This window comes from Triturus cristatus, chromosome 6 (genome assembly GCF_964204655.1).
Source record: "Triturus cristatus chromosome 6, aTriCri1.1, whole genome shotgun sequence".
Lineage (NCBI taxonomy): Eukaryota > Metazoa > Chordata > Amphibia > Caudata > Salamandridae > Triturus > Triturus cristatus.
Window position 1 is genome coordinate 1,079,460,252 of NC_140589.1, and position 72,089 is coordinate 1,079,532,340.

Sequence of the window (72,089 nt, forward strand, 5' to 3'; positions counted from 1 at the left end):
AGGAGGGCGGTGTCTGTCCCCTGACCTGGTCTGAAGCCGGTTTGGGAGTATTTTAAGAGAAGGTTAGCCTCCAGGAAGTGGGACAGTTGTTTATTTACCAGCTTCTCTGCCACCTTCCCTATCCAGGGGAGGAGCGAGATGGGTCGATAGTTGGACAAGTCAATGGGGTCTAGCGACGGCTTCTTTAGTAATCCCTTGACCACGGCCTCCTTCCAGCTTAGAGGGACTTCTCCTTGGGAGATGGAGGTGTTAATGAGGGCCGTGAGTCTAGCTACGATGGTCCGAGCGATGCTTTTTGTGAACCGTACGGGCACTGAGTCGCTGGGGGCGCCGCTTTTCGTGGCTGCTAGGGTGGTTGCCACTTCTTCCTCTGTAAATGGTCCGAATGAGGCTAAACATGGAAGTTTAGAAGAGTCCGTGGGATTTCTTGAGGTGGGGGTACAATCCTTGGCTGATCCGGGGGAGGCCTGATTGGTGGTGGGTAGGGAGGAAAGGATTTTTTTTATTTTGTTATCAAAGAAAGTAGCCAGGTTGGTACATTTTTCCTCGGCTGCTTTGGGGTCCAGGGCTATCTGCGGGGGAGCTGGAACATGGAGGAGCTCTTTAAGGATGGAAAAAGTCTCCTTAGCAGAGCATGCTGAACTCTTTATTCTTTCTTCAAAGAAGGAGCTTTTTGTGCTATGGAGGGCTTGTTTGTATGCCTTCATGGTTGATTGGTAGGCGTTTTTATTCGTTACCGATTTATCTTTTCTCCAAGTCCGCTCCGTCCTTTTGCACTCCTTCCTGAGGATGTTCAGGGCCGGAGTGTACCAGGGGGCGTGGTTAATCCGTTTTACGTGCTTGAGGGCGCTTGTAAGTGGAATGAGGCTGTCTAGGGAGTTGGTGAGCCAGCTGTTAAACTCCCTATCGGCGGAGTTGGGGTCAGTGGAGAGGGGACCGTCGGATTCCCTCAGCTTCCCTTCCCATTCTTCTGGTTTTAGTTTGTTCCAACGTCTAGTTAGAATCTTAGTTTTTTGTTTCGGAACCGTGGCGGGCTGATAGGACCAGTGCATGGGGACCAAAAAGTGGTCGGTCCATGGAAGAGGGGTCGGGTCATGTGTTTGGAGATTATTGATATTAGAGAAAACGGGGTCCAGAAGGTGCCCTTTCTCGTGCGTGGGTTTCGAGTTCAGCAGCAGGAGGTCAGCTGACAAGAGGTCTGCTTGGAGATTGGCGGCTATGTTATCTGCTTTATCTAAAAAGTGTAGGTTCAAGTCCCCTAAAAGAAGAAAATTGGGCGTTTCTAAAGTTTTCAAGAGGATGTGGTCCATCAGCGTGCTTTGAAAGTCACCTATCGCGCCTGGTGGTCGGTATATCAACAGACCCGACAGTGAAGTGGTGGGGGAGATCTGGAGGATAAAATTGCCGTTTTCACAGTCCTTGACCGTGCCCTCGCTGAGCCTGCAGCTAAAATTACTTTTATAGAGAATAGCGAGCCCGCCACCCCTTCCCACTGGTCTGTCAAGGCAGCAGATTTGATAGCCGGGGGGGGTAGCATTGACCAGGTCCGAGCCGTTGCTGGGGGTCAGCCAGGTTTCGGTCAGGAACAAGGCATCTAGTGAGAGGGTTTGAGTGAGAAGGTTGATCTCATGTGAGTGTTTTGCTAGCGACCTGCAGTTCAGAAGGCCTAGTCGAAGCATATGGCAGGGTTCCATAGCTTTGTGGGTGTCGCAACAGGGACATCCTCTGAACGGGGTGTCATCCTGTAGGATGAAGTCGCAATGAGGACTTTTCTTAGAGTTCCAGAGACGGAGGGTGTCCGGGGAGTAGGATAGATGGGACTGAGCTTTGGGCATAGTGTCTGGTCCTAGGGCCGGCTGGGCCCGGACGGGCCCAGACGGGCTTGCCTTTGGCGCGCCTTCGGCGCGCTGACGGCGCGCCCGCTGCGCCCGTCCGCTGCGCGTCCGGTAATTGCACATTTTTTAATAGGGGGGAAGGGGGCGGGTGTGCGTGGCCTCGGGGAAGGCGTGGCCTGTTTACCTCGCCGTCAATGGCGGCACAATAGTTACAATGCCGGTTCCTACGTTGCAGCGAAGGGTCGCTGTTCGGCGCTTCTGTCGCCTGATTCGTGCTGGCAGGGGGTGAGTGAATATTTTAAAAAGCAAATAATGCGCAAAGTGAGAATTCAATAAAACAATTTTTAAAAGTACAAGATGTCTCCCGGCTTCCGCCTCAGGAGAATTACAGGTTCTGCTTTAGGGCGCTGAAGGCAGCGTATTTATACTGTGGAGGGCGGGTGGGCGTGGCCTCGGGGAAGGCGTGGCCTGTTTACCTCGCCGTCAATGGCGGCACAATAGTTACAATGCCGGTTCCTACGTTGCAGCGAAGGGTCGCTGTTCGGCGCTTCTGTCGCCTGATTCGTGCTGGCAGGGGGTGAGTGAATATTTTAAAAAGCAAATAATGCGCAAAGTGAGAATTCAATAAAACAATTTTTAAAAGTACAAGATGTCTCCCGGCTTCCGCCTCAGGAGAATTACAGGTTGACACTATGTGTCTGATATGCACAAAGTGAAACAAGAAAACCTTGGATTTATCCCGGCTTCTCCATTTAACCAAACTCTGTGATCGTAGGCAAATATTGTGTTTTACAAATGTCCCTTTTTCTTCATTATTCCTCAGTATTGTTTAATGGGACCAATTAATGTCAAATCTGCACCATGTTAAAGAAATATGCTTTTTTTCATTTTGAAGATACTTTATCCTTTTTTAAGTGATGTTTGTTGGATGATTTGCATTGGAAACATTTCAGGGCTCAGCTCATTCAAGGTCTCCTAGAACCCAGCCAGACCCTTGGCTCGACTGTCCCTGTACAACTCTTGGCTCCCCCACCACTACATTTGTCTTCTGAATGGTAAACCTGCTGCATCATTTTTTCACATAGCTGGCATTTTCTTAAAGAGATACACAAAATTCCTGAAAATAATCCCTTCACGCTGAAAAAAGTCTAAAAACATTTGCCCACTTTCACACACACTCACCCTCACACACTTAAAAACCTATTTCATGCTCTCTGAATCACATCTAGTTTCTCACAAAAACACAGAACTACTTTTCATTCTCAGAGTCACACCTACGCTTGCAAACTCACACACTTATTGCTTTTAATTCCTGGTACTCACACATTCTCTTTCAAATGCAGTGCCTGACGTTGGAGGCCATCAAAAACTTTAATAGGTGCAGCATAAAGTCGCGGTCGCACTTTTTGTGATTTACGTATTCGGTATTGAAACCTTTTCAGAGACTGTCACAGGTGTGTTTGTCTCATTGGAGCACAGAAACTTAGGAGGTGATTTGGCTGCTGCAAATCACCTAAGTTCATAGTTATATAACAAATGTTTATCAATAAATGGCACACTGACGAATCAGTACTAGTGCTGCAGTTTTTTTAAGAAGCATGAATGCATTAATTTAATCTAGAGGGCCGGGATTTGGTTTCATGCAAATCCATTCCATTCAAATTGTTGATGGCTGAAGATTTGCGCATGTTTAAAACAATGGACATGCTAACAAGCTGTGTGCCCTGAACAATGTGGCCCACAGTCGTGCCCATCAAGTTTTTTAGTCACCTTCTGACCACCCTCTGAAAGGGAGCCTGCAGAGATACTCCACCTTTCACTCCAGAGAGGCACACACAGCTCTGAGTTCTACTGAAGACAAAGCTGCTGTGCTGGCACTTTTGAACCAGCTCAGCCCAGGCTTGAGCTGGGTTTGAAAGGTGCTTTAACCCATTGCAGGCCGTGCAGAAAGAGCTGCGAAGGATGGAGCTCAGGAGCGCAGCACCTACCGCATCAAAACCGGGCCGTTATGAGTACCGGTACTCTCTTTTACCGAGGAAAGGTCTCGGTACTCAAGGGGAGAAAATATAAATGTGCCGGTACTCCGTACCAGTGAGTACCGATCCATTTAAAGCACTGGCTGTTGTTGATATTTGTAGCCCAATTGGGGTCATACTTAATAGAACACTGTGATCCGTTTATCTCAGAGACGTAACTGGTTTAAGATCCAGACGGGGAGGATGAGAATTGACGTTGTTCAATATTTCATTGATTAAATCTGCGCTATAAAGATTGAACAATAATGGTACTAGAACGCAGCCTTGTTTTAAGCAGTCCAAAGTCAAGATTCTTTTTTAAAGGGTGTTACTGTTGCCCAGTTTTGTGCTAACCCAGGTATTACCACTAGAGTAATTGTATTGCATTTAGGAGAGGTTGGGGAAGTCCCCATTGTTTCAGTTTTTGCCATAACGTTTTCTCTTGAGACTTTAGCAAAGGTGAATTTTAAGTCCACAAAACAAGTATAAACATTTTATTTTACCGCATGCGTCCTCAGCTAGTGTTGTCAATGCAAGGAGTTTTGCGGTTGTGGCACTACCAGCATGAAAGCCCATTTGGGTAAAGTTGGCCAGCCCAGGTTTCAAGGTCCTTTAGTAACAGGCTTACAAATAATCTAGCCTCAAAGTTGATTTAGGCTATCTGCCTGCAATTTGCAGGATCTGGCACTTCCTATGGAAATGGGATGTAAAATAGTCTCTCTCCATGGATCGTGCTGGAAACCAGACAGTTATGGAATAGGGTCACAAGGGACTGAGACGAAAAATCAGGGTTGGTTTTGAAGAGGGGCATTGGAAGACCATTTGGACCTGGTGCATCATCACTTTTATATTTACAAATCATATGTATCTGGAACTGTGTGTCACTCAGTGGTGCACTTCTAGCATCTTCATTATTCATCTGATGAGTAGGATCAGAGCTAAAAAGATTAAATGAATGATAGAGCTTTGCAACGTTGGCTTGGTTTTCTGAAGAGGATAAACTGAAACCAGGCAGTGTGAGTCTTCCTACTCGCAAGGTCATAGAATAGTTAGGGCCCGATTCACAGAACTAACTTAAGACAAAATCCTAAACTTACTACCATTTTGGTATTCACAGAAGGCACTTACTCATTTTGGTATTCACAGAAGGCACTTACTCATTTCGGTATTCACAGAAGTTAGGAGTCCTAACTTTAGGACTCCTAAATGCCTTCTGTGAATACCGAAAGTCTTAAAATTAGGATTTTTCTCAGTTTAGTAGTAGTATAGTTAGGACTCCTAACTTTAGGACTCCTAAATGCCTTCTGTGAATACCGAAAGTCTTAAAATTAGGATTTTTCTCAATTTAGTAGTCCTAAATTTAGGACTCCTAACTTTAGGACTCCTAAATGCCTTCTGTGAATACCGAAAGCCTTAAAATTAGGATTTTTCTCAGTTTAGTAGTAGTATAGTTAGGACTCCTAACTTTAGGACTCCTAAATGCCTTCTGTGAATACCGAAAGTCTTAAAATTAGGATTTTTCTCAATTTAGTAGTCCTAAATTTAGACTTAGGACTACTAAATTGAGAAAAATCCTAATTTTAAGACTTTCGGTATTCACAGAAGGCATTTAGGAGTCTTAAAGTTAGGAGTCCTAACTATACTACTACTAAACTGAGAAAAATCCTAATTTTAAGACTTTCGGTATTCACAGAAGGCATTTAGGAGTCCTAAAGTTAGGACTCCTAACTTCTGTGAATACCGAAATGAGTAAGTGCCTTCTGTGAATACCAAAATGAGTAAGTGCCTTCTGTGAATACCAAAATGGTAGTAAGTGTAGGATTTTGTCTTAAGTTAGTTCTGTGAATCGGGCCCTAACAGTCTATGTAAAACTCAGGTAAGGAAGTGGAGCAACACAGGGTCATGGCAGCGAGAAATGCCTCCATCTGGGGGTGAGCAGTGCTGTCAACTACATGAAAGAACACAAGATTAATAGGTTTGAAGTTGAGATAAATAGCAGAAATCCACATTTGTAGTCTGAGCAGCCACTTAGTAAATGGATTTCATTCGCTGGCAAGACAATAAGGTGGAACTCTGCACCACCAGGAGATTAGTCTGTGGATTTAGTTGGTGATCAAGACTCTCTGTTAGCATTTATTGTTGTCAGAATATTGGTTGTTTTTTGACTGACAAACACAAATACAAATACAAATAATACCATTCATTGCTGAGATAGTAGAGCCTTGGGGGATGCAGCAAATCCCGAGTAGTGGGGAGACTCTTTCGGCCTCTGCACATATTGCCTGACTGCAGGAAATGAAATAAAGCAATGTATGGCACTGAGGGAGATGAGCCGACAAAAGTACTCAATGGAAATTGAGGCCTGGCTTTCTTCAATGTTAAGGGGCCGATTCCGACCCTGGAAAAACCGGGTACGAACCATCGGTCGGAGCGTTTTCTCCGTCTCGTACCCGGGAAAAAAACATTACAAACATGCAAGTACGATTCGCACGGAAACACCATTTCCGTACGAATCGTAAAAAACACCGACCGACGAAAATATACATACAAATGTGATCCGGGAAAGCGCCGACGTGACGTCGGGACGCATTCAGGCTGCGTTTCACGAACCAGGAAGTACGATTCGAACCGACAGCAGTCCGGACGGCAATATTTTTACGGCACCCAAAAAGTGCCGGAAAAGCGAAGTACGCCGCGATGCGAGCGGAATTGGGGGCCCGGTATGTGCCATACCCCCCCCAGCCCACCATATGTACGCACCAAACACCCCCCAGCTCCCCGTATTTACGCGCAGAACACCCCCCAGGCCGCGGATGGACGCACCGTCCCCCCAGCCTCCCCCGCGGATGGACGCGCTGTACCCCTAGCCCCCCCGTGTATGTACGGAGCGTACCCCCACCCCCGTATGTACGGTGCGGAACCCCACCCCCGTATGTACGATGCGGACCCCCACCCCCGTATGTACGGAGCGTACCCCCACCCCCGTATGTACGGTGCCGACCCCCACCCCCATATGTAAGGTGCGGACCCCCACCCCGTATGTATGGTGCGGACCCCCACCCCCGTATGTACGGTGTGGACCCCCACCCCCGTATGTACGGTGCGGACCCCCACCCTCGTATGTACGGCACGGACCCCACCCCCGTATGTACGGTGCGGACCCCCACCCCCGCATGTACGGTGCGGAACCCCACCCCACCCCCGTATGTACGGTGTGGACCCCCACCCCACCCCCGTATGTACGGAGCGTACCCCCACCCCCGTATGTACGGTGCGGACCCCCACCCCCGTATGTACGGTGCGGACCCCCACCCCCGTATGTATGGCGCGGACCCCCACCTCCGTATGTACGGCGCGGACCCCCACCCCCGTATGTACGGTGCAGACCCCCACCCCTGTATGTACGGCACGGACCCCCACCCCCGTATGTACGGTGCGGACCCCCACCCCCGTATGTACGGTGCGGACCCCCACCCCCGTATGTACGGCACGGAACCCCACCCCCGTATGTATGGTGCGGACCCCCACCCCCGTATGTACGGCGCGGACCCCCACCCCCGTATGTACGGTGCGGACCCCCACCCCAGTATGTTACGCGCTGGGGGTCCACGCCGTACATAAGGGGGTGGGGGTCCACACCGTACATACGGGGGTGGGGTGGGGGTCCGCACCGTACATACGGGGGTGGGGTGGGGGTCCGCACCGTACATACACGGGGGGCTGGGGGTACGGCGCGTCCATCCGTGGGGGGGACTGGGGGTACGGCGCGTCCATCCGCGGGGGGGCTGGGGGTACGGCGCGTCCATCCGCGGGGGGCGGCGCGTACATACGGGGTGCTGGGGGGGACGGCGCGTATGCGGGCACATGTCTCCATGGTTGCTATTGAAGTTCGCTCCGTGCGGTGTTTTTTCCATACAGTTGTACAATCGGACGGACGGGATGGATCGTATTTGCGCGCTCGGACTTCAGTTTTCCGATTCGTACGTAAAATCGTCCGGGGACGTGTCGGACACTTTTTCCGACCCGAGGACGTGTGGGGGAATTTTCCCAATGCGATTCGTATGTATTTTTTCCCATGCGAATCGTACTTGCCAGTTTGTACGGTACTTGTACGATTCGGACGGAAAAAAATCCGGATAAGATTCGTACGGAGAACATTTTTCCAGGATCAGAATCGGCCCCTATATATTACTAACAGATCAAACACAGCTTATAGACTAGGGGCCTCATTTACAAGGCCCCTACGCCTCCGGAACAGCACTTTCAGTGATGGTCCAGCGGCACACACTGCAGGGCAAGATCCACAGGGCAACATAAAGCCACCATGCACGGCTTATCATGGCCTCGAAAATATGGACTGAGGCAATGCAGCACAAAGCGCTGCTTTGCCTAAGCCTGTGTGGGAAGGTGTGCCATGGGTGTTACGGTGGTTGTTCCCACATAACACCCATGGCATTTGACACATTCCCAGATTTACAACATTTGGTAAACGTGGGAATCTGCTAAAAGCCTTCACCTCCCCAGGGATGGCGTAGGGGAGGCATTCAGCAGCACACATAGAAAGAGGGAATTGCCTCCATTGATTGTATTGTGCATGAAGGGACACCTTCCTGCACAAGACCAATCACCCCTGAAGCAGTGCATTCCTGTCCTTCTCGTTTGCCGTAGGACAGCACAGCAGGAAGGCTTGCAATGCTGCCCTACACCAAATTCTAGTAAATGAGGCCCTTGGTCTCAATTGCCTGTGATTCTAAGGGGACTCTCTGCATCCTGCACTGTTGCTGTTTTAATGCAGGGGTAGGGTTTAAGAATGCAGACAGACGTTTAGTGGTCATTTGTGTGGTCTTTTATATGAATGTCAACAGCTCGTTTTGGATCATTCCCATGATAGTTGTCAAAGTATCATTTCGTTTTCTTTCAGAGAGGGAGAATCTGACTGAGTTATAATGGAAAGGAGTGATTTCATAATGCTCAAAGGCTGTCATATATTAGTTTCTTTTAAAGAGTTCGCAACGTTTGGATGTGGTGTGTTGGAGACAGTGTTGGCGAAGCCTACGCTATGTCTGACGGCACTGCCTGAAATAAAGCCTGGTGCGCACTGGTGGACTTTGTTGAGGTAGATATTTGATTTGGCTATGTTGTCCTGGCATGTTGTGTGAGCTGCTTTGAGCACACGGGGTCTTCAGAGGGAGGAGGATGTATTTTATTTATTATATGGTTTTCTAGTCGGCACATGTCTTTTGTTGGTGTTGAGCTTGCGTGTATTATTTGACCTCATTTTGATTTAATAAAATGTGTGTTTGATATTTTGAACATTGTGAACATTTCTGCACTGAAACAATACTACATTTGATGATAAACAGACATAATATCGAATTCAAAATATCGACAGGACAGAATATCAAGTTTTTAATATAGAATGGACAGAATATCGAATTGCCAAAATATAGTGGTGAAGAATATCGAAAATCAGGTAAGAAATAAAATATCGATTTAAATAATATAGAAGTAAGTAATATCGACAGTCATAATATAATTGTTAAAAATATCGATTCTTTTTATAGTGTTTTAAGTGTTAGTATATGGGTTAAAAGTATGTATAAATTTTGGAATGTATGTTTGAACATTTTTAAAGTAATGAATTTTATGTTATTTAATTTTTGTGTAATTTAATTCCGTAGCGGGTTGTGGGTTTATAGGGGATTAGGGTGGGAAATAATTTAATTATAGTACATTAAATAATAATTTTTAGGAATTATTAATTATTTTTAATTTCATTTTGCGTTTTACTTCTGTAGCGGGTTGTGGGTTTATGGGGGAATAGGGTGGGAAGTAATTTAATTGTTATTAGGTAATTATTAATTGGTATTGAAAATTAATTGGTTGTTGATTAATTATTAATTGGTAAATAATTTGTATTAATTGGTAATTAATTAGTATTAATTGTTTAATTGATCATTATGTTAATTGTATTAATTTATTATTTGTAGCGGGTTAATAAAATATTAAATTATTATTTTCCCTACTATTGCACTCACTGGAGTGGGAATAGTAATTTTTACCCCTACGCTATCCAACGCTTTCCCTACTATTGCACTCTTTGGAGTGGGAATAGTTATTTTTACCCCTACGCTATCCAACGCTTTCCCTACTGTTGCACTCTTTGGAGTGGGAGTAGTAATTTTTACACCTACGTTATCCAACGCTTTCCCTACTGTTGCACTCTCTGGAGTGGGAATAGTAATTTTTACCCCTACGCTATCCAACGCTTTCTCTACTGTTGCACTCTTTGGAGTGGGAATAGTAATTTTTACCCCTACGCCATCTGACGTTTTCCCTACTGTTGCACTCACTGGAGTGGGAATAGTAATTTTTACCCCTACGCTATCCAACGCTTACCCTAGAGTTGCACTCACTGGAGTGGGAATAGTAATTTTTACCCCTACGCTATCCAACGCTTTCCCTACTGTTGCACTCTCTGAAGTGGGAATAGTAATTTTTACCCCTACGCTATCCAACGCTTTCTCTACTGTTGCACGCTTTGGAGTGGGCATAGTAATTTTTACCCCTACGCCATCTGACGTTTTCTCTACTGTTGCACTCACTGGAGTGGGAATAGTAAATTTTGCCCTCCCGCTATCCAACGTTTTCCCTACTGTTGCACTCTCTGAAGTGGGAATAGTAATTTTTACCCCTATGCTATCCAACTCTTTCCCTACTGTTGCACTCTCTGGAGTGGGAATAGTAATTTTTAGCCCTACTCTATCCAACGCTTTCCCTACTGTTGAACTCTTTGGAGTGGGAATAGTAAATTTTACCCCTACGCTATCCAATGCTTCACTACTGTTGAACTCACTGGAGTGGGAATAGTAAATTTTACCCTCCCGCTATCCAACGCTTTCCCTACTGTTGCACTCTCTGGAGTGTGAATATTAATTTTTACCCCTACGCTATCCAATGCTTTCCCTATTATTACACTGTCTGGAGTGGGAATACTAATTTTTACCCTCCCGCTATCCAACGCTTTCCCTACTGTTGCACTCTCTGGAGTGGGAACAGTAATTTTTACCCTACCGCTATCCAACGCTTTCTCTACTGTTGCACTCTTTGGAGTGGGAATAGTAAGTTTTTACCCCTACGCCATCTGACGTTTTCCCTACTGTTGCACTCACTGGAGTGGGAATAGTACATTTTGCCCTCCCCCTATCCAACGCTTTCCCTACTGTTGCACTCTCTGAAGTGGGAATAGTAATTTTTACACCTATGCTATCCAACGCTTTCCCTACTGTTGCACTCTCTGGAGTGGGAATAGTAATTTTTAGCCCTACTCTATCCAATGCTTTCCCTACTGTTGCACTCTTTGGAGTGGGAATAGTAATTTTTACCCCTACGCTATCCAATGCTTTCCCTACTGTTGAACTCACTGGAGTGGAAATAGTAAATGTTACCCTCCCGCTATCCAACACTTTCCCTACTGTTGCACTCTCTGGAGTGTGAATATTAATTTTTACCCCTACGCTATCCAATGCTTTCCCTATTATTACACTGTCTGGAGTGGGAATACTAATTTTTACCCTCCCGCTATCCAAAGCTTTCCCTACTGTTGCACTCTCTGGAGTGGGAATAGTAATTTTTTCCCTACCGCTATCCAACGTTTTCCGTACTATTGTACTTACTGGAGTGGTAATAGTAAATGTTACCCGCCCGCTATCCTACGCAAAAAATATTGCATTTTTGTAATAAATATTACGTTAATATATATGTATTGTTATTTATTTTTTACTTACATTAATTATTTATTAATTTTAAACTAATTTAAGTATTTTAAGTATGTTTCAATTAAACATATGTTTATTTAATTAATTTTACATTAATTTTAAGACATTTAAAAAAATTCGATATTGTGACTAACTATATTTTTTACAACGATATTTAGGATTCTATATTTTTGTACTTACCTGTTTGGGGATAGGGCTTCGATATTTTGGCATTCTATATTTTTCCTTCGATATTTTGGCAATTCGATATTCTTCTTCTCGATATTTCGTCAGTGATCCCATTTGATAGAACAGTGTTTTCCTATGCTTGACAGACCTACACCCAAACTAGGCCTCCACTCCATTGTCTTTTCCATTGCAGTCATGATAATGTGTGTGTTTTTCCTTCTTTTCTTCCCAGCACGAAACCAAAATGTGTATTTGTAATGCTTTGTATGGACATGTGGTTCTCGAAGAAATACGGTGCAAACCTTTGCAACATTCAAGGCTTTTCCTGTCAGTAGCCATTCACTTTTATGACCAATGATGCGCTGGAGCTAGTTTGTACTGTCCCAGTTGAAGACACTAGTTAGAACAGGGCACATTATTGTGCCGTTAGGAGTAAATGTTAAAATGGCGGCATTAGATGACGTTGTATAATACTATATTATGATTTGTAATTGTATTGCTACATTTGATCACCCTATGCTAACTATGCGATTTCCATTGACTTCTATGGTACATTTTCTTATACAAGCTGTGAAATCTGGAGTTTAGTCAGTCTACGGACTACCTGACTTTTCTGGTAGATCCCTTGTCAGTTTGTCGTACGCTTTTGATTTAGAATATTTTTGCCTTGACTTTATGAAATTTACCACTGCATTTGATTTAGTTGTATGCGAATTCCCAATATTGGTTTCTTATTAACCTCTTCTATGCCCATGACGAGATAGTCTCGTCATGGAGCACGGTTGCGCTGTGCCCATGACGAGACTATCTCGTCAAGGACCCCGCCCGCTAATGTAACGCCCGGCACAGGAGGGGGAAAGGGCGGGGCACTGAAGGGGTTAATCTACTTTTGACTTCTGTATAACATCCTGAATTATTTTAATAAACCTTCATAGTTTTCATTTTTATTTCTGACGCCAGAGGATGTATTTCCTTGATATTACTTTAATTTATCTTGCATTTGGATGCTGCATAGGGACACATTCCCTCATACAAGCTTGAGGTTTAACATCGCACCTGATCCAGTGTAGGCTGTTTATCTGGCAGGATAGAGTAAACAGTTTTAGTGGAGAATGTGGGCAACCCAAAAATAGACTGCACCCCACAATGGAGCACCCCAAAGATTTGGTAGCCTGAAATTCCAAAATCGTGACTTTTAGCTGCTCCAGTTAAGCTGGATTAATTGAAGTGTTCCGGTGTTCCTGAACTGTTCTTCAGCAAAGGAGAGTTAGTATCAATAGGGCTAGATGTATTGTGGTGGATTTTGGCTTTGACTGAGTGCATTGTAAGATTTGTAGTTTGAGAGTGTTCAACATGAACGACACTGTATGAGAGCTAATTGGTTTTTGCAATTTTGATTTGCAGATCGATAGGTGGTTTGATTACTGTGATTTGATGATTTTGTCATAATTTTGATTTAGATTGTTGTATTTTCTTGTAGTGTTATTGTCAAATCTATTGGAAATATTGGATTTTGTGTGTTTTTTTCAATGTTAGAGGTTATGTTGGTTTAGTAAAAAGATTCGTCAAAATTCAAGATCTCGAAACATTCATTTTGTGAAACTTGTCTGTGAAAACAGTTTTATGCGTTGTGGGGTGCTGCATACACAACAAAATAGGGTGCTTTTCGGATTTTTGATTGTTCAGTTGGATGCGCTTTAATTCAGATTAGGGATTGTTTATTACTTTGGGCACAGAAATAAAAGCACTGGTCATGGTAGGTGTTTGCTGGTCGAAAATGTGCCTTTGTTGTGAGCAGAAGTGCAAAAAGTATTATTCTCATTATTCTCTCTCTGAGTGAAATTAATTTACTTCTTTTTCCCTTTTTAGGTCTCGCCTGGCGTAAGACTGCGCAGACATGCGCAGTCTCGCTGGCGAGATTTAATGATTTAGAGGAGATATCTGTAGTGGGCTTTAAGCCCCGCCCCTCTTTTCCATTAGCTGGCGTCACCGTTTATGCTAAACGGTGGCCAGCCATTGGAAAAGAGCGTCTAGTGACGTACAGTTTTCTTTTTTAGAGCCGTCCCAGTTGGACTGGCTCGGTTCCTTTACGTCTGTGGTAAAAGGTTTTCTTATCTTTATGGGGCCATGTGTTTCAAACACATGGCCCCATAAAGACAAGAAAACCTTTCATGTGTGGCCTGCCGCTGTCAACAACCCTCCCCCTGCGAGGCCTGCTTCCCCGCCTTACCCCGTAACCCGACCTTTTGCTTCCCATCCTTACGCCTCTGCCCAGCGCACCTCGGCGCACCTTTGCCTCAGGCCTTGTTTAAACGGCCACTACATCAGTAAGCGGATAATTTGTCCCACAATATTCACCGTTTACCTCAAGTTGTGGCTGCAGTCCTGTGAGCGCCCCCTACAGTCACGCTACAGGGTGTCGCTTGCGCGTGCACGGTTTCTGCAGACTGGAAGTTGGTAGCGGCGCGTGGCATCCTCTTCCTGGACGGCTTGAGTAGAGAGAAAATGGCGGCCCCGCTGAGCGCCCCTATGTCCTCGGCGCTGCGGAGAGCAGAGTGAAGGAGCCGCAGCTGGGCCCAGAGGAGCCGCCCATGCAGGGCCGCCGCTCGCCGCCGCACATTAATGAGGTGAGGGTGGGTCACAGGCGGTGGATTTGCAGAGAGGGGATGCACAGCCGAGACCCCAAGACTGGGTGGTTGGAGGGCAGGTAGGCTGCACGGCCGGGGCACGATTTACGCTGTAGAGAGGGCTGAGAGCAAGGACAGGGATACCATGTCGGGTTCTCTGCTGCAGGACGAGGTTCGGTGTGTGACATGCTGCCCAGTCCAGTGTTTGCGCTGCGGAGGCGCAGGTCTCTGCATTATGCCACTTCTATTTGGCATGTCGTTTTCAGTATGGATTCCCCATTGTGTCAAATATTTATCACCCCAGTTACAGCAATGCATTTCGCCCTCTTCGCATGTACAGCCCCATTAATATGCACCGCCCGTTCTCACAAATCTGCAGTATTGCCTCACCCATACAGTAGTGCGTGCACTGCACCCCAAACATGGTTGCAGTACTTCTTGAATGTACAGGGCCCTCAACCGCGGCATCCCTTTTTCCCCTTAATAATCAATCCCTCGAAGACGTGCATGATTGGAGTTGTAGCTACCAAAGACGTTGAAGGAAAACATAGCAGGTAAGAAACGGTCAGTACTTAAATAGACTTTGCGGTGGAGAAGATTGTGGGTCACTCATTGGTCCTGACATATATAGTCTATTCATTGGTTATTGTATCCTGTGGGCAAGGGGCATGTGTCTGTTCTATGATGTTTATTGTTGGGTGAAGTGTTGTGGTCTGTGTGATCGGTGAGCTCGTTCTGCTAACTCGCAGGGATGTCTTTTGCATTGTTTACTCGACTTGATTTTGGGACAATAAGTTTGCACAGCGGTCCTGCTTCCGCACTAACGTATTTTGCCTTTATACCGGTGAATGGCTATACGGTGACGTCTCTTCAGTGGCTTTGGGTATGCGCCTTGTAACATTCATGTGAGCGGGCTGCTTTCTGTGTTTATTTTCATAAGTTACAAACATTTGCATTCTGTAGTTTTGGATAAATCTCTGGCGCTTCTAATTTCTGCTCCTCTTGGTGTGTGGGGAACGAAAGGCTGCTTATGGGGAAGATCAGCTGCTTGCTGTTTGTGCCTTTGTAAAGTGGAATATGAGCTAATAAGGGACAGGCGTTTCATGTTCTTAACCCCTCCAGTGCCCATGACGAGCTGGACTCGTCATGGACCACAGTCGCGCTGTGCCCATGACGAGTCCAGCTCGTCATGAGGCATTCCCTGGGAAATCCCTCTGGCGCGGGCACCAGAGGGATTCCCTTTAATTAAAAATAGCCTCGGGAGCTCCCGAGGCCCCCCCTCCCTTTCACTGTAATGACAATCGGCGCGCACGTCGCACTGACGTCATTACAGTGAAAGTGAAACTGAAATGAGCCAAGAGGCTCATTTCAGTTTCACTTTCTACGTGCTCAGAGGGCTATCTCAGCCCCCTGAGCACGTAGAAAGACGGGAGAGGTATCATTGGAAAGGGGAGAATCCCCAGTGGATCCCTGCTTGGGGATTGCCACAGGAGGGCGATCCCCAAGCAGGGATCCACCCACTAGACACCAGGGAGGGGGGAGCGGCCCCTTGGGCAAGGGCCTTTGCTCCCCCCTGGTTATTTTGCTGCAATTTAGTCTTTTTGCCCCCCCTGGGGGGCAGATGGGGGCATCAGCCCCCAATCTGCCCCCCCGGGGGGGCAAAAAGCCCACTAGACACCAGGGAATTTAAAAAAAACAAAAAAATAGGGGTGGGGGCTGCCCAAAACGGGCAGGCCCATGCCCCCACCCCACCCCCATTTACTACAGTCTTTCTGCCCCCCGGGGGGCAGATGGGGCATTGACCCCTAATCTGCCCCTTCGGGGGGCAGAAAGCCCACTAAATACCAGGGATTAGTTGTTAGTTTTTTTTTAGGGTGGAGACTGCCCGCAACGGGCACGCCAATGCCCCCACCCACCCACCACCATTACAGCCTTTCTGCCCCTCCTGGGGGACAGATGGGGCATCGGCCCCCAATCTGCCCCCCGGGGGGACAAAAAGCACACTAAACACCAGGGAATAAAAATTTAAAAAAATAGAGGTGGGGGCTGCCCAAAACGGGCAGGCCCATGCCCCCACCCCACCCCACCCCCCAATTACTACAGTCTTTCTGCCCCCCGGGGGGAAGATGGGGCATTGGCCCCTAATCTGCCCCTTCGGGGGGGCAGAAAGCCCACTAAATACCAGGGATTAGTTTTTAGTTTTTTTTTAGGGTGGGGGCTGCCCGAAATGGGCACGCCAATGCCCCCACCCACCCGCCACCATTACAGCCTTTCTGCCCCCCCTTGGGGGCCGATGGGACATCGGCCCCCAATCTGCCCCCCCCCCCCCAGGGGGGCAAAAAGCCCACTAGACACCAGGGAATTAAAAAAAACAAAATAGAGGTGGGGGCTGCCCAAAACGGGCAGGCCCATGCCCCCCCAATTATTACAGTCTTTCTGCCCCCCCGTGGGGCAGATGGGGCATTGGCCCCTAATCTGCCCCTTCGGTGGGGCAGAAAGCCCACTAAACACCAGGGATTGATTTTTAGATTTGTTTTGGGTGGGGGTTGCCCAAAACGGGCATGCCAATGCCCCCACCCACCCACCACCATTACAGCCTTTCTGCCCCCCCTTGGGGGCAGATGGGGCATTGGCCCCTAATCTGCCCCTTCGGGGGGGGGGGGCGGAAAGCCCACTTGACGCCAGGGATTTTTTTCGCGTAATTTTCTTTAGGGTGATGGATTTTATTTAGGGTGGAGGCTGCCCGAAATGGGCACGCCAATGCCCCCACCCCCCGCCACCATTACAGCCTTTCTGCCACCCCTTGGGGGCAGATGGGACATCGGCCCCCAATCTGCCCCCAGTGGGGGGGGGGCAAAAAGCCCACTAGACGCCAGGGAATAAAAAAAAAAAAAATAGAGGTGGGGCTGCCCAAAACGGGCAGGCCCATGCCCCCCCCCCAATTATTACAGTCTTTCTGCCCCCCCGTGGGGCAGATGGGGCATTGGCCCCTAATCTGCCCCTTCGGGGGGGGGGGGGGTGGAAAGCCCACTTGACGCCAGGGATTTTTTTCGCGCAATTTTCTTTAGGGTGATGGATTTTATTTAGGGTGGAGGCTGCCCGAAATGGGCACGCCAATGCCCCCACCCCCCGCCACCATTACAGCCTTTCTGCCCCGGGCAGTAGCCCCCAATCTGCCCCCCCAGAGGGGCAGAAAGCCCACTATCCACCAGGGATTTTTTTGCGCAATCGTTTTTAGGGTGGGGGCTGCCCGAAATGGGCACGCCAATGCCCCCACCCACCCGCCACCATTACAGCCTTTCTGCCACCCCTTGGGGGCGGATGGGACATCGGCCCCCAATCTGCCCCCAGTGGGGGGGGGGCAAAAAGCCCACTAGACGCCAGGGAATAAAAAAAAAAAAAAAATAGAGGTGGGGCTGCCCAAAACGGGCAGGCCCATGCCCCCCCCCCCAATTATTACAGTCTTTCTGCCCCCCCGTGGGGCAGATGGGGCATTGGCCCCTAATCTGCCCCTTCAGTGGGGCCCTTGCCTGTCACGGGTACTTGGGCCTCCCACACGAGTGAGGCACCGTTGTTATCGGGAGACCCGGGGGAACGCTGGGTGGTGGGGAATTTGTGTCAGCCCGGTGATGCCACAACTTTCCCACACAAAAATGTGTGAAAAAAGTGATTTTTTCAGCTAAATTTGAGGTTTGCAGGGCATTCTGGGTAAGGAAACGTTGGGGGATCCATGCAAGCCATACCTCCCTGGAATCCCCCGGGTGTCTAGTTTACAGAAATGTGTGGGTTTGGTAGGTTTCCCTAGGTGGCCGCCGAGCACCGGGCCAAAAACCCAAGTGACCCCCCTTGCAAAACCAGGTCGTTTTGAGATAGGCAATTTTCATGTCGCCTCACTACGTTTTGGGCCCTTGCCTGTCGCGGGTACTTGGGCCTCCCACACGAGTGAGGCACCGTTTTTATAGGGAGACCCGGGGGAAGGCTGGGTGGTAGGAAATTTGTGTCAGCCCGGTGATGCCACAACTTTCCCACACAAAAATGTGTGAAAAAGGTGGTTTTTTCAGCTAAATTTGAGGTTTGCAGGGCATTCTGGGTAAGGAACCGTTGGGGGATCCACGCAAGCCATACCTCCCTGGAATCCCCCAGGTGTCTAGTTTTCAGAAATGTGTGGGTTTGGTAGGTTTCCCTAGATGGCCGCCGAGCACCGGGCCAAAAACCCAAGTGACCCCCCTTGCAATACCAGGTCGTTTTGAGATTGGCAATTTTCATGTCGCCTCACTACGTTTTGGGCCCCTGCCTGTCGCGGGTACTTGGGCCTCCCACACGAGTGAGGCACCGTTTTTATCGGGAGACCCGGGGGAACACTGGGTGGTAGGAAATTTGTGTCAGCCCGGTGCTGCCACAACTTTCGCACACAAAAATGTGTGAAAAAGGTGAATTTTTCAGCTAAATTTGAGGTTTGCAGGGCATTCTGGGTAAGGAAACGTTGGGGGTTCCACGCAAGCCATACCTCCCTGGAATCCCCAGGGTGTCTAGTTTTCAGAAATGTGTGGGTTTAGTAGGTTTCCCTAGGTGCCGGCAGAGCTAGGGTTCAAAAACTACAGCTAGGCACTTTGCCAAAAAAAGTAAATTTTTCACTGCGAAATTGAGGTGTGTCCACGATGCGTTTTGCGCCGTTACCTGTCGCGTGCACTAGGCCGACCCACACAAGTGAGGTGCCATTTTTCTCGGAAGACTTTGGGGAACACGGGGTGGGTGGAAATTTGTGGCTCCACGCAGATTCCAGAACCTTCCACCACAGAAATGTGGGGAAAATGTGTATTTTTTGGCAATTGTTTAGGTTTGCAAGGGATTCTGGGTAACAGAACCTGGTGGGAGGCAGTCAAGTCACCCCATCTTAGATTCCCCTGGGTGTCTAGTTTTCAAAAATGTATAGGCCTGCTAGGTTTCCCTAGGTGCCGGCAGAGCTATGGTTCAAAAACTACAGCTAAGCACTTTGCCAAAAAAGGGTAATTTTTCACAGCGAAATTGAGGTGTGTCCACGTTGCGTTTTGCGCCGTTTCCTGTCGCGGGCACTAGGCCGACCCACACAAGTGAGGTACCATTTTTCTCGGAAGACTTTGGGGAACGCGGGGTGGGTGAAAATTTGTGGATCCACGCAGATTCCAGAATTTTCCACCAGAGAAATGTGGGGAAAATGTGTTTTTTTGGGCAATTGTTTAGGTTTGCAAGGGATTCTGGGTAACAGAACCTGGTGGGAGGCAGTCAAGTCACCCCATCCTGGATTCCCCTGGGTGTCTAGTTTTCAAAAATGTATAGCTTTGCTAGGTTTCCCTAGGTGCCGGCAGAGATATGGTTAAAAAACTACAGCTAGGCACTTTGCCAAAAAAGGGTCATTTTTCGCTTCAAAATTGAGGTGTGTCCACGTTGCGTTTTGCTCCGTTACCTGTCGCGGGCACTAGGCCGACCCACACAAGTGAGGTACCTTTTTTCTCTGAAGACTTTGGGGAGCACTGGGTGGGTGGAAATTTGGGGATCCAAGTAGATTCCAGAACTTTCCACCACAGAAATATGGGGAAAATGTGTTTTTTTTGCCAATTTTTGAGGTTTGCAAGGGATTCTGGGTAACAGAACCTGGTGGGAGGCAGTCAAGTCACCCCATCCTGGATTCCCCTGGGTGTCTATTTTTCAAAAATGTATAGATTTGCTAGGTTTCCCTAGGTGCCGGCAGAGCTATGGTTCAAAAGCTACAGCTAGGCACTTTGCCAAAAAAGGGTCATTTTTCGCTACGTAATTGAGGTGTGTCCATGTTACGTTTTGCGCCGTTTCCTGTCGCGGGCACTAGGCTGACCCACACAAGTGAGGTACCATTTTTCACGGAAGACTTTGGGGAACGCGGGGTGGGTGGAACTTTGTGGATCCACGCAGATTCCAGAACTTTCCACCAGAGAAATGTGGGGAAAATGTGTATTTTTTGGCAATTGTTTAGGTTTGCAAGGGATTCTGGGTAACAGAACCTGGTGGGAGGCAGTCAAGTCACCCCATCTTAGATTCCCCTGGGTGTCTAGTTTTCAAAAATGTATAGGCTTGCTAGGTTTCCCTAGGTGCCGGCAGAGCTATGGTTCAAAAACTACAGCTAGGCACTTTGCCAAAAAAGGGTCATTTTTCACAGCGAAATTGAGGTGTGTCCACGTTGCGTTTTGCGCCGTTTCCTGTCGCGGGCACTAGGCCGACCCACACAAGTGAGGTACCATTTTTCTCGGAAGACTTTGGGGAACGCGGGGTGGGTGGAAATTCGTGGATCCACGCAGATTCCAGAACTTTCCACCACAGAAATGTGGGGAAAATGTGTTTTTTTGGGCAATTGTTTAGGTTTGCAAGGGATTCTGGGTAACAGAACCTGGTGGGAGGCAGTCAAGTCACCCCATCCTGGATTCCCCTGGGTGTCTAGTTTTCAAAAATGTATAGCTTTGCTAGGTTTCCCTAGGTGCCGGCAGAGATATGGTTAAAAAACTACAGCTAGGCACTTTGCCAAAAAAGGGTCATTTTTCGCTACAAAATTGAGGTGTGTCCATGTTGCGTTTTGCTCCGTTTCCTGTCGCGGGCACTAGGCCGACCCACACAAGTGAGGTACCATTTTTCTCGGAAGACTTTGGGGAGCTCTGGGTAGGTGGAAATTTGGGGATCCAAGTAGATTCCAGAACTTTCCACCACAGAAATATGGGGAAAATGTGGTTTTTTTGGCAATTTTTGAGGTTTGCAAGGGATTCTGGGTAACAGAACCTGGTGGGAGGCAGTCAAGTCACCCCATCCTGGATTCCCCTGGGTGTCTATTTTTCAAAAATGTATAGATTTGCTAGGTTTCCCTAGGTGCCGGCAGAGCTATGGTTCAAAAGCTACAGCTAGGCACTTTGCCAAAAAAGGGTCATTTTTCGCTACGTAATTGAGGTGTGTCCATGTTACGTTTTGCGCCGTTTCCTGTCGCGGGCACTAGGCTGACCCACACAAGTGAGGTACCATTTTTCACGGAAGACTTTGGGGAACGCGGGGTGGGTGGAACTTTGTGGATCCACGCAGATTCCAGAACTTTCCACCAGAGAAATGTGGGGAAAATTTGTTTTTTTTGGCAATTGTTTAGGTTTGCAAGGGATTCTGGGTAACAGAAGATGGTGGGAGGCAGTCAAGTCACCCCATCCTGGATTCCCCTGGGGGTCTAGTTTTCAAAAATGTATAGCTTTGCTAGGTTTCCCTAGGTGCCGGCAGAGATATGGTTAAAAAACTACAGCTAGGCACTTTGCCAAAAAAGGGTCATTTTTCGCTACAAAATTGAGGTGTGTCCACGTTGCGTTTTGCTCCGTTTCCTGTCGCAGGCACTAGGCCGACCCACACAAGTGAGGTACCATTTTTCTCAGAAGACTTTGGGGAACACTGGGTGGGTGGAAATTTGGGGATCCAAGTAGATTCCAGAACTTTCCACCACCGAAATATGGGGAAAATGTGTCTTTTTTGGCAATTTTTGAGGTTTGCAAGGGATTCTGGGTAACAGAACCTGGTGGGAGGCAGTCAAGTCACCCCATCCTGGATTCCCCTGGGTGTCTAGTTTTCAAAAATGTATAGATTTGCTAGGTTTCCCTAGGTGCCGGCAGAGCTATGGTTCAAAAACTACAGCTAGGCACTTTGCCAAAAAAGGGTCATTTTTCGCTACGAAATTGAGGGGTGTCCATGTTATGTTTTGCGCAGTTTCCTGTCGCGGGCACTAGGCTGACCCACACAAGTGAGGTACCATTTTTCACGGAAGACTTTGGGGAACGCGGGGTGGGTGGAAATTTGTGGATCCACGCAGATTCCAGAACTTTCCACCAGATAAATGTGGGGGAAAAGTGTTTTTTGGGCAATTTTTTAGGTTTGCAAGGGATTCTGGGTAACAGAACCCGGTGGGAGGCAGTCAAGTCACCCCATCCTGGATTCCCCTGGGTGTCTAGTTTTCAAAAATGTATAGGTTTGTTAGGTTTCCCTAGGTGCCGGCAGAGCTAGGGTTAAAAAACTACAGCTAGGCACTTTGCTAAAAAAGGGTAATTTTGCATTGTGAAAATGTGGTGTGTTCACGTTGGGTTTTGAGCCATTTCCTGTTGTGGGCACTATGCCTACCCCTACAAGTGAGGTACCGTTTTTATCGGGAGACTTAGGGTAATTCAGATTTGTAAAGGAACTGTTATTACCTATTGACTTTCGATGCATTTCTGCCTTCCAAATGAAAGACATTGTGTAAAAAAGAAGTCATTCTAAAAAATGACTGACAATTCTCATGCTAGTATGAGTATTCCCAATTTCGGAAATGTGCAAATATCTACTGTTTCTAAACTGTATATTTTGTTCCCATTTCAGAAATACATAGGTGTCTTTCATACCGATTTTTCCATGTACACATTTGTACAGAATAATTACTATATACTCGGTACATAATAAAAAACCATTGCAAGTTGCTGCTCAGTTTTTGGCTCTGGGTTCGTCGGGTTCTCGGTGAACCTACAAGTCCTATATATCCCCACAACCAGTAATGTCCAGCGGATGTAACGTTATATTGCTTTCAAAGAGCTGTCATAATTAGAAGAAGTTACAGGTGAAAACGTTTACACAAAAGGCTTTTTAATTCAACAAATTTTCAATTTATCCTATATTTAACTGTTAGTTTCTATAAAAAAAACCTTGATGGATCTACACAAATGGCCCCTTGCTGAATTCACAATTTTGTCTACTTCTCAAAAATGTATAGCTTTCCAGGATCCAATATTGCTTTTGTACCCATTTCTACCATTAACTGGAAGGAGGTCGAAAGGACAAAAAATAGCAAAAATAGGCTATGTCCCAGAAAAATGCCAAAACTGTGTAAAAAATGTTGGGTTTCAGACAAAAGTCTGGTATCCCCTCAAAGCTAGGAAAATGGTGATTTCAGCCCCACAAACCCTTTTTTGATAACACTTGCAGAGAAAAACCCAGAAGCTTTCATTTGCAGCCTGTTTTTCCCATTTTCCCCCAAAAAAACCTACATTTTGCTGTATTTTGGCTCATTTCTGTGACCCCTCCAGGGGAGTCCACAAACCCTGAGTACCTTCAGAAGCCCCATGATGTTGGAAGAAAAGGACACAAATTTGGCGTGGATACCTTATGTGGTCAAAAAGTTACAGGGGCCTCAGCGCGCACTACCCCAAATAGCCAAAAAAGGGCGTGGCACAGGAGGGAGAAAAGGCCTGGCAGCGAAGGGGTTAAAAAAGCAATTGTAGTTCTGTTTAAAGTATCCGTGGCTACCGGTTCTGCTATTTGATGAGCTAATAGTTTGTTCGTCTCCTGTATATAAATACTTGGGAGTGGTTACCACTGAGGCGAATTGTTACTTGCTCATGGTGTGGAGCAACGCTCTGGCCTGTGTTCTGCCACTTGGACTGTTGTCTGATTGTGTAAACAATCCGAATGCGGTCCTAACTGGTCTAGGCATTTGTCTCTGCTGTGCGTGCTGCCGAACTTCCAAAATGACCTCTCATTCTGTGGACTTCCTGGGTGTATACAGTCTTTCAGGGCTCTGAAATGCAGTCGGAAGCGCTGCTTGCTCTGTTTATTGGAAGCAAGTCGGTCGTTGAGCGGTCTTTCTTTAACTTATATTGACAAAAAAATCACATTTTTTTCATTGTATAAGCGTTTACTTTGGAGTTTGAATATAAAAATCAGTGTTTGGGGACATGTTGGTCTCTCCACATATGATCAGTGTGTTCATGTGCACCTTTATAGCACGTGCACAATACAAAAGTCAAACTAGTTGTCTTTTAATGACTTTGCAAGCTTTCAGTTGGTTAGCTGAAAGAAAATGTTTGAGCTACTAGGGTGTTTTTACAGTTTCGTGAAGATGGCAAATGAGGGTTTCAATTTCTGGGTGTTGGAAGATTGATCTTGCGGTTGGTGACTAAATTACATCTTCAGCAAATCTGAATGTGACGTGAACACTTCCAGTGTTTGCACTTCTTGTTTAATGACCAACCACAAACTTCTTTCTTAGAACGCATTTGCAGTCACTTCCTTATGGTCCTTCTCCAGCAACCTTTCTATGGAAGAGGTTGGTAAAACTACTGCTCCTGCACTACACTATTCTCCATTGACGTTCTCACAGCCTCGATCATAAAATCAAATAGTTGATAAACCTATTCATGACCAAATATTCACTTCCTCTTAAAGTAGTACAAGTAATACCTGTAATACCTTTTATTTAAAAGAACACTAATTTTAAATCCGCCGTACTTATTGAGTTTTTTGCCCCACAGCCAAAATGCAAACACAGTGGATTTGGTTCAGTGTTACCCAAAGTTACCTTTCTGCATGACACAGCATGATTTAATAGTAGTGGGTTTTGAAAGGATTTTCATACCGCCATAGTCACCATGCAGGTTATGGACAGAATGGTCAGTATATTAGATGAGAGTTGTTTCCTGGCCTTGGAACCCAACAGCTGAGGATGCGCTCATCCGTCTGATCTCGTTCCTTGCTCTGGAGGCTGTCCGTTACATGATCTTTGGGTGTCCTTGCAGGTGGATAAGCATACATTGGGGGCAAGTCTGTCCTGCTAGAGATTGGATGCGACATATCACCTTAAGCTCTACACCAGTGAGTCAAAATGTGTTCTGTTTACTTTCCAGTTTTGAATAGGTCCTGTGCAGGTGTGCCCCACAGGTTGCCCTCCCCAGACTACTATTAAAGCGTACATTAACTAGATTTGTGCCTGTTTGTACAATTTCAGCTCTCTCCCCTGAAGACAGGAAGAGAGTTACATATGAATCGACCAGTTATTGGTGATTATCATACATTTCTGTCCGAGATTTAGAGTTCCAGTATTCCATTTACAAATAACCCTGGTTACCCTGCTTTTCTGGGACAACTATGTCTCTTTGAGACATATTGCTGCTATCTGCCAACTATTCACCAGTGTTTACAGTTTAGAATGTAACTGAAAGCCCATGTTTTTTTCTTACTGTACGTTTAAAATAGCACCAGTTTGTTTCTTCCTTTTCATATTAGAATTTATTTTGTTTGTTGTCAAACTTGTATTTTTGCCGTTAAATAATTGTATATGTAGTTTCCAGAGATTAGTCACCTCATGTCAAGGACAATGAGTGGCATTTCAGATGGTTTGCCAAAGCATTGACTATACACTTAGCATGCTCCCATAGAGGTGTTATGTGCTAAATGGGAAGCAGACTTACACAAAGCTCACCAATGGTGAATGGGAATACGCCCTCACTAATCTATTTATGGTGTCCAGGAACGCTCGGATGAACCATGTACAATTTTATGTACTGCATAGGACCTATCAGACCTCCGGGAAGATTAACACATTTTTTTGGGTAAATTATGAGGCCTAGAAGGAACCATAATTCCCCTGAGGCTGCATGTTAGGGGGTTTGGGTAAATGAGACCTGAAGTAATGTTTATCTTTATTTGCACCAACAGCATCTACCTGTACAAGCCAACGAGAAGGTATAAATGTAGTGCCTTTCTATAGTTACAGTGGGTGTTGTGATTAAGCATTAGGAGAAATGAGAAATAACAACAAATACGCTAATACTGCAACTATTCTTGAACCTCAATTTCACTTATGAGGGCACATTTTGGGAGACAACAAAATGCGTCTAAGACCTTTGTTTTCGTCAAATAAATCTATGAATTTAAATTACATTATAAACCTTCCATTTTCCAAAAATTCAACAAAGTTCCACCTAACATTAATGAGACATATTTTAGACAAAATTGTTCACACCATTCATTAGTTCATTCCAAACATTCTTGACACCATTCATTTATTCACTCCAAACACACCGATATCACAAACCATTCGCTCGTCGCATTCTGTTCGTCAAAAAACATACAAAGACTGAATTTACAAAGATTCATATGAAAACACAAGTAAAATTCTTTTCACTGGACCACATAGAAGAATACTAAACTAAATGCTCTCTATATTGTTTCTTTTTTGAAAAATTCAAAATTCTTGTGGTCAAATCATAAGGAAACCCCTTAGTTTCTGGGGCTCTCATCAGGACCTGGAAGATAAAAATGACAAAAAACCTTTGTAAGTAAGGGGGACGCCCAAAAACCTCCTCAGAGCACCTAAACACCTTAATTATGACTTGATTTACCTCTGTAGAATGAAGAGAAGATCAGCCGATCTATCTAGCAGTGAGTCTGAAATTAGGAAAAAAATGAAAAATAAAAAATAAGCCGGAATTGTGGCAGTGTTTAACAATTCTGGCACTGTTCAAAGGTTGTGTTTAGCATGACAATCACACATTCATTCCTAATTGACTTACATTAAGTTTTCATTGTTTGGAGGGCTGGAGCTGGCTTGAAATGTTAGCGCGTCGTAACTGTTTTAATCCGGCTATGACTGCCAAGATATTAGCAATTTAGTCTCTCGCCAACTGTAGGAAAGTATAAGAGGTTTTTTCAAATTGGGAAGTAAAATCGAATTAAAGTACGTTAGCAATTGGTTCTTGGAAGTTAAGTACCTCAATTGTATGCGAAAGACTTTGAGCCAAGTCCGAGGATCACCCGGTCTTGCAATTCTTAGGTGGAAGCTGTTAGCGATAAAAGATAGTATTAGCGATCTGAATGAGGATAGCATGGCTTGATTTTTCTTTAGTCGATGGTTCAAGAGCGCGCTTGTGGTGCAGGCTTACCTGGATATCGTCGGTGACGGTAGCCGTTGAAAGACGCTGTCTCTAGTCACATGACTCTACGTAGACTGGATGTTTGTATTAACTTAAAGAAACATAGAAGACGGACTTTCAGTGGCAAGTCGTTTGAAGCAAGAACGAGTTTTAGACTTAGAGTTATTAATCGTGTGGATGTACAGCGTAAATCATACTTGCAACGAAGGCGATATTGTTAATACTAGTGAGCAGCACATTCTAGCCCAAGACGATGAAGTATTAGTTTTTGTTTCATAAAAGCCATACTTTCAATGAAGGGATCTCTTCCCAAGTGCCAGCTTGCATGTACTTTAAAGGGAAAGAAAAGGAGCCTGTGGTGCAGGCTTACCTGGATTATTCTCATCAGTGGCGGTAGCCGTTGGTAGACACTATCTCCATCACATGACAACACGTGGTATCGATGTTTATATTTGCTTTGAGCAGCACAGAAGACGGACTTTCAGTGACAAGTCGTTTTAAAGAAAGAACGAGTTTTTAGGCTTTGAGTTAAATCGCATCAATCATAATTGCAACGGAGGCAATTTTGTCAATACTTGTGAACACCGGAGACGACGGAGTGTAGGTTATTTGACTGATCAAACTTACAATGGAGGGATCTTCAGTCTCTCAATTCCAAGTACCAGTTGACGTGTACTTTGAAGGAGATGAAACTATATTGATGCTCATGATCAAAGACGAAGAAAAATTTCAGATGATGGTGAACTAACTCAGTTTATAAAGCTCTGAGAGCTCGTTGAGTCCGTTGATGGCTGTGTTAAACTTCAATATTAACATAGCTTCTCTTCTGGATAGTTTGAGTTCTAAGTCACCACCTCTTTCATCTCGTTCCACTTTGGATATTACTGTCCATTTCAAGTCATTAACTTGGTGATTTTTGGCTTTCCAATGATTAACCAATGGTGCTGTTTCCACAATTTTATTAATTCGCGATTTATGTTGTGACACTCTTGTACGGATTTCTTGACTTGTTTTCCCTATATATAATAGGTTACAGGGGCAACGTATCCCGTAGATCACAAACTTACTTTTACAATTAGTAAAAGATTCATGTGTCCAAAAAATGGAATTGTATTCGAATAACACGCCTTCCTCTGTGGACTCACAGCAGATACAAGTTCCAAATTTATGGTGTCCTCGTACTGGAGGAAGTCCTACATAATCCCGTAGGGAAGTTTTTTTAACTTTTGGCATTGCTGCTCGTACGATTTGATTCGCTATGTTACGGTCTTTTTTAAAAGCAAAGAGTGGATTCTGCTTTAATGAAAGATCCATATTTTTTATCAAATGCCAATTTTGAATGATGACTTTTTTCAAATTGTTTGAATTGGGACAGAATGTGGAGACACAGACGATCCTTTCTAGTGGTAGTTTTTCTGTCTTTTTGAGCAGTTCTTCTCTTGGAGTCCACCATGCTCTCTTCATTGCTTTTTTCAAAAGTTTCTTCGGATAGCCTCTTTGGCTTTTTGAACAAAGTAGTTACAAGTCCATTATCAGATGGATAGACCTCTACATCGAGAAATGGAATCTTTATTTTGGAATGATTCAAACTAAATTTGATATCTTCTGTGCGATTATTTAGCCAACAATGAAATGTTTTAAGATTCTCTTCTGTGCTAGTCAATGTCATAAACACGTCATCGATGTAACGGGTCCAGTTTCCGATGAATTGGAAAAAAGGATTGTTGTTATAGATGAATTTCTCCTCAAATTTGGCCATAAAGAGTATTGCTAGCTCTGGTGCGAAGGGACAACCCATCGCAACTCCTTTAACTTGGTAGTAGAACTCACAATTGAAGTTAAAATAATTTTTCTTTAGAGCAAAGCTGGCTAGTTCCATTATGAACTTTGTGGGAACTTTGGGACTAGGTCTGCTTTCCAGATATGAGCCAATCACTGAGAGTCCTTCGTCCTGCGGAATCTGTGTGTGTAACGAGACAACGTCAAGTGTAACTAGGTAATGTATGTCTTGTTCGAAGTTTATTAGTGTCAACTTGTTGATGAAATCTGTTGTGTCACCTAGGAAGGATGGTATTTCGAAGATGAATGGTTTTAAGAAATGATCAACAAATTTGGAGATTGGTTCCATCAAGGAATCGCAGCCAGAGATGATCGGTCTTCCTGGTGGTGATGTCTCATTTTTGTGTATCTTGGGAAGTACGTAAAACAAAGGGATCCTTGGATTTTTGTTTTACAAAAAGTCATGTTCTTTTTTTGAACGGAAACCTTGCTGGAGTCCTGCATCAAGTCGTGGAAATAAGATATTTTGTAGTTCTAGAGTTGGGTCTTTGTTGATTTTTCAATAGCAATCTGTATCATCTAACTGTCTCATGATCTCAGTAGTATAGTCAGATTTGTTCAATATGACTATCGAACCGCCTTATTTCCTAATTTCAGACTCACTGCTAGATAGATCGGCTGATCTTCTCTTCATTCTACAGAGGTAAATCAAGTCATAATTAAGGTGTTTAGGTGCTCTGAGGAGGTTTTTGGGCGTCCCCCTTACTTACAAAGGTTTTTTGTCATTTTTAACTTACAGGTCCTGATGAGAGCCCCAGAAACTAAGGGGTTTTGAAACGCGTAGACCTTATGATTTGATCACAAGATATTTGAATTTTTCAAAAAAGAAACAATATAGAGAGCATTTAGTTTAGTATTCTTCTCTGTGGTCCAGTGAAAAGAATTTTACTTGTGTTTTCAAATGAATCTTTGTAAATTCAGTCTTTGTATGTTTTTTGACGAACAGAATGCGACGAGCGAATGGTTTGTGATATCAGTGTGTTTGGAGTGAAGAAATGAATGGTATCAAGGATGTTTGGAATGAATTAATGAATGGTGTGAACAATTTTGTCTAAAATATGTCTCATTAATGTTAGGTGGAACTTTTTTGAATTCTTGGAAAATGGAAGGTTTATAATGTAATTTGAAATAAATAAATTCATAGATTTATTCGACGAAAACAAAGGTCTTAGACGCATTTTGTTGTCTCCCAAAATGTGCCCTCATAAGTGAAATTGAGGTTCAAGAATAGTTGCAGTATTAGCGTATTTGTTGTTATTTCTCACTACAGGCCCAGCTTTACTGCATTTGGCCTACCTCCAGCGTTGGTTTGGGTGATTAAGCATTTAGGCATTTGTCATTGACTGCTTGGTGGCAAGGAAAGGGTGCCACCCACAACCTTTCAACAGCTTTTTGGCTGCAGCTTGGATCCAGCACCTGCATGCTAATCTTGCTGAAAATAGTCGGTTTAATGGGATACTTTTGAGTTTGGGATCGGAAGCCCCCCCCCTCCCCCTAAAAGCTTTTGTTGCAGTACTACCCCAACCTTTGGGACGTATCCCAAATTTCTGCATGCAATACGTAAAGCTTACTCTGCCACCTTGCCAAATGCGTGTTTCCGGGTTATTCCTTATTGCCGTACTTAAACATTGGAGGACTAATATAGTGCTGAAGACACCATTTTATCTGCCACACAACACTCTCACTATATATTTGATCATCCTTCTTTTTCTGCTTCTGAATGTCCTATGTCTTCTAGACCTTGCTGATAGTTCAGCAGTTTGAGTGTAATGTGTTTAAACTAAAAGACACTATGGTGTATGTTATGTCAATTATTTGCGTATAGCACTCTCTCACCAATGGATTCTTGACACTTTTTACTGAGACATAAACAATTCAAGCCTATGAGCGTCAAAGAGAGTATTAAGTGAAATAACAGGCTTGGCTAAATAGCCGTTTTTAGATTTTTTGGGAAGGACTTATGGTTGATTTAAGTTGTGGATTTTGGCCATTATAGAATTCCAGATGGCACAGGCTAATCTTCCAAAGCTGCGTCCACCCTTTCTGGTTTTGTGTGTGAATCTTAAATTGCGTGTTCGTATGTACTTTTCAGGGCTGGACTGGCCGTAGCGGGCACCGGGCAATTCCCCGGTGCGCCGCACGGGTGGGGGCCGGTTTTGGGCCCCTGGGGGCCGTTTATGTTTCAGGGCCGTTTTTGCAGCGTAGCTGCAAAATCGGCCCTGTAACAAAATCGGCCGAAAACCGGCCCTGTCAAAGAGCTCGGCGGCAACCCCCCCCCCTCCGGGGGGAGGGGGGCCGGCCGAGCACGTTGCCAGGGCCAGTTGTAGTTCCCAGTCCGGCCTTGGTACTTTTCCCTTTTTTCAGAAACAAATTGAGTTGCTCACCCTCCCAAACTTTAAACAAGCATTGGCATAGCCAATAGGTTGCGCCTTTGGGACCTTATAAGTGTTTAGGTACGTAGCACATTATATTGGGTGTCTCAACATCTACTGTTACTTCACATAAGTGCGGTGTAAGCCCACAGAGTGAATACAACATGCGCTGCATAGGCTCTACCTATACAAGCATTTGCAATGCAATAGGTCTCGCATTAATGCGAGTTTAAGCTATTGGCATTGTAAATGACAATGCCTTTTATTTATGTTTGAATAACGAAACTAAAATAAAAGGCATTGTTATTTGCAATGTCAAAAGCTCAAATTCGCATAAATGCGAGACTTTTATTAAGTTAAAGCCATTTGCTTTGCTAATGGTATTATATAGCAAAGCAAATGGCTTTAACTTAATAAAAGGCGAGGCCTATTGCATTTTCAATGCTTGTATAGGTAGAGCCTATGCAGTGCATTTTGTATTGGCATTGGTGGTGGTATTGGTGGTGGTGTTGTTTTGGTGGTGGTGCAATGATGGTGGTATTGTTATTAGTTGTAGTTCTGTGCTGGTGGTGGTAGTGTGGTATTGGTGGTAGTTGTATTGGTGGCAGTGTGATATTCATGGTGGTATGGTGTTGGTGGTACTTGCATTTGTGTGGTAATGATGGACTGGTATTGTTGTGTGTTTGTTATTGGTGGTTGTGGTGATATTGGTTATATTATTTGCATTGGTGCTGGTACCGTGTTATTTGTGGTGGTGATTTTGATGGTGGTAGCATTGTTGCAACTGGTGTCGGTTGTGTTGTTGATATTGGTGGTGGTATTATTGGTGGTAGTATTGGTAGTGTTTGGTATTTTTAGTGGTGCGGTGGTGATCTTATTGTTGGTGGTAGTACTGGTGATATATTGTGGTATTGATTGTAGTAGATTAAGTTGATTGTATAGAGTGTGGTGATTTTTGTCATGGCAGTGGTATTGCATGCATAAGATAATCTTGAATGTGACAAAAAACATGATGGCTGAATGCGTTTTTAGATGTAACATAAGGAAAAGGCACCAAAACATCATGCCTTAAGTAAAATCTAATCAAGCTATTGTGTCAGCCAGTCAGTCAGAATAACTTTATTTCACCGACACAATGAAGGCATAAAAAGTATACTACATACAAAAAGATTTCACATCATTACAATGAAGTTAAAATACCAAAATTATATGAAACTACACCAAATAGATCACTATATTTTCAAACAATATGTAGGCCAATACAGTTATGCCAGGTGAAATTTTGCTGTTGATATTCGAACTGTAAAATACCCCATCATGCACTGTGGAAACCAGAATGATACACCAAATAGCCAAAAGCATAAACTGAATGGGAATACTCCTCTAGGCAGAGCCTAAACTCAATCTAGGTATTCAAAAAAAAAAAAGTATTGACAACCAAAATATGTCAGCGAGCTGTAGAAAGACCAAAATGTGACCTTGAGTCCTCATGATTGACATAGCACAGACTTTTGCCATAACTCATAACAGCCATTTTTAATTTACCATTCTAACATTGCATACAGTCTAGTTAGAAAGATAAATAAAAACAATTAAAAAGTGAAAAGCAAGTGCCTGCAAAGTGCAAAAAGGGAAGCGAGTGGCCCAGCAGCACTTTACAGCTACATGGACCTCATAGGAAAATACATTAAAAAATGAGCAAAAGTAGAATGAGGATTGGGGTTGGGAGTGGGAGCGGAAATGAGAGCAAGTGCAGGAAGTCTGGGGAGCAGGGAGGGGGAGTGAAAAGAGAGTATGTGGGGGAAGCAGAGGAAAACCCAGGGGGATAGCAGGGCATGCACTTGATGGAGCGCTGAATACAAAATAGAAAATAGTCCTCTCTGCAGCAGAAGAATACTACTCATCCAATCAGAATACGATTAGAATGAAATGCTCCTGTGCAGGACAAACACAAAAATAAGGAATACATCTATCAAATCAACAATAGACAACTGGGGCAGACATCAGAGCCTTCCAGCCATGATCGAAAGGCGGCTCAATGTCCATTCTAAGTTTATGTTATCCATTGGAATCAATAGGTCTGCCAACAGCATGATAAAACTGTCAATAGCCAAGACCGAAAAGGAACAACACAGAGGCAATTTTAGATTCAAAGGTTTCTACCAAAATGCCTCGGCACATGCAAAATAATCTACTCCTATCAAGGGCGCCTCCAACCACAGCCTCATAGAACCATACATGATGTAAACACTGCTACATTCTCTGCTACATATCAGTGCTTGAAGACACTTAACATCTGGAATTTACACACTTCAAAGACAAACAGCATAAAGCCCCGAACAAACCAAAGCAACAATACTATTAATGCACACCTGAATCCAGAGTGGAGTTTAAGCGCATATTGGGACAGATGTCGCTTTTATCTCCATAGTATTTTATTTTCTTTAATTATTTCACCATGTCAACAGTGCTGATAAGGCTATAGTCAAAACATGCACCTGTATGTGTAAGAAAAAAGGAACGTTCACTGCAAATGTTGATTTTACTCTAACATACGTTCTGCTTCAACGCCAAACACTACAAATGTTGGGTCTGAACAATGATCACTTAAATTTAAAAAAGGTGAAATAGCTCAGTACGGAAAGCCCTGGATGTTTAAATTTCTGTCGAACTGCAAGTCTCATATTCAAACCATGTAAGCATTTCATACTTGCAAAGCACAAAAACACAGAGGCACTCAGTTCGGAGACAGTAGCAGTTCTTGCTTATAGCTCAGTGAAGTGGTCCACTCCAGGAGCAAGAATCATCTAAAGAAAAATATTATAAGGGGCAAAACAATAAATCTTCCTTTTTGCTTTGGTAGCTAATGACTGACGTGACGGTATTATTGCTTGCCAATAACTTCCTGAAAATATGGATTTTGGAAACCAGGTGGAACATTGACTGGTCTCCCCTAGAACTGTGTCCACACATTCCAATCACTGACTCCCAGATCCGATCCCACAATTAACAGGATACTGAAAATTTGGACCTATTCTTTAGTAATATAAAACCAGTATCTGGTGTGTATGGGAGTATTGGACAACCAGACACAAACCTGTGATGTCTCCCGTGAACTATGGGCCAGTGAAAAATGAGGACCAAAGACAACCATATCACACCATTCTTAATGTACTGTAACAATCTGGTTGGTATCTTCAGTTCTACTGATTTAGAATTGTTAATATATCAACAGCAAAAAGTTTCAACGATTGCCTGTAACAGAGTTCTCCAAAGTTGGTTGTGGAAAAGCTGGATCCATACCAGATTTTTAGCATATCCCTATTTAGATAAATGTAGTTATCTTAAAAATCTGGCATTGATCTGGCCCTCCAGGACCAACTTTGGAGAACTCTGGCCTAGAACACAAAAACCCACCTCACAGGACAACACTGTCTAAGACACCATTGTTATACGAATTACACCATCTTACCACGTGATTGCTATGAAGGAGCTTGGGGCTGGAGCTGAGTCCCAGGAGGTTCATAAAACATCTGGTTGGTTTAAAGTGCCCTATATTTCCTATGTTTAAATGAGGATCTATACATTTTTAAATGTGCAGCTCTGACTGGGCATTTAGGGGCCGATTAGGATTGCGGGTGGACTTTAGTCCGCCTGCCACCCTAGGGGTGCTGGGACCGGCCGCCAATGGTACGGTGGTCCCGCACCTGCAATTAGGATGCCACCACCACCGTGGCATCCTCCATACCCAGCATTGTGGCGTGCGGTGCTCACAGCACCGCCAGCCACAATGCTGGGAATGCACTGTGTGCATTGTCATGCACAAGGTGACAGGCACCACGAGGTGCCTGCCACCATGTCCATGACAATGCAGGGGGGGTACCATAGGTACCCCCCATGTGCACCCCCTCACCCTCCCAATACCCTGGGGGCCCACAACGGGCCCCAGAAAGCAGACACCGCATGGCTTTCCATGGCGGGGTCTCCGCCATGGAAAGCCATGCTCCGCTGCCAATGCTAATATGGATGGCGGTGTCTAGCAGACACCGCCACCATATATAGCCCCTTTTCCACCCGGTCGACTGGTCGACCGGCGGAAAATCTGGGTCCCCCGCCATACTAATATGGCAGAGGGGGGAAATAGGTGGCGGGCGGGGAAGGATATAGGGCGGATCGCCACCGCAATGCGGGCAGTGGCGATCCGCCCTACATCCTAATCGACCCCATAGTTTTTATTGTGTGTGTGTTCTGTCTAGTAGTATCTTGAATACTAAACTTAGTGTTAACTCCTCGAGAAAGCATTAGCTGCTAGGCCTAGCTACCAGTCAGATGTGTATACGACTGAATATACAATTGGAGTGCAATAGTGGAAGAGAGGCTGCAACTTCTCTGACAAATTGTAATACTATAGATAATTTCCAGTAACCACTGACTGCTCCGTAGCTGGGAGAATAGGCTTCACCCAACTGTTTTGCATTACCTACTGCTTTTCAGACACATGAATATCTTTCTCTTTTGCAAAGAATGAAGATAAGGGAAACACAAATCAGATAAAATGTAAGGCCTATGTTATAAAGTTTTTGGAAAAAGGAATTGGAAAAGGAATAGACTTTAGGAGTAAAAAACACAAGGACAGGGACATTTTAACTGTTATAAAGGGACATCTAGAGATGTTTTGAGCAATCACATTTGCACAAGCGGAGACCACCAACCATCTTTGTTTCAGACAGGCAATTAAGGCCTGTCTGTTACAGAGAGCCTCCTCTTAAGATTTCAGCAAACTCTGTTTTTATGTTTACCTCCTATTTTTTCCCTTTCCTCTTACCACCTTTATTTTACTCCCCACCACCCTTCCTCTATCAAGCCATCCCATTTTCTAGCCTTTAAACTTGAAAGTTATTTAGTGATAGCAATTTACTGCTATAAGACATAGGTACATAAAATATCTTATTTTTGATCAAATCTGTACATAAAATACATACAAAGAGGGGCAGGCTTCGACCATTGATTTTTTAAATTGTTGTTCACGTTCTGCCTTTGCCCACTACACAATGGGACACAATGGGCCAGTCCACTTTGATCAGTGACTTCATTCAGTTTGAGTGGCTGCATAAAGCCTATGCATAGTTTTCACATCCACTTAAAAATTGTTCATTTCTTGTTATTAATAAACTTGGTTCCAAGAATTTTTCTTTATTCTACTTATTTTTATACTAACCCTAAAAGTAGCAATTTATTTTGCTTCTACTGCTGGTACCAATTTAGATAGCGTTGTATTTCTGTCTCCTTTTAAAAGTTCCCAAGTGTTTAGGTAGTAATGTAACATTGTTGCTGCATGCAATTTGAGTGCTTGGTTAACTTGTGACATGTTTTTGTCTCCTTCACAAATAATAATAATAAAAGCTTGGTACAACTAAAAGGCTTTTATATAAAATAGCACTAATAAAACAGCCACAACAGTGAATCTTTTTTACATTAAAAATACTAAATGCAGCCACGTGGTAGCCATATTTAGGTGACCACAGGTTTTATTTTGCTTTCTGTTGTACATTCTTGTGATAAAAAATAAGAAAGAAACAAACCATAGCACCAGTTTGTCAAGGTAGACCGGTTGGCTTTGCCAATGCTTGCTCCACCATTGTATTGCTTTCTTGATTACAAAAGAAATGGAATTCATCTATGTTTATTTGTTAATGCTTGTGTTTTGTGGCAAGAATACTGAAGACCTAATCCTGACCCTCACGCTAATCCTGATTTGGGCTCAAACTCCCATTTGCGTCAATATTGGAATTTAAACATGATTTTTTATTATGCATCTGGCTGGTGTTTGCCCACACAATTTTCAACAGGTGAAATGTGGTACAAATCAAGCAAGCAATCCGCATAAATTCCAAGCATGTGCACATTGGAACAGATGCAGACATGCCATGTTAGGAGGGTTTTCCACATTTTTGAAGTCTAAATCTCAGAATGATGTGGTATTTGTGCACTAGGGAAATACTGCAACTGGCAGCATTAATATTTACTGACTGTGCAATAACCACCCCAAATTGTGTGAGAGTCGGAATAAGATGCTTAATGCGTGCATCCAAAGGGCCTCACGTAGAAAGCCATTATGCGGTCACAAAGCCTGTGATTTGCAACATAACCGTATTTGTGACCTCAAAATTGCTTTTTGTTATGTACTAAACCTATTTTCTGACTCATTAACATTACTGAATCTCAAAATGGACTCAGAAACTCATAAACAATCGCTATTTGGAAAAGGCGTGTTTAGTTCGTCATTTGCAAATGAAAAGTGGACCACAGCCAACTCTCAAACAAACAAACAAAAATAACTTCTCTTTTTAAATGCAACCCTATTCACTTTAAGCAACATGAAGGCCACAGGAGTAGAAGGCAATGGGGAGAAGTACATAGGTGAATACGACAAGAGGGGAAGGTGGGGGGGTGACAGAGGGCAATGAGGGGGGAGAGAAACACATGAGGGAGATGCCTGAAAAATACATGCACTCTCATTGAGTGCTGAACACAAAAGAAACAGCAGTGCTTGAAAAGCAAGCAATGGAAGCAAAGATGCCAGCCAAACAAAGCAATAGAAATGAGGCAATAATCCATTGGAGGGACAAACACACGAACGACAAGTTGGGGACAAATAAAAAGCAGACAAATGAGAGTAGCAACGAAAGCTAACCAATGGAAAGCAACATGCCTCGCAGCAGACAGCACATGCATTGTCTAGTAGGCTTGGCTTAAAAGTTCAAAATATGATTGACACGAATCATGCATATTAACTCTAGCTTTAAAAAAGCAGATGTGCACAAAAGTATTAACCCATAAAAGTCTGTTCTGCCAATTTTTTGAAGCACTAATATTTCAAAATCTACAAAAACGATTTACACCAAACCAATAAAAGCATGCTTCACGAGTTAACTACTACTTTCAGGCCCAGTTTGGAGTAAATTTGTTTAACGGTTTGGGCTGTGGGTGTGATCAAAATGTCCTACGGGAGTTAAATGAGAAATCTCTTTTTCTTTTTAAACCCTCTCTTAACATGTTTCCTCTGCTTGTAACTGGATGAAAATGTACATGCTGGACTTTTGCTAACTAAGTTAGTGAATTGCCAACTTTTTTGTAAATCCGTACAGAGCTCAAATGTTATAAGTACATAAAAAATGCCTTTTCATACGCACACACTCTCTCTCTCTCTCTGCCTGCTTGTAAAAATGCTTTGTTTCAACGTTCACAAAGAGATAGGGCTCCCGTGGAGACCCCTTCCCAATTGTGAATGGTTACCACCACCCTTGAGGTGTCAGTGGAAAATGAATGCTTTGAGCCTGTAATTCTGTGGCAAAACATTTGTACTTGCCATTACAAATCGGTATTAGGAAGGGATGCCCTAAGCTGGCACCTTCCAAATATCAAATCGCTAAAGACATTTGTGATTCAGTAACTTGTTACCGAATTGCAATGTGTGCTCTGTACCTATGTAAAAGAATTTTTGCGGTCAGAGACAGCCCTATTCTGGGAATCGGGCCGTTACGAACCGCAAACATGCTTTTTTACACATGGCCCTAACTTTGAATCCGAGTAGGCAATTGCTTTCAGATCTACTGCTTTATGAATTCACATAAGCTGACAGTTCTGGCTTACCATGTGCTCTCTTTTTACTCTAGGAGCTCTTCAGTCCTGTATTACAGAAGGTAAGGACCAGAGTGCTTAGCTTAATTTTAGTCAGTGCTACTGTATCCCATTCTCCCTGCACGTTCCTTTGTGCTGCTCCTCTGGTTACCCCCATCCGTAGAATTCATTCTGAAGTCAAGGGTACGCATCATGGTTTGGATACAAGTACAGTGAAAGGAGCATGAAGGGTGTTCTGTTGTTTACTGGCCCTGAACCATTTAATTTCCAGCAGGTTAGTCTCTATTGTGACAAAGCACCATCTAAGCAATGAAGTGTCCAAAGGTGTGGCCAAAGCTGCAAGCCTTTCACAGAAGAGATTAGCTGCTTGCTCAATCCCCTAATACTGTATTCTATTCTGCACAACAGAGTAGATCAGTCTTCAAACTTTGTAATGCTGCACCCCCCCCCCCCCGCAGTGCAGATAAAAATTGCTCCTGTCCCCTCAAAATTGTTTACAATTATTCCATTAAACTGGCAATGTCTAAATATGTCAAGACGTCTTTAAACATTGCAGGTACTTTTTGTTACCATTTTAAAAATGCAATCAAATACATGATTGCCAAGCATACTATTCTGGTCAGGCAGGTCTTACTAACGTAAAATATCCACAGCGTGTTTATAAGAAATAGAGTTTGGGGGTTTTGAAGAATATTTGGAGTCCCTTCCCATTTGGCACCTTCTCCCAGCCAGGATATAAATGACAAAAGATGTTACTGATGGCCTATTACAGAGCGAGTTACTGCAGCTCATTTTTTTTTTACCATTGAAAACAAAGCACTGTTATCAGCATAGTGCTTCTTTTGGCTAGAGTATGGCACCCCCCCCCCCCCCCCCCGCCACCCGGTATCACTTTTCCCCCCGCCAGTTTGAAGACCCCTGGAGTAAATCCTAACAGCAGTAGCTGTTGGCTACAGAATTGCCGGGAAGTCAGTACACAAATACGCTACCATGTGACAGGAGGGCATGGAGTTGAGGCACACCTCAAAGAAAATGCATGTTAGGAATGGTTCCTTAGATTGTATGGGGCAAATTTGTTTCTCATTAGAAAAGGAAGATGTCTACCCTTTAACAAGAGACCTGCCCTGTTAAGTAGAGAACCCAAGTCTAACATTAAATAATTGACATGTGAGAGGTTGGAGAATCTGAGCTTCCTGACATCAGGATCTTTCAATTGCTTCCCACCCAACCTGTGTCTCACCTGTGAGTGGCAATGATGCTGAATGATAGCCGATATGCTTCACCCTCCTGCCAAGCTGAAAGCCTTCTGAGAGCGCCATGATGTCTATGAGAGGCCCGTGTGACCACCAATAGACCAGCATTGTGCCAAAGTGCTATGCTCATGTCAGGTCCATGTGACCATCAGTGCATTATTGTTGTGACTTTGGTTTTTCTGTGAGTTAATGTCCGTGGCGTACAAAAGCTACCGAATAAGAAGCTACAAATTCAGAGTAATGATTCAACATATTAAAGTTGCTATTTTATTGTTGTCAAAAAGAATTGCAATGCTGGGATATTATTTTTATTGTGAGTGATTAGTGTGTGCCCGGTTTAGGTGTTCTACCCCACATCATCCTCAAAAAATTAAGACTTGACTGTTCCACTTGGCTATCCTGTGGAAGTTTACATCTCAAGAGGACGTCCTTGGAAGTTCATCAAGCTAGCACAAGTACCTGCTTCTTGTTTTTCCATGGACATAGAAAATGCTAGTTACAAGAATTGCTTACTTGCACTTGTCTCACACAGGCCCCAGACAATGAGCCTCACTGTCATGCATGTGATCTGACCATGAAACATTTCAAACGACATCACTAACTTGAGAAGTAGCTGGAATGAGTCATTTTGATATAATATAAGACACCTAATGTGATAAACATATGTGTGTATGTCTGCATATTGAAGGACTGGGTTATTCTAAGACCCAGCGGTGCCAGGGGACAACACCTGAAACCTTCGTGGGTTACCTGTTCTGGCGTACAAAACACAGAGACACGGGACACTTCCAGCGACGTCAAAGATCAGCGTTTATTTACTGCAGGGATACAGAAATCACAAGAAGTACACAACGTGTAGGTTCTCGGAGACTGCTTCAAATTGCAAAAGTGGATCGCTCCTTTTATACACGTTTTTGCCATTGCACAACATGGCAAACAAAGGTTACAACTCAGTTCTCACAATAAACTTCAAAAGAGTCGCGTTCATGTTTCAGGAGGCCGGAACATAATTACAGCAGCATTGCCGGTTCCCAACTGTAAAAACATATCATCCCCACAGTTAAACACATTCCATTCTGACTGTAAACACATTAAGAGAAGGGACAGAAACAGATGCAAAGAAAGAACAAGGATGCACAACAGATTGGAAAAGAGTGTTGGGAGTAATAACAGGAACTTGATTACAGGATCAAAGACCTCGTGCCCAATGCATGCATGACTGAAACAATAGACTAGCACGGTAAGATGAGCCTCGAGCGGGGCCATCTGCCTTCGCCGTGTCATTTCCCCTATCATAAAAGTCACCCTCAAAGGAACATGTGTCCTTCGTGTAAGCTTGGGAGTCCCAGGGTCACAGAGCGGACAAAGTCCGTTCGCTGGCTACTTGAGGGCAAGAGACAAGATGGATGCCGCATCTAAAATGGAACCCGAGGGTTCGGATGGACAAACCCAAAAATGAGACGAACCATGCATGGTTGCGTAGCGAAAACGCGTACACCCACTAAACTCGTCATTTGCGGTTCGTAGATACCAAACTCATCCATATTCGACAACACCCAAAAAATGTCGTTCCATCTCGCACGGAACCTCAGACGCTCCTTTTGCCCTCATGTAGGCAAGCACTAGTCAAAATCGGAATCAATTTCGATATTCATCAGATCGTTCAGCTGTTGCTGGAACATCATTCTATCCATCAATGTCTCCTTGGTAACGGATGGCCGTCTTATACACGTTGTAGCACAAAGGCCACATAAGGCAGAACCACACACTGTACACAAAGACAACACGTGAATAGAAACGTTACAACAACCCCTACGATCATCAGAATTTTCCAACCCCAAGTGGATATCAAGCCCCAAAACCATCCTAGAAGTGTCCAATTACCTTCGTCCACGTGTATGGACTCGGAAATCTTGTGCAACTTCGAGATGGCTTGGTAGACAGTTGGAGCGTTGTCAGGAATGAAAATGCAACAGCTCGAATGGATAACTTTACACACACCACCTCTATCTGCGAGAACAACGTCTAGAACCATACGGTTCTGCAACGTCATGAGTCTATCCGCCTGAAGTTCAGCTGTTAAATTACCAAGGGCACTTGCAGTTATATTAGCAGTCGACTCGACTACACGGGTCAACTGTCTTAGGTTCCTACTATTAACCATAGGTCCCCAAAACGGCAAGAAACCCTTAAAGAAGTCTCCTGCTTCTTGACCGGCAGTGTCCTCTTTGCTAATAACGCCTCTCACAGTTCTAGTCTTGTGATAGTCTGAGGCAACTGTAAAAGTCGGTGGTAAAAGATTCGCAATATAACAGGTACCCGAGAAATCACGGGGTAACCATGTATATGCACGTTCATAACATACGAAATAAGTGCCCTTAGCAGTCAGAAAAACAGGGGAAGAGAGCATCGGTAGGACATACGTGTCAGTACAAGCACTGTTCCCAAGTTGTGCTCTCGGATTTCGACCCAAACCCTTCAAGCAGAAATTACCGAGGTGGGGTACAATCCATATTGGGGACGAACTCTTGAGCTGTCTATCACCCACTGACGTACTATACTCAGCCTCACTCAGATCCTTATAGGCTTGCACCTCTTCATCTGGAATAAGCGATGCATCAAAAACATCTCTATCTAGATCAGCAATCGCTATCGCCAAAGGCTTGTGGTACGGACCAGGACCGAAGTTCGCAGAGCGTGGCTCTCGACTGGGGTAGGAATCTAGTGCACTACGGAACATAGTTTGAAATGCTCGAGCTGAACCCTGGGAGCTGTAGGGAAGAACCAAATACGGAATACCCCTATCCATGGTATGTGGCATTAACCCACACACCCAACAGTTGGTAGTATTCATCACCAACTGATGCTGATGTAGGAGTTGAACGAAGGAGTTATTCATGAATTCCGCACGTCTAACCTGTTCGTGTTGAGGCAGGGGATGAAAAGAATGTGGAGAAACAGTGGTAATGGAGCTTAGTTTAGGAGAAAGAGTAGGTGAAACAGAAGGTAATAACAACTGTATTCCAAAATACACTCCGCCCACCAATAGCATAGACACAGTCAGAAACAGTAGGAATACCTGAAACAGAAAACATTTTGTTCGTACAATCTTATGCAATTTTGATCTTTGCGCCGACATCTTTTCTACTTCCAACAGCTTAGAGAATGCCATCCTCTAAAACCGTCCGTGACGTACTTGACGCACTTCGTTCTGAGTAGCGATTATCAATTCCCAGGAGTTCCCAGGAGTCGACAAAAGTAACCGACCTAGTGTCAGAAACCTGCTAAACAGAAAGGAGTACCCGCACAGCCCTACGGTAACCCGGATGATAGGTTTTCTTAGACACTCAGCTTTAATACAAATCTCTTAGCAGTAAAAAGCACACAAAAAAAAGAACTCAAAAAGAAAGGATGTAATTGTTCATAATGTTCGTAGCACCAGTAAAGGAAAATATAAAACAAAATTGTATTAGTCCTTGCTACGTGGACGAAGAAAGTATCGATTTCTTCCAGATTGAGTCTGCTCTACAAACAATTGTTCAGCTGGTAAAACAGTGTTCGGTGGAGTGGACGACGATTCAGACCTTGAGTTCTCTACGACTGATGACTCCACAAATGTGTCTGGCAACGACAAATTGTCTCCTACAGGTTGAGCATCACTAAACGGCACAAAGCATAAAGGGGTCTCAGTTTCCGTTGCCGCAATCCCAGTTCTCACCCAACCATCTGTTGATGAGGGGATCGGTACTTTTTTCGTGTGGCCGGCGTGAACCCAGTTCTTTCTGCCTTCCAACCGAACTGCAGTCCTCGTTGTTAATAAGACTTGAAAGGGTCCCACGAATCTTGGCTCCAAGTTACGTTTTCGACCAAAATTTCGGGTAACGACCCAATCGCCTGGCCGGAGCTGATGTCCAGGACCCTCTGTCTGCGCCGGTAGAGCTTCAAAGACCTGTTGGTGAATTAACCTTAATTTAGTGGTCAAATCATGAAGATAATCAATTAGCATTGGATACTCAGGACTATCAAAGGCCTTAGGTCTCGGGACTCCCCAAATGTTCGCAGGGCGGCCGAACACAATCTCATATGGGCTAAGCCCTACTCGAGAGTGTACAGTCGCTCTGGTGGATAGGAGAGCCAGAGGCAAGGCATCAGGCCATGATAGACCAGTCGTAGCTTGTATCTTTGCAAGTTTCAGCTTCAGGGTACCATTGTACCCTTCAACTAAACCCGCTGCCTGAGGATGATTAGCGCTATGGAATTTCTGACGAATTCCAAGGCCCTTACATACACTCTGCATCACACTCCCCACGAACTCACTTCCATTATCTGACCACACAATCCGTGGCATTCCATACCGAGGAAAGTATTCCTTCAGTAGGATTTTCGCTGTGGACAGGGCAGTGTTATCCTTAAGAGGATAGGCCTCAATCCATCTGGAGAACGCACAAACCACAACTAAAACATATTTTAGATTATTGCATCTCTCCATATGGATGAAGTCCAGCTGGATAACCTCAAAGGGACAAACAGGGGGAGCAAAATGACCAGGTGGAGTGGGGGTGCCCTTGCCAGGATTATGCATCAAACACACCATGCAATTCTTAACCACTCTCTCAGCACATTTAGTAATACCATCATTCTTCCATACAGGGGACAAGAACTTGCATATCCCTTTCGCACTAATATGTGACAACCCATGAGCCATCGTCACGACAGCTAATACATACGCATCCGGTAACATCCACCTCTGACGTTCCGACAAGTCAACCCAACATCCATGCATATCCAACTTTCCCGTACTTTCTTTCCACTTGGTCTTTTCAGCTTCAGTGGCCTCGTTCTGAATTGCTTTTACACTCTCAACAGTGTCTTCACACATACCAGTTTCCGTCGACCATCTCGCTGAACCTGTCACATACATTCGGGTAGCAAGATTCTTAGCCGTTTCCTTAGCAATCTCATCTGCAAATGCATTACCACGACCAACATCATCCGTCACTTTCCGATGTGCACTACATTTAACGATCGCCACCTGTTTAGGTAGTGTAAGTGCATCCAAAAGATCATTCACGAGCTGCCCGTGTTGGATCTTCGTACCATGCGATGTCATAAATCCTCTTTCTCTCCACAATCGTCCAAAACTGTGCGCAACGCCGAATGCATACTGACTGTCGGTAAACACATTCACTCGCTTTCCCTTAGACAAAACACATGCTCTTTGTCAATGCAATCAACTCTGCCGCTTGCGCTGAATTCTGACTCAATCTCGCGGTCTCCACAACCGTGCTCAACGTCACTACAGCATACGCGGTCGTCACATCGCCGTTCGGCAATTTAAAGCAGGAACCATCAACATACAGAGTACCATCGGGATCTGTCAATGGAGTGTTTTTCAGGTCCACACGACCCTTTGTTTCTTCCTCAGTTCGTAAATAACAATCATTTGGTGGTACATCATCTGATTCCATAGTAGTCGGCAACAATGTCGCCGGATTCAATACATTAAAACGCTTGATCTGTATATGACTTGCCAAAAGGGTCAGCTCATACCCAGACAACCTTGCACTCGTCAGATGTTGAGTTTTTGTCCGATTCAAGAGAGTGTCAACTGCATGCGGAACCATCACAATGAGCATATTATCCATGACCAAACCTGTGGATTGTCGAATAGACGCCGCAGCTGCCGCCGTCGCCCTCAAGCAACGCGGCAACGCTCTAGCTACCGGGTCTAAGGTCGAGGAAAAATATGCACACGGACGCTGCTTGCCACCAAATTGTTGCGTTAAAACGCTCAACGCACAACCTTCCCTCTCGTGGACATATAGTGTAAATGGCTTACTGTAATCAGGAGTACCTAACACAGGAGCCGAACACAACGCATCACGTAGTTCAGAAAAACTTTTCTGACATTCTTCCGTCCATGGCAAAGGAGTCGAAACATCCTTGCACATGAGCGCTATCAATGGCTTCGCTAACAGTGAAAAATTTGGAATCCACTGTCTGCAGTATGACGTGATACCTAGAAAGGCACGCACATCTCTCTGAGTTGTTGGCACAGTCATTCGAGCAATTGCTGCAATTCTTTCGGGGGTCAACCTTCTTCCCGCCTTTGACAATAAGTGACCTAGATAGGTTACTTCTTGACAACAATATTGCAGTTTAGAAGGTGACACTTTGTGATGTAAGTCACAAAGATGCTGTAACAGTGACACTGTAGCAGTCTTGCAAATCTGTTCAGTGTCTGCAGCTACCAACAGATCATCAACGTACTGAATCAAGGCCGCACCAGTTGGCAGCATGAACGCATCAAGTTGACTCTTAAGAGCTTGGCTGTAGATCGATGGACTTTCACAGTAGCCCTGAGGTGCACGTTTGAACCTGAAGCTACGACCACCCAATGAGAAACCGAATAAATCTCTGCTTTCCTCAGCAATCGGAATGCTAAAGAACGCATTCTTCAGATCGATTACCGAGAACCATGATGCAGAGGCTGGAATCAGAGTCAGCAAAGCTGTAATGTCAGGTACCACGGGAAACTGTGGAACAACAATTTTATTTACCTCCCTTAAATCAATAACTAGACGGTACACAGGAGGCTTGGAGGGATCAGTTCGCTTCAAAATAGGCAACACAGGACTATTACACACGTTACCTCGTGTTTCCTCAATGACATCTTTATCGATCAAATCGTAAATGATCGCTAATAGTGCTCGTTCACCATCAAGGGAGATACGATACTGGGGTATGCGCGGCAGTCGCGCGTTGAATTTCAATTGAACAACATAAGGTGGTATATCCAGCAGGCCCACATCATTGGGACCTGTCGCCCACAAAGAAGCCGGAAGAGAACTCAATTCCGGTGGGAGCTTATCAATCGACAAATACATAGGGGAGATCACTCTCTGACCCAATGTAAGCTCCACTCCCGCGGGAGAGCAATACAAAGTCGCATGTAACCGTTTCAACAAATCCAAGCCCAAAAGTTTCTCACCACAACCAGTAGTCAAAATCAACGGAGCTTCTAACTCAGAAGACCCAATTGTAAGGGGCAAAGGGCTAGAAACTGGATTGCTAACGGGGGCGCCAGAGAATCCAACGGAAACATTCGTTAAGCCAGACAAAGGCGCGCCAGGGAGTTTCGAATGCATGATGGAACTTTTCGCTGCACCAGTGTCCAACAGAAAAGGCTCGACTACACCCAATGTGGCAACTGCGACATAAGGCCCTCTCTGATCAACCGGAACTGATACTTCTCCCTTCCTCTGTCTACGGCTGTCCTAGTAGATACCATCCGCATCAACATCATGCTCAACATAATAGTCATCCACATGATACTGTGCAGATCTACCAGACGAGAGATCGCGTCGATCGAAACAATTTTTCGAGTCTGAGGAAACGGCAAGACGCTCGGTCTGATTCTGAGTAACACCGCGACCTCTACCACGTGAAGCTTGCTGAGGACCACTACGACCTCCTCGAGCCGAAACACCATTGTTCCTGTCACGTCAAACTGGACAATTAAACTTCAAATGGCCCTCACCCCGACAATACGCGCATTGATTATACCCTAACACAAAGCGAGGTGCAGAAGAGTCATTGCGCAACTGTGATCTAGAAAACTGCGATTGCGATCGATTTGGCTGGTGCGAGTCATTGTAATTCGAGCGCGGAGGATAAGCTTGCTGCAATAAGACCTTAGTTTTAAGATCCTTCGTTTTCTTGTCTGCGCGTTCGCTTTCTTCCTTCTCTCTGTTTTCGTAGTACTGGGCCGTGGCTAATATCTGAGCAGTGGTAGAAACAGCCCACGAACTTTCAGAATTCTTCAGCTTGTTGCTGAGTTCAGGCAACAAATTCGATACGAATTTATCAACGAACAACCGCTGACCACCCTCAGAGCTCATGTCCTGACCACTATGATCAATAAATGCCTCCTCAAATCTCGTAAAGAAATCGGAGACACTTTCATCCCTCTTTTGTTTGCACGCAGACAACTTGTCCCAATTAACGTGTATTGCTGGCATAAGTGTCTTCATAAGGGTAATTATCCTCTGGGGTAAATCCGCAATAAGTTGTTCAGGTTTAGCCCCACCAACTTGCTGGGCGTCTGCCGCCGCAAGAGCAGCCCAGTCACCGCCTAACTCGGCCGCGTGATTCTCATGACGGATTTTCGCCCAAATCGGCTGAGGCACTATATTGCCAAACAACATGTCAATATCGGCAAGGTTCATAACGGTAGCATCCACTAGTTGGGACAACTCCTTATAATAACCTGCAGGATTTTTACGGGGATCGGGCAAGGTTTGCTTTACCTGCAAAACTTCCGATCGCTTCCAAGGGAGGTGTATCCAAACTCTCTGAAAACGTGCTGGAATAGCGGGATTAGCATTAGGATTACCTGGCATCCATACTGGGGGAACTTCCCGCATAGGATACTGACCAGGTTTTGCCATCCCCTCTTCAGTCTCGTCCTTAAACAATGCTGTACATCGAAAAGACAACAGATGCTCTAGGGCACATCGAACATTATCACCTACAATCACACCAGTCGTAAATTGATTCTGGAGCTCAGAGACCTCGGGCGGAACATTATCAACCGCATCATTATCCCACTCTTCTCGCAAAGCTTTACACATTTCCTCGAATACGAATCGCTGTGTGGGCGCATTAAACTGAGAAAATGTCTCAAACACTATACGCGAGGTGTACTTCACAGGATGGCGAATCCATTTACGCTCCATTTTTACCAACGACTCACGTTCCCTACCATCAGGAATCTGACTGCGCCTCTGAACAACATCAGAAAGAGTCGATCCGAGTATTGGCCCAAAAAACGGAGAATAGAGAGTAGCAACAGCGTTAAAGAGACGGCTACGAACAGAAGGAGAAGAAGAAGGAGGTACAGGAGCAACAACAGTAGGAGTAGAGACGGTAGCAGTGGACGGGATAACAGGAGTAGTGGTAACAATAGGCTGATAAGGGACTGGCAAAGGAGCAGTAGGAAGAAGAACTGGTAAAGGAGGATGAACAATCTGCGGCACAAGAGGATTCGGGAGAGCAGGAGGAACAACGGGCTGACCAGCAGCCGCCAGAACAGCAGGTTGAGGAATAGGAAGAATCATAGGACCCACGGTATCTGGAGCATAGGGAGGTGGTGATTTCAAGAGATAAGACAATAACGAATCTTCTATCACTTCCTCCCCCGTCTTATCAGAATTAGACGGTAACGCCGGATAACACTTATCCACCGCCATGTGATGAAGTCGAGCACTGACTTCCTGCTCCTTCTCATCTTTGTCTCGCTGATACTGTTCTGCATTTCGCATCACCGTAATAACACCTTCTCTCTTATTTTTCTTAATCTGTTTGATTTCTTTCTGCTTGGCCTCTTTGCGCCATAACCGGAAGGAATCAAACATGGCCGGCCTAGCCTTCTTTTTAAACAGTTTAGCTTCAAGATTATCTAAGACGGCAGTTTCGAAACTACCATGTGATGGCCAACTAAGAACACCATCATTTTTAGTGTAAGGAACCCAATATTCATTATATACGATAGGACCTACGCCATGGCGACTATAGAGCTCATAAATTGGAGTTCCAACCGGAGGTATCGGACATGAATCCTCCAGCCGGGAATCCGTGCTGCAACATTTAAGGAAACCAAACAAAGTACTACGGCCAGGCATCGTGCACGCTAACCGAGTTTACAAACTTCGAGGGCTATCGAATTATGATGTCCTTGCACAAAAAATGCAAGACCCTCGGTTTTTGGCAATTGCAATCGTCAAATAAAACCCAACAACTAAGAACCAACGACTAAGAACCACAAATGCAATGGAACCATGCAAACAACAAGGTAACTCTGGGAGCGACCCACAAATACTTAACTGAAAGAGCAATGGCGTCACCAGGAAGGCCCGTCTATCGTCTCGCCGTACAAAGGACAACGCCAGGCACCAAAACAGGTCGACAGTCAGGGCATCAGTCCGTCGCAGCCGTCTGGAAGCGGGAATCTTCGCGGGAAAAGACTTCGGGCCACTTATTTCGACAACTGGATCGATGAAGCGGGGTGCACCTTCCCTCAGAGATTTCTCACGAAGTTCCTCACGATCGTCGGGCTTTGGACCGGTACCGCTGATGTCGCCCCACGTTGGGCGCCAACTGAAGGACTGGGTTATTCTAAGACCCAGCGGTGCCAGGGGACAACACCTGAAACCTTCGTGGGTTACCTGTTCTGGCGTACAAAACACAGAGACACGGGACACTTCCAGCGACGTCAAAGATCAGCGTTTATTTACTGCAGGGATACAGAAATCACAAGAAGTACACAACGTGTAGGTTCTCGGAGACTGCTTCAAATTGCAAAAGTGGATCGCTCCTTTTATACACGTTTTTGCCATTGCACAACATGGCAAACAAAGGTTACAACTCAGTTCCCACAATAAACTTCAAAAGAGTCGCGTTCATGTTTCAGGAGGCCGGAACATAATTACAGCAGCATTGCCGGTTCCCAACTGTAAAAACATATCATCCCCACAGTTAAACACATTCCATTCTGACTGTAAACACATTAAGAGAAGGGACAGAAACAGATGCAAAGAAAGAACAAGGATGCACAACAGATTGGAAAAGAGTGTTGGGAGTAATAACGGGAACTTGATTACAGGATCAAAGACCTCGTGCCCAATGCATGCACGACTGAAACAATAGACTAGCACGGTAAGATGAGCCTCGAGCGGGGCCATCTGCCTTCGCCGTGTCATTTCCCCTATCATAAAAGTCACCCTCAAAGGAACATGTGTCCTTCGTGTAAGCTTGGGAGTCCCAGGGTCACAGAGCGGACAAAGTCCGTTCGCTGGCTACTTGAGGGCAAGAGACAAGATGGATGCCGCATCTAAAATGGAACCCGAGGGTTCGGATGGACAAACCCAAAAATGAGACGAACCATGCGTGGTTGCGTAGCGAAAACGCGTACACCCACTAAACTCGTCATTTGCGGTTCGTAGATACCAAACTCATCCATATTCGACAACACCCAAAAAATGTCGTTCCGTCTCGCACGGAACCACAATATGTGGTGTGTGTGCTATGGGAAAGCTCTGGGGAGATCTGGTAGGACTGCCAAACTGTCTCTAGGTATGTATTACTACCATTAATAAAGATTTAACATAAATCTGATAATAGCAATGCTGTGGGCAGGAACAAATGTGCTGTAATGCCAGTGACTTTAAAACTACATTTTTAGTGAGCAAGATATTTGGATTGTACACTGGTAAATACATAGCTGTCAAGGTTTCAGATTGCTTACGTGTGACATTTTCATAATTTCAGTGTAATTATGAGTGACATTTCAACGACTATGAGTGACACTTTCTCGCAAGTAAAACCAAACAATGAAGACAAGGGAAACATAAATAGCAGAATTTGCACCCATTTGAGCAACTAGAAACTATAAGAAGATCCTAAAATATCTGCAAATCACCAGAAATGAATGGGCCCTACCCTAGTTCCCTTGTAATGGTTGGGGGCAAAGTGTTTTCTACTTATTCACTGTGTCTTGCATTGGTCTGGTTTTTTCTTATTGCATTTTGATACGATTAATGACAACAAACATCAGAATGCAAAGAAACTTCCAAGCATTGGTGTAACACTCATACCTGACAATGAACATATAGCGGTATCTCATGCAACGTTTCTCCCACAACAGACACCCGATGAAGTAAGTATATTTCTTTGGATAGCTGCACATCATTTCTGGGTACCACTGTTAGCTTTAAAAACATAGTTGTTAATTCAAACAGGCATGCCAAACGTTCATTGCAAACGAAAAAGACCACTGGGTTTTCGAATGTGCACAAACAGACCCTCATTAGTCTCCGTCTTTAGTCAGAGACTACCCCACCTCATATTGCTTTTTACAAGTTTCATGCCTTACGAAATTCCGTTTTTCTTTACCCATCACTTTTTACGTTAATACATTTCGAAACTCATTGCCGGCAGCCTCTGGCGCCATCACTTTTCACTGACCCTGCCAGCAGGGCTTTAAGTGGGATGAAAAAACAGGAGAGTCTCTCAAAGGGGCATGTCCAATGTAATTAAGAGTGTGGCTTTAAAACACTTAAACGAAAAAATCTGTGCTTAGCATAGTGTGCCGCTGGACTTGCAATTTGCTATTTCTGTCATTGCATCCAGATATATGAAACAACAAGTAACATCATACCTACAACAAGTCAGGACTATTGGCTTTGTCAATGGTTGTTAGTTGCATTAGATAAATAGGCAGCAACTATGGCTTGTTGTATATAATATTGAAAAATCTTCCACTTACACCCCTTGTGACACCAGAACTGTGTTGCTGCTCCCGAGTTTCAAAAAGAGAAGGGAAATCCAGAGAGATAAAGACTCTCTTTAAAGGATTTCCCTTCCCCTATGTCATACCGTGACTTCTCCACTAGTGAGAAGTGAGCAGTGTGAGCAAGCACACATCGATGTGCCTGCTGTCACTGAAGTCCGGAGAAAAACGGACTGCAGTGACAGCAGGCACAAAACAGAGCCCGATAGAGACCCGTTTCGAGGCCCCCTTTAAAAAACTGCCGGTGCTGAGACCCGGTGAGACCCGGCCCACTTAAAGCCCTGCCTGCCTGCACTCACAACAGCATGGATGGCCCTCCCTCCTGCACGCATGGCCTAGCCCTCCCATACCTCGCCTATCATGCTTCACCATCCCTAGACTGGATCTCCTTCCTCCTGTACTATCCCAGTCTGGACGCCCTTCCTCACTTCATGCGCACTCCCAGGTATGGATTTTTGGGATACCTCCTCCTCTACCGCAATCATCCTCCTAGACTGTGTGGGTGCCAACAAGGGAGGGAATCCCCACAACCTGCTGACCGGCTAGTTATAGCTACCACCACTCCTTTGTGTTCACGCCCTCTCACCCTCTATTCGCCCCTCCCTGGCACCTCGAGAGCCCACCCTTTATATTTGGCCCTCCTTCGCAGTGGAAAGGTTTTCAGAGTCAGTGAAGAGATGTGTACAGTGCCCTATTTTTCGAGAGCCCTCTCGATGCATGTTCTGTTCTGTGGAGAGTTGCTGGGTACACAGTATGAACCTTTTGTAGTAGAGGTACTTCGCATACAGTGCCTTGGCTGTAGAGAGATGCTGTGCACAGGTGGTGCTCCACCTGTGAAGAAGTGATGTGTACACAGCATGCTCAACTGCAGATGACTGCAATGTAGGAGGTTCCCATCTGGAAATATGGTTTGTACAATGTGTGCCCACCTATGAATAACAAAAGGTCCCTGGGAGCTCCTTAGCAGGAGGATACGCCCCACTTTCCCTTTACGGAGGGTGCTGTGGGCACACAGTGTCCATCACCAGAGGAGCATTCTCTATACACAAGGTGTCAACCTGAAAGAAAACATGTATACAGAGGAGGTGAGCAGAGCTCAGCTGCTCACCTCCAAAGGAGTGTATGCACAAGCTTCACCTATGGATACATAATGCACACCTGCAGATAAGTGCATGTTAAAATGACGCGCACAGCTCAACCTTACCTAGAAATAGGGCTGTATACTCAGTGCACCATTTAGAGAGAACCTCGGTAGGTATCTGCTTGGCCAGGACACCTCAAATAAAGCAGAATGTGAGGTATGTTTTGGCAAGTTTTACTGCCAGTTCACATTTGACAGTAAATATGTGAATGTGAATAATGGCATTATGTACACTGGGTGTGCAGCTGAGGAAGGATGCTCTGTACACAGGGCAATAATCCAAAGACAATTTGTATGAACCCATGGTGTTTGTCCCCGGGTATAGGGCGCATGCTATGTATATAGGGAGCACATCTGCAGAAAGGTGCCCCATAGACACGGTGCCACATCTGTAGAGGTGCTATGTAAATCGTTCACCTTTAGGGTGCGTGCAGAGGTGGACCTGAAAAGGGCGATGCGTACATTAGTTGTTGTCTGGCACATGGTAGGACCAGAGCAAGTCTGGTGCTGTCAGTGACAGCTCATACTAAGGAAAAGGAAATCCCACAGTAAGAAGTGATGGTGATGCACAATTGATCCGTATCCGTGCAAAGACTGGTGAACTGACCTTTCCTGGTGTACCCATTGTGCCTTCCTCCACCTGGCATTGATGCCACATATCTTCACAACAGGCACCAACAGCAACAACCCCCCTAATTGCTATAACAGACACTGATATCACCACAAGGCCCTTCTCTCACCCAAGAGTGCACCTGTGGTCACAAACGAGGACATCAGCAGACAGCTAATACCGATGAGCACAAAAACCTGGGTTTGCACTTGTGATCACACAAGGTACCCCCAACTGTGACACCATTCTAATGTTGACACTGGTAGTCACAACTTTCTTACTTTGCACAGATGGTCACACTATTATGGTATCAATTTTGATACAGATTACCAACATGCTCCTAACAGTCAAAAGCCACTTGGTTTGGCACGGATAACCACCAGAACCACTCTAATTTTCTCATAATGCCCAGGGGCCCCACACACAGTGACATAACCTCAACAGCAGACATCAATGGAGGCGAAACCCGATGCAGCAGTCAACAGTCACATACCACTGGTTCTACCACAGACAAAGCCCTCACTACTGGTGAAGATGACCCTTCTACAACTGTTGCCACAAATACAGCAACAGCATTTCACCACATGTGGCACTGATGTCCCCTTACTGGAAAATGCACTACTTTCCCGCTACATGATGATTTACGTATCGTCTCTTGTCCCAGAACCCCTTAAAGCACAACTCCTGGAAGCCCGCCACAATCCACTCTGTTTGTTCTGTTCTTCTTCTGTCCCCAGGCCAGGCCCGGCTCCAGGAATTTTTATTTGGGTGGGCCAAGGGTGCATTCGGGTGGGCCACTGCTGGCCCGATTTATCGCTTAAATATCTAGCCAGGCCTGCTTCTGGGCCCTCCTTTATCTCTCCTTAGTCTTACAAGGCCCAGTAAAACCCACTATTTTCCAAGTCTCTTTCTAAATGTTATCACTCTCAAAAAGTGCTTTTTTCCATGTAATGTCCCTTTGATGGGAAGAGGAGCTTTCTAACGTGGGAGTATCATGCAAGTGAACCTACTCGGGCTCCCTCTGTGCATACCTTCAGGGAGAAACTCTCTTCATTACTACCTCCACCTGAACCCTGACTCTGCAGCGCAATCCCTTACAGGCTTGATTATCCACTTTTCTACCACCCCTGTCCTTTACGTCTTGTCTCACAGCTGACCTTGGGCCCCAGCCCCATATCAGCCTCCATTCGGTTCCACTTTCATTATTTCCAGTGAAAAACAATAGTAAAATCACCTTCAAACTTGAAACATTGAATATAGCAGTGAATGTAATTAGCATGCACTTTAAAGTATGCTCCACAGTTGTCCTAATCACCTGACTGTTAATTAAATAAACAAAAACAGAAAGGCCATGACAGGGCTGGCTTTAGTGCTGGTGTGAAAGTCTTTTTTGGCACCCCACCAATGACCTCTTTCTCTGTAGATAACTTAACTACCACCCTCCAACATTGCACTTCATCTCTCCGTAGCCCCTCCCCCTCATGGCCTCCTCCTCAGACTCCCTAACTACCACCCTCCATCAGGGACCCTCATCTCTCCGTAGTTCCCCCACCCCATGACCTCCTCCTCGGATTCCCTCACTGCCACCCTCCACCAGTGCCCCTCATCTCTCTGTAGTTCTCCCCCACCCCATGACCTCCCCCTCAGATTCCTTCGCTGCCACCCTCAACCATGCCCCTCATCTCTCTGTAGTTCCCCTCCACCTCATGACCTCCTCCTCAAATTCCCTCACTGCCCCCTCCACCAGTGCCCCACATCTCTCTGTAGTTTCCCCCACCCCATGACCTCCTTCTTGGATTCCCTCACTGCAATCCTCCACTAGTGCCCCTCATCTCTCTGTAGTTCCCCCCACCCCATGACCTCCCCCTCAGATTCCCTCACTGCCACCCTCCACCACGCCCCTCATCTCTCCGTAGTTCCCCTCCACCCCATGACCTCCTTCTCAGATTCCCTCACTGCCACACTCCACCAGTGCCCCTCATCTCTCTGTAGTTTTCGCCACCCCATAACCTTCTTCTTGGATTCCCTCACTGCCATCCTCCACTAGTGCCCCTCAACTCTCTGTAGTTCCCTCCCCACTCCATGACCTCGGACTCAATCACTGCCACCCTCCACTAGTGCCCCTCATCTCTCTGTAGTTCCCCCCTGCCCCATGACATCCTCCTCGGCTTCCCTCACTGCCACCCTCCACTAGTGCCCCTCATCTCTTTGTAGTTCCCCCCACCCCATGACCTCCTCCTTGGATTCCCTCACTGCCACCTTCCACTAGTGCCCCTCATCTCTCTGTAGTTCCCCCCACCCCATGACCTCCTCCTTGGATTCCCTCACTGCCACCTTCCACTAGTGCCCCTCATCTCTCTGTAGTTCCCCCCACCCCATGACCTCCTCCTCGACTTTCCACACTGCCCTCCTCCACTAGTGCCCTCATTTCTCCGTAGCCCTCCACCCCGTGACCTCCTCCTCGGATTCCCTCACTGCCACCCTCCACCAGGGCCCCTCATCTCTCAGTAGTCCCCCCCACCCCATGACCTCCTCCTCGCACTCCCTCACTGCCACCCTACACTAGTACCCCTCATCTCTCTGTAGTCCCCCACCCCATGACCTCCTCCTCGGCTTCCCTCACTGCCACCCTCCACTAGTGCCCCTCATCTCTCTGTAGTTCCCCCCACTCTGTGACCTCCTCCTCTGACTCCCTCACTGCCATTCTCCACTAGTGCCCCTCATCTCTCTGTAGCTCCACCCCGTGACCTCCTCCTCGGATCCCCTCACTGTCACCCTCCACCAGCACCCCTCATCTCTCTGTAGCTCTGTAGCTCCACCCCCACGTGTGACCTCCTTGGATTCCCTTCCTGCCACCCTCCACCAACGCCCTTCATCTCTCTGTAGCTCCCCCGCACCCCTTGACCTCCTCCTCGGATTCCACTGCCACCCTCCAACAGTGCCCCTCATCTCTCCGTTGCTCCTCTCTCATATCCATTTCATTTGTTGTATAGCGCTACTCATATCAGTGTAGGGTGTCACAGTACTTTACATAACAGCATACATTATACAGGGACTTGTCACATAAGCCAATGAAGATTACAAGGTGTAGAAATCACATGTCATCCATTCTGGTGGGCAATATATTTTACGAGGGTTTGGTCAGGGGAAGCACAAACTCAGGATTTAAAGAGCACTCCAGTGGTTGGGGGTTGGGTTTACTGATAAAAATGTATAAGTGCCCAAACATGCTCTTTTTTAGCAACATTAGAATAATGAAAGTTCTAACTATATCACAACACAAAAAAGCGAAGTTTGTATGCAGCTCTTTGATGACAGTTCATAGGTCACTGTCCTCTGTTAGGATAGTAGCTTCTGAACTGCAAGTAACACAAGGATATCTGTGACAAAGGCAGTAACTATTCCTATAAAATTCAGTGTATCTGCATTTAAAAACTATCAACAGACAAATGGTTGCTCTGCAGCAGGATCATAAGTCACCAGTTATCTGATTTTTTTTTATTGTTGTTGTACATCGGTGGCAGTTTCACTGCGAGGGCCATGGCTCATGTTTGGGTGCGCCTGGTCCACCCAGCCCACCCGCTCGAAACGGGCCTGCCCCAGGCTGAGGCAGCGTGACTCTCCTCCAGTGACGACCGCCCTCTCACTGCAGTTGCATGATGCAGCACTCTCCCTCACCCAGTGGCCTTGAGTCGGCAAGCCTGGACTGCTCTGAAATAATTCACTGGAGGGCCGCGTGGCCAATAATTTAGCTCCTGGGCCTGTTCTGCTCCAGCACAGGCGGCCCTGCAGGACAGGACATGTCTGAGGTGTGAACAGCAGTGTGGTGCGAGACAGCGGCCAAGTACCATGATGCCCCGGCCGGACCCGCAAATCAGTGAGTGGGGCTGAGCAAGCAGCAGAGCCAGACCGTAGCAGTCTTTACAAAATGTAAGAACTCCTGTGCTCTGTGGTAGCAGGACGTGACGTCAGGTGCGCCTAAGGTGCGATGGGCAGTCTGAGACTGTGTCACTCAGCCCCACAGTGCTGCATAAATCAAAGATAGATACATTGTAGCAGCACTGGCTGCCACTGTGAGGCTGAAACTGCTCAGCTATTGGGAGCACCCCAAGCCACGGGGAGCAGCACCTCGAGTGCGCTGCCAGATGCCACACACAGGTGTTTGCAGCACGCTTTCTGTGACAGCAGAGACGCACTGAAATGCGTTAGCCTAAAACCTGATGCGTGGTACTTGTCAGGACTATAAATGTCACAATCGACTAGTGATCTATGCAGAAGTTCAAAATATAATCTTGCATTGGCTATGATATCAATCAGAACTCCTAGGTAGATACTTATTGATACTTAATAAGTTAGGGTTTTTTGAAGTTGTGAAGATCAGTGCTTCACAAAGTTGCATACTTTTTTCAAAAACGTGGACAGTGCCCCAAATTCTGAAGCTGTCAGCATTTTCTTTAAAGAGTAGATCAAATGGAACCCTTTGGTTGGAACATGTTCCCACTATTGCTATGGCTGCACAAGATTCCCCACTGCAGGCCAGCCATCTGCTACATTATTCTCTTCTGGGTGAGTGAATGGCTGTCTGTGTTCTTCACTCATCTTATATATGGATCCATATGATAGAACTTTGTTGAGTGGAGCATGGATGGAGTAGTGTTTCTCTGTTGCCATTCAGATAAGAAAAAATTAGGCCTTCCTGGCCTTCTGGCAGCGCGAGCGTGGGTATCCACCCAACATGATGGTTGGACTCGCGTATGCACCTTAAGCATTTTTGCTAAGGACAGCTGGGGCACTGTGCCTGACATCTGCAGGTACCACCGGTAAATCCACCATCTTGTTACCCTTGGATCACTGATTTAGTATCACATTACACTTATCGATACACTTACCATTGTTGCCATCTGTTTTCACTATTTTCAGACACCATTCTTACAGCAGTAGCTTACTAAGATCATGAAGAAAACCACAACACTTTCGAGGTCATAGGCTGAAACATGTCGATCTTAGTTGAGTATGACTTGATCTAATGATTCCTGTCATACCTCTTGTTTTCTTTGCTGTTTTTTAATCCTAGCACAAGGTAGCCAGAATAAAGGATAGTGGTAAACCTTGTAGTTAGTTTTAATTCACTTCCATTAGCACTGCACCCCTCACAACACTTTGCTAACTCCCATTGGGTCTTAGTGAGAACCCCTCTGAAAACAAAATATCCCTGAGCTCCTCCCTCGCAGCCAGGGAGTTGTAACCAGCACCATGACTAGGCTTCATGGTGCGAGTGTTGTAAATTGGCAGCGATTGGCTTAGCATTAGCAGAATCCATCTTGTATTTAGAGGCTATCTTGTCCATTTTGCGGAATCCATTTTGTATTTCTGACAGCCATTTTGTTTGCCATGTGCTCACCGTGTGCTTTGTCCTCCCTCAGTGTTGACTGCTCTTGTAATCTGCCTAGAAACGAACTATATTTAGCATCTTCCACCTTTGTACATGCCCAGTGAGTTTTCAACTGTCCTTGCAGCTGTTAGTAGTATGTAACTGTCAGGATGTGTTTACTAGCATTGGCAAACTGTTAACTCCTTCTACTTGTCGACTGTGCATTTCTATATGACCTTATATGTACATAAAATCTTCTGCTGTACTTGGACCGCCCTCTTTCAAGCCCCTGTGTGGGTATAAAAGGAGCATGCTCCTTCTGTTTGGTGTGCTACTTCATTCAATACCGAAGGGTGCTGTGTGAATGTAGTTCCACCTCATGAGGTTTATTAAACTTTGTATTTTCTATTCCAGTTTCTGTGCCAACTTCTTCCTATTGGTCTGAGGACTCTGTGCAGAGAAGGGCGAACCCCAAAGCACTGGTAGGCCTAGCTGAGGTCCACTTCTACAAATTGGCGCCCAACCAGTGGGGTTCATCGGCGACTCGGATGCCCAAAGGATTGGTCGCGACGAAGGATTGGAATCTCGCTCTGGACACAATCGCTGCCCGATGAGACCCGAGTCTTGGTTACCACGGCGTTTTTCCTTTCTTTCTGATCTGACCATCCAGGTGGTGCCGGTCCTCGACTGAGATCTCTTCTGTTGATTCGCAGTGCTGTGAACATTTGGTCGATTTTAGAACTTGGCAGTTGGAATCTGGACACCAAGTGATTGGTAAGTGTCATTCTGTGGCGCTTGCTGTTGGTTTTTATGCCTGGGATTGGTAAGGTAGTTTAGTAACACTTACTGCGGCTTTTGTATTTTGGAATTTGTGTTGGCCAACTTGGATTTCTATGTGACTTATATATAAATTGCAATTTATATAGGCAGGTAATGAGGAGAATTTTCTCTATCTGAATTGATTTGAACGGCACATCGTACTAAAGGTACCTTAAGTGCTACTTTGATTATAATACTGCATATCCTGCACTATTTTTGGCATGCCTGTTTTTAGCACACTTCGTAGGATGTGTTGCTTTTGTAGTGGTACCAATTTGAGACTCGATGAAGCACAACCGGCCCCCCCGGAGGGGACGCCTAATAGGGATATGTATATTAAGCATGGTCTTTCTTCTATAATGTACAGCACATTATGGAATAAATACACTCGTAAGGATCCTGAGTTGCGTTGGCCTATGTATGGGTCATTTGATTTACGAAAGATTGAGTATGTGGAACAATGTCTGTGTAAGCGAAAGACTAGGCAAGATATGTTTGATTGTGTACGAATGTGGGAGAAAGAAGTGTGTGAACGAATGAAGCGTGAGCAAGCCTTGATTGAAAAAGAACAGCGAAAGAACATTTATGTGAAAGGATTAGAGCTGAAGAACAAAGAAATAAAAGAGTTAAAAGAGAGAGAAGATAGGGAGCTCAATTTACAGGTAACTGGCCAATACGCTGTTCGGCGGCCCCTTTATCCTATACTTAATAAACCACAAGATGATTCCTTATTATTAGATCGTCCTCCACCTCCGTATACTGTTCCTTCTGCCCTTCATGAGTCAGATGAGGACTCTAGTTCGGAGGAACACAAGGCACGAGAAACTCGTTCTATGTTGACCGCTGCACGTTCGTCCCAGCTTAGATCTGCTGCTCGTAAAGCAGTTCGTAGCATTGCCCCCGCCTCTGAACTTCTAGATAGTATAAAAGGGTGGCAGGAAAGGGAGCAGCTGTATTTTACTGAGGTGTTTGCCGCAGAGGTCCTTGAGCTGTTTAGGAAATATTCTGAGGAGTTAGAGCCCGACGATGTAGCAGTTAATTGTAAGCAAATGCGTGATGGTCTTTTTGTTTTCCCCCAGGTGAATGATACAATCAGGCGTTTGGTTAAACTGCGTATTGATGCAGTCCGTTTGCAAGAGGAGAAAAAGGCTGCAGACGTAGCTGCACAGACATCTCAGACCGGCATGGCACAAGCTTCTATCTCCGGAACAGATAAGACTATGATAGTTCATGCGAAACCTATGCGGGAGGCCACGCCTTTGTATGTTCCTCCTAAAGGACAGGGTACAAGTGATGATAAGGCCTCTATCGATGCAAAGGGTTATTTTATTTATAATTGGGTTTACACTCCTTGGAATAGGACGGATGTCATGGAACTGAAAACTGCATTGCCTGATCCGTGGAAAAATCCAGCCGCTTTTTATGAGGAAGTTGAGGGTGCGATTAGCTCTTGTACTATGACTTTGCCTGATATTGATATATTTTTCGGATTGATATTACCGCCTGATATGTGGAGAACTGTTCGTAAAATTGATGATCGTGCAGCTTTTGGGACGTTATGGAAAGAGTTAGAACAAATGGATGTAGAAAGGGAACCCTCACAGAAGCCATGTCAGTTAATTTTAGATCTTCCCGCAGCTATATTAGTTAAGTTAAAAACGATTATTCCCCCTAAAAAGATAGATTGGACTGTTTTAGCGTCTTGTAAGCAAAAGGCAGATGAATCGGTCTCTGATTTCTTTACAAGCTTTGAAGAAGCATTCCACGATTTTAGTGGCCAGTCATTGACAGATGACACGGGCAGACATCTGTTTGTCGATAAATATGTCGCAATCCTGTTGCCAGGAATAGCTAGTCGCTTAAAAGCCAGTGAGAGTTCATGGACTACCTCTTCTCTGGTTTCTCTCTTGACTATGGCTCAGTATTATGAACGCCAGGAATTAGAAGCAAAGGGTAATGAGGATAAGAAGACTAAAGAATTAAAAATGAAGGTTATGTTGGCTCAGGCTTATGGTCCGCCTTTTAGAGGTAGTGATAGAGGTGGACGTGGATCTTATGGTTCGTCTTTCCCTTCTTATACTCGTTCGAATTTGTCTGCTGACCAGTGCGCTTACTGTAAGAAATTTGGGCATTGGGCTTCCGATTGTCCAGCACTGTGTGCTCAGCAGTGTCAACGTGGTCGGGGACAAATGAGAAATCGTTCAGGATATTCAGGGCCTAGAGGAAGCACAGGTGATCGTGCTAGGTTTGATGCGAATATACGTGGGCAAAATGGGTTTAACACTTTTGATAGAAGGAACCAATATCAAATATCCGACTATGTGCCATCTGATTCTCAAGATTCTGCTTATGCATAGGATTGCCTAGGATGGGGTAAGGAATCAGTTGAAGTTCCAGTAGATCAGAGGGGTCCCTATGTTACAGCAAATGTTTTGGGTTCCACTGATCAGTTTCTGGTTGATACAGGAGCTACTCGTAGCGCCTTGTCTAAACAATTGGTTCCAAGGGCTCCCCTGTCTGGCTTAACCATTACATCGATAGGTTTCGATGGAACCCCTTGCCTTAGCCCATTGTCACAACCACTTGCATTCCATGTGGATAAATTTACTGCTCCGTGTCCATTTTTGCTTTCCCAGAATACACCAGACAATATTGTGGGTCTGTATATGCTCAAGTATTTCAGGGCTACGATACGATGTTCTCCAGAAGGTGTACGTGTTATCTTGAATGACAACCATCCTGTGAAGGAGAGAGCTTGTCTTGTTAAAGAGGATATTGCATTAGCTTCACTCCCTAGTAATTTGTGGGCTACTTCAGACACTGATGTAGGGCAAATGGTTATTCCAACAGTACATATTAGTGTCAAGGAGGGCGCTGTGCTGCCACGTTTGCCTCAACACAAAATTTCACAGGAAGGTGAAGAAGCACTCATACGTATTGTCCATGATCTCATTGAAGTGGGGGTTGTTGAGGAAGTTCCTTACAATGTTTGTAACAGTCCGATTCTTCCTATTCTGAAAAAAGATACTGACACTAGGATTTACCGATTCATTATTGATTTGCGAGAAGTTAACAAGATTGTAGTACCACAATACCCCGTGGTTTCTGACATAACGACACTTCTTACTTTGGTTCCTCCGACAGCAACTACATTCTCTGTGATAGACTTGAAGAATGCTTTCTTTTCGATCCCTATTCATCCTGATAGCCGATATTTGTTTGGTTTCAATTTGAATAATCGATCGTATAGATTTTGTAGAGTTCCTCAAGGCTATACTGAGAGTCCTAGTATTTACAGTCAAGCATTAAAAAGACAACTTGATTCTTTTGTTTTGCCTGAAGGTGTGGCTCTCATACAATATGTCGATGACATCTTGTTGGCAGCCGATACCCCTGAACAGTGTGAAAAATGTACTTTGTCCTTGCCATCTTTTCTTGCTTCCCATCATCACAAAGTGTCACGAAAGAAATTGCAATATTGTAGACCGAAGGTAACCTACTTAGGTCACCTTCTGTCTAAGGAGGGCCGTGTACTCACACCAGATCGTATTCAAGCTATTCTAGACACACCAGTGCCCCTTACTCAGAAAGATGTCCGTGCATTCATTGGTCTTTCTTCTTTTTGTAGGCAATGGATATTAGGGTTTTCACACATTGTTAAACCCTTGCTAGCACTTTTGACTAAAGATACTCCAATGCCCCTCCCATGGACAGATGAATGTAAGACTGCTTTCCGACAGTTACAACAAGCTCTTTGTTCAGCACCAGTGTTAGGTACTCCAGATTATACGAAGCCTTTTACGCTATATGTACATGAGAAAGATGGATGCGCATTGTCAGTTTTAGTGCAGACACACGGTGACAAACAGCGTCCCTGTGCATATTTTTCAGCAGTACTTGATCCTGTTGCTCGTGCGTTACCTGGATGCTTCCGTTCAGTTGCAGCAACAGCTGTGTCAATACGTCAGAGTGAAGGGATAGTTTTGTCACATAAGCTGTTGGTGCTAGTACCCCATGCGGTTGATGCCCTTTTAAATCAGACGAAGACACAGCATTTAACTAGTGCTCGTCTGACAGGATACGAATTGACATTGTTGGCCCCTCACATTACACTAAAGAGATGTGCGATACTAAACCCAGCCACTTTGTTGCCATACCCGGTGACTCAGTCTCAGTCACAGGAGTCTCATGATTGTATATTCCTTACTGAGGAACAAACAAAGGGTCGTGTCGATTTGCAAGACACGCCCCTTTCAAGTGTTGATGGGGAACTATGGGTTGATGGGTCCTGTTTGAAGTTACCAGATGGTACAACGTCAGCTACATATGCAATTACAACACTTCAGACGGTAGTTGAAACAGCTCGTATTCCACAGAAGTCAGCTCAGGCAGCTGAGCTAATAGCTTTAACACGAGCGTGTGAACTTAGTACTGACTTATCTGTGAACATTTATACAGATAGCCGCTATGCTTTCGGAGTGGCTCATGATTTTGGGCTACTCTGGAAGGAGAGGGGCTTTCTTACATCCCACGGGATGCAAATAATGCATGGAGAATTAGTACATAATCTCTTAACTGCTTTAACATACCCGAAGAGAATAGCAATTGTTAAATGTAGCGCACATAAAAAAATAATTGATAAGATAGGACAAGGCAATGCTTTTGCAGACCAAACAGCCCGTGAAACTGCCATACAGCGAAGCACCACGTCTATGTACGTAGTGCAGTCACAGGCTGAACGTTGGCATGATACCAGCCAGGAAGTGCTAGATATGCAGAGATCTGCTTCTGTAGAAGAAATTGAGCAATGGTCTAAGGAGGGAACATTGGACGATGAGGGCTGTTGGAGGAATAAAGAGATGAGCAAGTGGAGACTGCCTACAGCCTATTTACAACCTATGATTCATATGGCACATGGGCCGGCACATGTTGGAGCCTCCTCGATAACGAAATTGCTCACGCAAGTTTGGGAGCATCCAGAAATTGCCGGCACAGCTAAAAAGATGGTGCAGTCTTGTCCGATTTGTCTTCAGCATAATCCTGGTAAAGGGACACGAACTCCTACAGGAGGGTTTGCTACGCCAACCGCACCTTTTGAAGTTTTGCAAATGGATTACATCCAGCTTGAGCGCTGTAATAACTTAAAGTATGTTTTGGTAGTGGTATGTGCCTTCAGTAAATGGATAGAGGCATACCCTACGAAGGACAATACAGCTCTCACTACAGCAAAGGTACTTTTGAAGGAATTCTTCCCTAGATTTGGTGTCTGTAAGCTTTTATGGAGTGATAACGGACCCCATTTTGTTGGCCAAGTTGTCGACTATGTCCTGAAGGGATTAGGAATTAAGCACAAGTTCCACGCTGCTTTCCATCCACAATCAGCAGGGCTAGTGGAAAGGTATAACACCACACTTAAATTGAAACTGACAAAAATACTGGCTTCCACAATCCTTGAATTGGCCAGACGCATTACCTTTGGCACTGTTGTCCATTAGATCAGTGCCACATTCGCGATCTGGTCTTACACCATATGAGGTGGTGTTTGGAAGGCCTATGAACATTTGGGGAATTCCTAAACCACGCCCCATACATGATGTACCCTGTGTGTTGATGAGTGACTACCTATCACAATTGACTGACAGTTTGGTTTCTATTCATCAACATGTTCGAGAAGCTCTTCCTGATAGGTCTGCAGGTGAAGGCCATGGTCTTCGACCTGGAGACCAGGTGATGATCCGATCATTGCAGAGGTCGAGCAGCTTGGAACCAAGGTGGCGCGGCCCAGAGCAGGTGCTCCTTTCAACGAGAACTGCGGTCCGAGTGACGAACAGGAGGAACTGGGTGCACTCCACCCATTGCAAGAAAGTGCCGTCTACCATGGTGGATCCTGCTGCCTTAATCGACCATCGGGACATCCTGGATACAGAGAAAGGCCAAGCCATATCACCTGACGAACTTGAGGGAGGCTTCCCGGACCACAGGATTCCTGGAGTATCCCGATACCAACTGAGACAACGGACAGAGCCCGCATCGTCGAAATAGACTGGTTGAGCAACTGCCCTGGGTTAGTGAAACAGAATGCCGATGTGGCAAGGGGGGGGATCAGTCTTGTATAGTTTAGCGACACCCGTCTTGACCCTCGGTGAAGAAACCAACGGCTGCCCAGGGATAAGAGCTCCAACGATTGTTTCCAACGACAAGCTGATCATGTCCACAATGAGATCAACTGTTGCTAAGAGAAAGATAATTTGTGCTATAGGGTTTGTTGTTGCTATGGTGGCTGTAGCAGTAATAACTTGGTTCGTTGAGAAAGTGGCTCCTGCTCGAGAGCTTTTGATCGCCACTACTCCAGTATCAGTTGAACACCACTACTTTACGCTTCCCTACCATGAGCAGAAGCATCGACAATCTTATTTAAATAATACCTTTACCAACTGTTGGGTGTGTGGGATGATACCTGCACATAAAAAGAAAGGAGGAACACCTTTTATTCCTCTTCCCTTTTCTCATAATGGTTCTTGTCAAGCTTGGTATGCGCTTTTGTTTGCATCTGGAAGACGTACAGTAGGCGGGCTTCTTATATGTATGCTACCAAGATAAAGATGGTTATCCTCAAGCCAAAGGGACCAAATGGGAATGGGAAGAGTATCAACCGGACAATATTTCAACACCATATGTCTTCAAAAATATGAGAACTTTTACCAGTAATGAACAATTTGTGATTTCTGTTACTAGAGCTAAAGAAGATTTATGTGTAAGCAGTATTGGGAGAATTCCAGTGGGGAAAAGCGAATGTACTGTAATTCTGACTATTGAGGGTATAAATAATAGCAGTTTTATAGCCTCACATAATACCTATTTTGTCTGTGGTAGCCACGGATATTATCAACTACCTGCTGGGTGGTCAGGTGTGTGCTATGTGTCCTTTCTATTGCCCCCTGTGTTTCTGGCACCTGCATCATATCACCGGGACCTTAAATTATTTAACAATATCTCTAGAAATAGATACAAGAGGACAATAAGTACTGACGAAGTAGACCAAACTGATACCACTCTGCAACAATATGTCGATTTTAATTTAGGTTTGTTCTTCTTTGTGGGTGCTGTAGGAAAGTAAGACGATTAACTAGAGTTGTGGAAGCTGTTACCAATCAGACAGCTATGGCACTTGGGAACATTACGGAGGAGCTGCAAATTGCAAGGATTGTAGCTCTCCAGAACCAAATGGTTCTAGATGTGGTTCTGGCTGATCGAGGTGGTGCATGTCGCATCATCGGTAGCAGCTGTTGCGTATTCATACCGGATCACTCACCTTCAGTATACGACGCAATATCAAAACTGCATAAGATTGCTGCAGAAATTCAACCAGAGACTGGTACTTGGACTTTTGCTGGATGGTTTTGGACTCTTGTTTCTGCTTGGGGCTGGAAGCTACTGACTATCCTGTGTGTAATGATTATGATGCTTTTTACATGCTGTGTATGTATCCAATGTGGTCCAATGCTTTGCTCCATTTGCATCTCTGCCTGTATACCTGTCAAAAGGAATGTTGGAGAAACAGAAGCCCAACAAATGTTGAATAAAGAGGTGGCCGAAATAATGCTAATAGATGTACGGGATGCATATTTAGATTAGCCCAGAGGAACAGATGTCTTCAGCTAATGCTAAAAGGGCCGTCTGTTGTAAATTGGCAGCGATTGGCTTAGCATTAGCAGAATCCATCTTGTATTTAGAGGCTATCTTGTCCATTTTGCGGAATCCATTTTGTTTTTCTGACAGCCATTTTGTTTGCCATGTGCTCTTGTAATCTGCCTAGAAACGAACTATATTTAGCATCTTCCACCTTTGCACATGCCCAGTGAGTTTTCAACTGTCCTTGCAGCTGTTAGTAGTATGTAACTGTCAGGATGTGTTTACCAGCATTGGCAAACTGTTAACTCCTCCTACTTGTCGACTGTGCATTTCTATATGACCTTATATGTACATAAAATCTTCTTCTGTACTTGGACCGCCCTCTTTCAAGCCCCTGTGTGGGTATAAAAGGACCATGCTCCTTCTTTTTGGTGTGCTACTTCATTCAATACCGAAGGGTGCTGTGTGAATGTAGTTCCACCTCATGAGGTTTATTAAACTTTGTATTTTCTATTCCAGTTTCTGTGCCAACTTCTTCCTATTGATCTGAGGACTCTGTGCAGAGAAGGGCGAACCCCTTGCACTGGTAGGCCTAGCTGAGGTCCACTTCTACACGAGGAGGATTCCCTATGATGAAGCATGCCAACTTTGGTGGGTGTGGGAAACCGTCCTTTAAAGGGACGCCTTCTTCTTAGCCAGTCTCTCTTACCTTTTTCTTTTTCTTGACAGACCCGAGGGCCTTTGTGTATTTTGTGATTATATTTGGGGAGTTCGCCCTCACTGGTCGTTCAAATCTCTTCTGGCCCCCCTCTTTGTGTGTACTTGCCATTGAAAAAAGGTCAGATCTCGGTAGTGGAGCAGAAATGTACGAACCAGTTCCTGCTGCGAGACATCACACTATTCTTTGCAGGGGAAATGGTAAACTTTGCTTTGTTGAATTTGGCTATAGTCTGGAAACTTCACCTGTCTTCATAAGAGGGGAAGTTTCCCAACTTTGTTCGAATTCGTACACATCAACCAAGTTAAACACTTCACACACCCTTAATGTTAAAAAATACCCCACCCATTAGGATACTGCAACAAGCTCGCCTAGTAATGTCTTCGTGGACAGGCACAGTACAGCTTTGAGAGGTGCCATGAGGCAGTCAGAAAGCGCATGGAGAAAATGTAAATTAAAGCTGCAGGCATGGTTTATGCCACAGCAGTTGACATCCAAATTGACGGAATATTTCAAAATCTAATAGAAATGTTTGTTTTGCATAGAGGCTTCCTATAGAATCTACAACAAGCTTCTGGACGCAAATGTTGCGGCTGCAGAATACAGGCTCCCACAGTCCCTTGATCTTGCCGCATGCACAGGCTCTGCAGCATTACAAAGCCGAGTGAAAGCCAGGCTGAAGTAAGACACCCTAAGGAGGGGTGAGGTGAGTCTGGCTTAATTTGAGTAATCCTCCAGGCAGGAGCTCAGGAGCTGATCTAGCTTTAGCCAGATCCCCAGCACTGCAGCCCCTGCTGAGGAACTCTCATACCCCCACCCAGACTCATTCTGATGAGCTCCGATATGTTATGATATACAGACATGTTAAACTGTGGGCTGACACTCAGGGGATGTATCTGCTCCTTCATGGCACTGTTTGTGAGAAGCGTATGGTACTGTGATGTCTCTAGGCCCCCCACCACTCTCCTGGGGCTTGGTAGAACGACTCAAGACTTTGTGGGCAGATATGCCGGATGGCATGTCTGTGGTCGGGGGGGGGGCTGGAATGATGTGATGGAAGTGGCCAGAGAACGATGGAGGTCCGGGGGGATGCTCAGATGTTCGCCAGCACACTAAACTACACTCCCTGGTGATGGGGCTTGATTGGGTGGACCCTTGGCGCCGACTACACAGGAATGGGCAGGATTCACATATCTCTCAGCAGTTCATGATTCCTATTCCCATCTGGATTATTTATTTGTACCCCAAGTGGCGGCTGGCAGGGTGGTGGAGGCTGATATCCTCCCGCGGGGTCTATCAGATCACTCCCCGGTAGCCCTTACCTTGCAGGTGGGCCTGGCGTGACAGCCTTTCCGATGGCGCCTTTCGGTTTGGAACTTACAGCGGGAAGAATATAGGGAGCATATAGAGAGAGCTATCGACTGCTACTTGACATTTAATCTAGGATCGGTTACGGGGGCTGAACCCCTGTGGGAGGCAATGAAGCCCACTATAAGAGGTGTTGACATCTCTTGCGCGGCAGCTCACAGATCGTGCAAGGAGTCCCTTCTAAAATCTGGGGCCAATATTATAGAACTGGAAAGTCACAGTAGGGGTGACGGGGGTGGTCAGGTCCATCAACAATTATTGCTAGCACAACAGGGATATGCAGACCTTTTGTTAGATGAGGCCCGTCTGGCTTGGCTGGCGACCCATAGTAGGGTTTACCAGTGGGGAGATAAGTCCAGTAAGCTGCTCCACAGGTTGTGTCAGGGGATATTATACCCCCAGGCCCTCCCTGGTATCACCATCCCAGATGTGGAGTCCCTCACGGATTCCTCTGAAATTGCCGAAAGTTTTACCACATACTATGCAGAGCTATATGCCACCAGAGAGTGTCTACATGAGGATTTGATAGGCCGCTTTCTTGACGATCTTCCGCCTAAGGTTTTATCTAGTGAGGCATGCGTGGAGCTGGATCTTCCACTCACGGAAGAGGAGCTGGGTGTCGCCCTAGGGGACCTAAACTCTGGGAAGGCCCCAGGGCCGAATGGTTTTCCATGTGAATATTTTAAAAAGTACTTTTCGCAGCTAGGGCCCCATTATCTTAGAGTGGTGGAGGAGGCCAGGAAGCGGGGTTGTTTTCCTCGCGACTGGAGACACACGGAGGTGGTGTTGTTCCACAAGCCTGGGCCACCCCCTGACCAGCACGCTTCATATCGCCCTATCTCTCTACTGAATGTGGAGGCAAAAATCTTGGCCAAGGCTTTGGACAATCACCTTCGGTCCCTTATAACTACCTTAGTGCATCCTGATCAGGCTGGTTTTATGCCCAAGAGAGCGACACATCACAATATTCGTCGGATTGCATGTTGCTATTGCGGCCATTCAGGGGTTGGGTGAACAAGCAGCGATGTTGCTGGCAGACATGGATAGGGCATTTGATTCCCTCAGTTGGGTATATCTATTCACGCTCTTACGCCAGCTTAATATTGGACCATGATTCTTGTGCTACCTGACATTGCTTTACACTGACCTCACCGCATCAGTGCGCGCAGCTGGTTCTACTTCCTCAATCTTTTCCATTGGGCGGGGCACCAGGCAGGGCTGCCCTTTGTCATCATACTTGTTTGCGTTGGCTATGGAACCCCTGGCCGCTTGGGTGCTAATTGAATCACAGGTGAGTGGCTTTGAGTGGGCACATGGACTGTCGGACCGTATTGCACTGTACGCCGACGACGTGGTATTCTTTCTTACCAATGTGATTAGGACGAGACCAAGGTTGTTTCGCATCCTGCATATCTTCGGGGAGTCGTCGGGATTGTATATGAACCCCCGAAAGTCCACTCTGTGGGTCCTTGGGGATGTTGCGGGTCTGTACTCCTGGGCCTCGTCGGTTCAGGTGGCCACAGGGGGATGAAGTATCTGGGAGTATCCTTGTCAGACTTACCTAGCGTGTCTTGCGACTGAAATTTGGCCCCAGTATAGGAACTTGTACAAGAGGATCTCAAGACCTGGTCCCATATGCCATTGTCCATTTATGGTAGATCGGCCATCTTCATGATGGTCTCGCTCTGCCGTTCACTATACCACTTGCAAAATCACTCCTACCCGATTCCTCCCAAATGGTTCCGACAGGCTAATGAGGCTTTCGGACAGTTTTTGTGGGCCGGTAGAGTGGCCAGAGTTGCATTACGGACGTGTTTCCAATCTACGTACTGCGGGGGCTGGCAAC